Source organism: Lactuca virosa, chromosome 4, assembly GCF_052849685.1.
Source record: "Lactuca virosa cultivar CGN04683 chromosome 4, Lactuca_virosa_CGN04683_v6, whole genome shotgun sequence".
Classification (NCBI taxonomy): Eukaryota; Viridiplantae; Streptophyta; class Magnoliopsida; order Asterales; family Asteraceae; genus Lactuca; species Lactuca virosa.
In genome coordinates, this window is record NC_136429.1 from 505,218,746 (window position 1) to 505,290,834 (window position 72,089).

At 40.5% G+C, this 72,089-nt stretch overlaps 1 protein-coding gene across 1 annotated transcript; it reads right to left on the bottom strand.

Moving 5' to 3' along the window:
- Positions 1-18,199: 18,199 nt before the first annotated feature.
- Positions 18,200-18,970, bottom strand: LOC145107028 (secreted RxLR effector protein 161-like). Its single transcript, XM_079043914.1, has 2 exons — positions 18,626-18,970; positions 18,200-18,436 (listed from the first exon to the last, which is right to left on the bottom strand). The coding sequence occupies exons 1-2, from the start codon at positions 18,968-18,970 to the stop codon at positions 18,200-18,202; spliced, it is 582 nt and encodes a 193-aa protein (XP_078900040.1).
- Between the last annotated feature and the right edge of the window lie 53,119 nt (positions 18,971-72,089).

Consider the following 72,089-nt stretch of genomic DNA (forward strand, 5'->3'; position numbering starts at 1 on the left):
ACGTTCTTCAGGCGTTGCAGTGTTATGACGTTTGTCAACCCACACCGGCCGGTCTAACTGTAGCTAACAGTTCAGGTGCGGGATTGTCAATCCCGTATAGATCTATACACAAGTATCATGCTCTCCTTACAAGAGATTATGGTTTATAATACAGGACTTGAAATGCGTAGTTGAGAGTACGGTGAAGCCGGATGTCTCACAAAACTTAGTATCAATAGATTTACGGAATGAAAAGTCCACATTACTTGTAAATAAAAGTATTCCCTTTTTATCGTGTTTATGTAAAGTTGTCATGAATATTTCGTAAACTATACCTATTATAGTTTTTAAAAAGTGTGTTCCATTTAGTGATAAAAACTTGACCTAATACCAACTTTGCATGTAAAGTGTAACGTTTGTATTAATGTTGTTTAACATTTATAAACATTATGTAAGTAAAATATTCGAAACCATATATAACGGTGCGTATTTGAACATAAGTTTTTCTCGTGTTTCACTTGTATTCCCCCCCCCCTAAAACATCAAAAAGACGTGAAAATGTAGGGGTATGAACTCACTTGGTTGAAGTGGTGGCTTGAAGAAGTTGAGACTAAAAATCGAGAATAACTTCGACTAGAAAAGCTGATCTGTCACACCCCAAAACCGGAACGGCGGAATCGTTCGGGGGTGGAGGACATCATGTTTAGTATCACGAGATATGTATATGGTAACAAAGTAAAGAACAACCATTTCATTTCGAAAGAAAGTGTTTACAATGTGTGTGTTCACAAAACATAGAATTCATAAAAAAATAACAAAACAAGACTTGAAGCAATAATGCTCCATCTTCTAAATTCCCAGCACGAGCACCTGTCTAATAGTCTCCTGAGAATACAAGTTATTTGAAAGAGTTGATCAACAATTAAGCTGGTGAGTTCATAAGATTTTAGTGATGTGAGTAAGTTGTAAAGTGTTGTTGAAAATGTATATGTAAAAATGGTGTAAGTTGTAAGTTCTGTTTCGAAACGTTCGCCTGTTCCTCTAGAAAATCATATATTTCCTACTTTGATGGAAGTTTAAGTAAAATGACACTACAACCCATTCTATGGGTACTGAGTGGGTACAAGTTATATAAGACTGAGAGTAAACAAACAATCGATTGTGCGCATCTGCCTCAAGCTCACAACCAAACGAGGAACATAAATTAAGGCGGATAGCACACATCCCATTGTTTGTAAGGCCGTCGTGATATATAACCCTGGTGTATTCACTTGTTACTCATGCAGTTACTTGTGATGGTTCCTTTGTATCTAATCAAAAGTTCTTTAACAAAAGCCTTATTTCTTATAATAAAATGGCGACCACAATGACTACTTTTATAATAGGTTAGTTTATACTGATATACATAATCTAATATCAGATAGAAAGTTAATTACGTGAATCTGCCCAAAGCCCACAACCAAACAAGGAACATGAAGTAAGGCGAAAAGCAAACATCCAACTACCTACTGGGTATTAGTTTTATATATAAACATGGTGTATAAACTAAGGTATTATAGAGTTACTCACCTAAGGTCCTTTAAATTGTACTGGTTTAATAAAATGGATTAAACCCTTTACTGGGAAATTTCTAGTTTTGAATACCAAAAGTACTGATTTTGGAAAGTATGTTTTGTACTAGAAAAAATGTGCTTTGACTCTGTGTCCTAACCTGACCCATACCTGGTACCCTTATGATGACTTAATGTATACTAAGCATACATATATATAGAATCGGGTAGAAAATAGATTGGGTGAATTCGTTCCAAGCCCACAACCAAACAAGGAACAGGAAATGAAGCGGAGAGCACACATCCTATTACCTGTCGGAACCTATTGGTATATATATATATCCTGTGATGTATACATTATGGAATCATAAGACTAGCATTATGGTCCTTTCTTTTAAGCGTAGCCTTCTACCAAGGCATCTTCTGTTACGTGCTAGACTCGACTGTTCCGTTTGTCGATTGTAAAAATGTATATTTTCCCTAGTTTATAACTAGGTTGACTCGAAAATAGTTTGAGTTTGACTTTCAAGTGGTACTGTCACTTTATGAAAGTAATGGGAAATGTAAGTACACAGTTGTCGTTTATAATGCCATGTGGATGTACTAATAACCTAAAAACATATTTGTTTTATTACGGTTATAAGGTGAAGGCTAGAACCCCTTCTAAACGCTCTCCCTGTCAAGAGATTAAGGGAACCAAACGCGACCTCTGCAAATTCTTGCAAGCCGTGTAATTCACATTAAAGTATATGATCATGTATACCCAATATAACTATCACCTTTTGTTTAAAACAATGAGTTAGTGATTCATTGGTATAATTAGATCTTGTATGTGTTCTCATGCTATAGCAACCTAACTTGTTTGTTTTGTACTGTATATTGTACGTTCTCTCTATATGGTATTGTTTGATTCTCTTCACTATATGTTCTGTATGGTATTGTTTGATTCTCTTCGCTATATGTTCTGTATGGTATTGTTTGATTCATGTAAGAACTGACTCTTTATATTCTTCATTGTACTAGAAGTAATGAAATAGCATTCTCCTAAACTATACCTATTATAGCTTACTAATGTTCTACTTGGACTGTTACTGGAAAGACCCGTTTATCTACTAAGTTATGTTTGTACTTTAAAAACAAAGTTTTGTATAACTAGAAAGTAACATAACTTTAAAAGAGTTTTGAAATGTTTTGACGACTTATAAATGACATAAGTAACATTTTGAAAGATGTTTAAAATAAACATTTACACAATTATTATTGTGTTCAACTTGTATCCCCTCCCCCCTTAAAACAGTAAAAACAGTTAAAAGATTCATTACGGGGTATGAACTCACCTGATGCGAGTGATTCAAACGGGTATGCGCGTACGGATGAGAAGTTCCATGAATGAAGTCCCAAGACTTAACGAGTCCGAAACGACATATAATGACATATATTGACATAAACATAGTGCTTGGAAGCAACCAATTGCAAGGAAACACCTTACGTGGCTAGGAAACACTTTGTCCAAGTGTTGGAATCACATGTGATTCAAAATAAGGGAGTGTGCGGCCACTTAAGGGAGTGTGCGGCCATGGGTGTGCGGCCAGGGGAGTGTGCGGCCGCACACTCATGGTAAAGAGTGCACAAAACGTTTTCCAAATGGTGGGGATGCTTGTAGGGCTGATGCTCATCAACTGTTGAAGCTAGAAAGGAACTTTGGAAGCCTTAAAGCACCAAACAAAGGGGTGTGCGGCCACATGGAGTGTGTGCGGCCGCACACTCCTTGATGAACATGTTTTGTACGTTTTCTAAAGCTCATATCTAGTAGTAACAAGCTTTGGCAATGGTCCTTACAATATGGAAGCCTTTAGGTGTGTTTAAAGGGTGATTTGAGGGGTTTTTGAGGAGTGTATGACCCCCATTGTGTCTGCGGCCGCACACACCACATGCTCTTGAGTTCTGGGCAGTTTCAAGGCTTTAAAAAAGTGTTCTCATCAAGTTCTAAGCTTAACGAAAGAGTACTTACGATCCGAAAGCTCGAGAAGGTCCAAAATCGCCAAGAACAAGTGTGTGTTCTTGGTGTTCTTGGTGTAATGGATGAAGATTTGAAGATCTAGCCAATTCACGATTTCAAATGGATGAAATCAAAGAGTGTTACTAGTTTGGAAGGATTAACAACAATTTAAGTGAAGAACACTTACATTCTTGAAGATCTAGGCTGAAAATCGGATGATAGTTGAGAGCAAAATCGAGTTATAAGCTTGGGAAGGTGAAAAGTGATGAAAGGAGGCTGAGTCTACCCTTTGTACTCGTGAGTGTGCTGCCAGGAGAGGGGTGTGCGGCCGTACACTCCTTGTGTTGGAGTGTAAGGGCCGGTTTTGATGCTAGAAGTGTACGCGATCCATTCCTATGTTCAATGCTTGAATGTACTAACCCTTGGACCTTTAAATGGACTCTAAACAAGGCTAAATGATAGCAGAAATGAGTTTGACACTCAGTCGAGTTGGCTGGCGGAGCTTTATCAGGCAAAAATTTAAAATTTTTCAGGTTGTCACATGATCTCTCGGGATTCACGGAAATTCTCGAGACTCTCGGGAGCGTAGAACTTCCTTCAGGGCTTGGATATGAAACCGGAATGTCGGGATAGCCTCGAGAGGTTAGAAGTGCGAAATGTGGGAGAGAATGTAGTAAACTTGCCACCAATATCCGTAACCCTCGCACCCTTTATATAGGGTCTGGATATGGTGCAAACGCGGGGCGTTCCTGCTGGGTACGCAGGGCGTTCCCCTACGCAGGGCGTTCCCTTGAACGCAGCGTCCTCCGAACCTGAAATACGTCATCGCTTACGAACCTCGGATGGGATGGCGAAGAGACAGGTCTGCGAGTACGAACGTGGGGCGTTCCCTACGGACCAGCCTCGGAAGTTGCGCCCCGAACTTCTAAAATCCGTAACTTTCGCATACGAGCTCCATTTTTGACGTTATTTATATCCACACGAAGATGAGATTATACTCTACAACTCTCGTTTAGACTTCATCGGCTAATTTTGAATTTATTTTTAATAATATATTTTTAACAGTCCTGGACTGGAAAAGTCTGTTAAAAATCCATAACTTCTTCATCCGATGTCTGTTTTCGTCTGTCTTTTTACCGTTGTATTACCATTGACGAGATCTTCGATTCTCGTTTAGGTCGTTTTGGCTAAAAGTCACTCGATCTCTATTTCAAGTTTTTAGTTGTTTACTGCTACTCCGAAACTTAGAAAAATCATAACTTCTTCATACGAAGTCAGATTTGGACGTTCTTTTTATGTACGTTCACGGTTTAATGATATCTACAACATTCGTTTAGATACCTAAGGCTAAAAAGTATTATATTAAGATTTCACTTTTTACGCTTAACGGTGTTTTACCGGTTGTGTCGCGGATAATCGATTGGTTATAACATCTTCGTTATAACTCGGATTTGTGTGTTCTTTATATTTCTGAAAACCTTGACGCGATATCTAACACTTTCTGTATCCCAATTGAGACTTTAGAACACTTCATTTTTGACGCTATTTCTATTGATTCAAAATAGTTTATAATATTTTACTTTTTGAACATTACATTGACTCGAAATATTGGGTTGTCACATCATCCCCCCGTTAGAGGGAATTTCGTCCCGAAATTTAATCTAAGACAGAGTTTACGGACTAGGAAAAAGATGTGGGTACTTTTGTTTCATCTGATCCTCGCGTTCCCAGGTGTATTCAGGTCCTCGTTTGGCATTCCAACAGACCTTCACTATGGGTATTCGAATTTGTTTTGTTCTCTTAATTTCCCGATCCATGATCTCTACAGGCTCTTCCACGAAGTGGAGACTCTTGTCGATTTCAATTTCGTCCAGAGGGATGACGAGAGTCTCATCGGATAGACATTTCTTTAGGTTCGACACGTGAAAGGTCAGGTGTACGTTATTGAGTTCTTGCGGTAATCGTAGTTTGTATGCCACCGGGCCGATCCTGGCAAGGATCTCGAATGGTCCGATATACCTTGGGTTTAGTTTCCCACACTTTCCGAAACGTATTAAACCCTTCCAGGGTGAGACTTTCAATAGTACCCGGTCCCCAACCTGGAATTCCAAGGGTTTCTGTCTTTTATCCGCATAACTCTTTTGTCTGTCTCTTGAAGCCTTCAGTCGTTCTCGGATTTGGACAATCTTCTCGGTAGTTTCCGTTATGATTTTCAGGACAGTGAGAGTGATCTCGGGTGCTTGACCTCTAGCTAGTTGCGTGTCACCCACTTCAGCCCAACACAGAGGTGATCTGCACTTACGGATGTAGAGGGCTTCAAATAGAGAAACCTTGATGCTAGTGTGATAGCTATTGTTGTACGAGAACTCAACCAATGGTAAATGGGTATCCCAAGCTTTACCAAAATCGATCACACAAGCTCTTAGCATATCTTCCAAGGTTTGAATGGTTCTCTCACTCTGACCGTCGGTCTGTGGGTGGTAGGCGGTACTCATGTCTAGCCTCGTTCCAAGAGATTTTTGTAGTGACTGCCAGAACCTCGAGGTGAATCTACTATCTCAGTCCGAGATAATGGATATTGGTACACCATGTAGTCGTACAATCTCCCTGATGTATGTTCTATTTAGTTTCTCCAGCTTATCTGTTTCCTTTATTGGTAGGAAGTGCGCGTATTTGGTTAACCTGTCGACGATCACCCAGATGGTGTCAAGTCCACCTGCTGTCTTGGGTAACATGGTTATAAAATCCATGGTTATCCGCTCCCACTTCCACTCGGGTATTTCCGGTTGTTGCAACAATCCCGAGGGCTTATAGTACTCTACCTTGACTTTGACGCAAGTTAGACATTTGCCTACATAGGTAGCGATTTCGGCTTTCATGTTTGGCCACCAATACAGGTTCTTGAGATCCAGATATATCCTATCCGATCCAGGATGTATGGAGTATCGAGTCTTATGGGCTTCATTCATGACAACATCTCTGAATCCGCCAAACTTCGGTGTCCAGATCTGATTCATGAAGTAACGAACTCCGTCATCCTTAACTTCAAGATTATTATCCATTCCTCTTAAGGCTTCATCCACCACATTTTCGGATTTCAAGACTTCTATTTGAGCTTCCTTGATTTGTGTGGACAGGTGTGAATGGATCGTCATAGTTAAAGATTTCACTCGACGGCCCGAGTATTCCTTTCGGCTGAGGGCATCAGCTACTACGTTAGCTTTCCCGGGATGATAACAAATTTCGCATTCGTAATCGTTTAGTAGTTCTACCCACTGCCTTTGTCTCATGTTGAGTTCCTTTTGATTGAGGATGTGTTGAAGGCTTTTATGATCGGTGAAGATTGTACATTTCGTGCCATAGAGATGGTACCTCCAGATCTTTAGAATGAAAACGACTATTCCTAGTTCGAGATCGTGCGTGGTATAGTTGACCTTGTGCGTCTTGAGTTGTCTCGAGGCGTATGCGATGACCTTCCCTCGTTGCATTAGGACACATCCAAGTCCCTGGTTTGACGCATCACAGTAGACCACAAAGTCTTCTGTTCCTTCTGGCAAAGATAATATAGCTGCGATGCATAGGGTTCGCTTTAGTGTTTGGAATGCAACGTCTTGTTTTTCTCCCCAGCTGAAGGTTACACCCTTCTGAGTCAGGGCGGTAAGTGGCTTAGCAATCTTCGAGAAGTTTTGTATGAACCTCCGGTAATACCCAGCAAGGCCCAAGAATTGTCGGATTTCTGTGGGAGTCCTTGGAGTTGTCCAGTTCTCGATTGCCTTGATTTTGGAAGGGTCCACGTGCATCCCCTCCATGCTGACCACTTGGCCTAGGAAATCTACTTTCCGAATCCAAAATTCACACTTTGAGAATTTTGCGTATAGCTTCTCTGTCCTTAATGTTTCCAAGACCTGTCGGAGGTGTTGGCTATGTTCCTCATTGCTCCTTGATTATATGAGTATATCATCTATGAACACGATCACAAAATTGTCCAGGAAAGGACGACATACTTGGTTCATCAAGTCCATGAACACCGCCGGTGCATTTGTCAATCCAAAGGTCATCACTACAAACTCGTAGTGACCATAGCGAGTTCGGAATTCCGTTTTAGGAATGTCTCCTTCCAGGACTCGCAGCTGGTGATACCCAGATCTTAAATCGATCTTTGAGAAGAAGCTCGCTCCTTGTAGTTGGTCGAACAGATCGTCTATGCGCGGTAAGGGGTGTCGGTTCTTGATCGTGAGTTTGTTCAGTTCCCGGTAATCGATGCACATGCGAAAAGATCTGTCCTTCTTCTTTACGAACATAACCGGTGCTCCCCAAGGTGAGAAGCTCGGTCGGATGAATCCTTTGCTTAGAAGCTCGTTCGGCTGGCTGGATAATTCCTGCATTTCTGCCGGTGCTAGACGGTACGGCGATTTTGCCACTGGGGTAGCTCCGGGAATCAAGTCGATCCTGAACTCGACCTGACGTTCTGGTGGGACTCCTGGAAGATCTTCACGGAAAATGGCATGGAAATTGCGATTTTGCCACTGGTGCTGACCACGTGGGCTAGGAAGGCATGATATTCTTTACGGAGGTATTTTCGGGCTTTGACGCAAGAGATGATTTTTAAATTGGTATCGGATTTGTCACCATAAATGACAAGAGTTTCGCCACTTGGCAGATTTAGGCGAACAGCCCTTTCGTGACACAGAATATCGGCATGGTCAAGGCTTAACCAGTCCATACCGATGATGACATCAAAGCTTCTTATGGTGATCGGCATTAGATCGATTTGGAAAAAGTGTTCATTTAGAGCTAGTGTGCAGCCTACATACAAATCTTTTGTGCTTTTTGTGTTACCATTTGCCATTTCTACTGTAAATATCTTATTGAGTGCTTGGGGTTTTTGATTAAGTAAGTGTTTGAATTTATGACTCACGAAACTTCTCTCCACACCACAGTCAAAGAGTATGCATGCATAAATGTTGTTGAGGAGAAACGTACCTGTAACCACTGTGGGATCGGCTATTGCCTCGTTCTTCCCTATTGCCAGCACTCTTCCTACACCGCCAGCATTCTTTGCCTTAGGACAATCGCTCTTGTAGTGCCCAGTTTCCCCACACCCATAACATGCCTGGCACACTCCAGCACCAGGAACTTGGGTGATTGGTCGCACCGTCGCCTTTCAGAAACGGGCAGTGTGCCCTTTCCTATCGCAGTTTTTACAGTGCATCTCCCGACAATTCCTGTTGTGATGGTAATTGCATTTGTTGCACTTTGATAGGTTCCCAGCATATTGTTTTACCGGCGTAGGGGTAACAGGGACAACAGTGGGGGCAGTAGCGGCATGGACCGCCACTATTTGTTTCTTTGAAGGTTCTTGCGAAGTTTGACCTTTCCTCTTGTTCCAAAACTTCTTATTGTTGTTGTTGTTGTTGTTGTTGACATTGATGTTATTGTTGTTGCTTCCTTTGGTTGGTTCTAGGACGACGGTCGTGACATCTTGGCAGACCCCATGATCGACGAGGGACTGTGCCAGTTGTTTGGCACTGTCGAACGCCGTGGGTTTGGAAGCTAGCACACTTCCTCAAAATTGGGGAGACAGCCCCCATATATACCTTTCCACCTTCTTGCTTTCTAGGGCCATCATCCCTGGGAAAAGTATTGTCAAATCACTGAACCTATTCATATAGGTTGTGATGTCCGAGCCTACCATAGTCAATCCCCAAAGCTCCTATTCAAGTTTCTGGATCTTGCCCCTTGGGCAGTACTCTCACAGTAGCATTTGCTTCAGGTTCTCCCAACCCATGGAGTTTGCCACCACCAAAGTTAGTGACTTGACGTGGCCATTCCACCACGTTAGGGCTCGTTCGGAGATAGTACAGGCGGAAAATTTTACTTTGCTCTCTTCGGGGCATGAGCATATCTCGAATACGGCTTCCGTTTTCTCTATCCATTGGGATAGAGCCATTACTCCCCCAGTTCCATTAAAGGGGATGGGTTTGCTGTTGGAGAAGTCCTTATAAGTACATCCCCGGAACGACCCTGGTTTTGGCCATTAGTTGAGCTATTTATTCCTCCTCCTGATCCGTTGTTACTCATTTGTGCCATTGCTGCAGTTACGGCAACTGTTACAGCAGCCTGAAAGGTAGTAGCATCCATCGACGGAGGTGGTGGTGGAGGTGGTGTTGGTGCTCCTGTAGTATTGAAGCGTCAGTGATTCCTTCTTGGCGGCATGATTCTTCCATAAGTTAAGAGACGAATTTTTGATAAGTCTTCAGAAATGATTATGGAAAGTCTTAGTATTATATGTTTTGTGTTCTGAAGATTACTGAAATTTGTAAGTTAATGGAAACTCACAATAATAAGTGTATGATTTCCTTAGCATTTTTAAGAACTTAATGGAATACTCAAAGAAATAATAAATGCGTGTCAATCTCATTGATATTAATAATTGATACAACGATCAGGAAAATTTAACCTTACATGGGTCTAGGGTACATCAATGATAAAGGGAAAATTTGACAGCATTCGGGCCCCCGAATTCTGCACTCACAATCCGTCGGGTTTACATTTAAAAAGAAAGAGTAACACCAACATTTAGTCGATAAGTATATATACATAGCACCAGAAGTACGCGCTCTACTCCGAGCAGGTGGCACGTTGCGGACCATGGTATGTGGTTGTGGAAGTCTGAGCTCGGGCTACTTGACGTTCAACCTCGATGATGTGCCTCTCCGTTGCGGCTTGCTTCTTACGGAATTCCCTTACTTCGGCTCTAGCAGCAGTAATGTCCTTCTGAAGGGAAAAGGTGTGCTCTATTGTCCGCTCATGTTCTTCGTCCAGACGACGAAGACGTACCGCAATGACAGCAGCGGTGGCCCCAATGACCAAGAGTTGGCTGGCATTCACTCTTGCTTGCTCGCCTTGGTTGGCAATGCGACGAACCATGACAGGGAGTGCCCTGTCAGCTGAACCCCCGTTGCTGAGGTTATAAAAGCCTCGTGCCGTGCCGTAGGGTGGGCTTTGCCCTTGTTCCCTACTCCATCGCTTCAGATCCACAGCCCAGCGGGGCGCCGGGCCCTGAAAGTTCGTTTGGGGGTTTGCTGCTCCTCGGGGAGGATTGTAGATCTCGGGTTCTGAGTCAGTGCTCCCACCATCTCCTTCCTCTTCTAACTCTTCATCTGGGTCGTCCTCGGGATCCTCTTCGGAATCCTCTTCTGGCTCTTCCTCGGGAATCTCTTCGGGATCTTCCTCTGGGTCCTCCTCAATCCAGCCTCCATTACCCTGGTTAGGGTAGTAGGGATCCCCAGATATGTGAAATCCTGCCATTTGGTCTAGTCAAGAAATAGAGGCAAGAGAATTATATAAAAACCTGGGAGTAAAAAGGAAATTTTTGATAAATAATTTTTTTTTTATTTGACGATTCCTAATTTTTAACTAAATATCGAGGTTAGCACGATTATTATAGTTCTTATGGTTTTATAAAATACTCCTATAGTATTTCAAATTTGTAAGTTTGATTCTAGTATTTTCTTTGGTAAGTTTTCGACTTGTTGCTTACTACGACCATTCCTCGACATACGTTGGTCACATCTAGGATAAATATAGTTGATCAGGCTATATTTATTCTCGATTTGAGTACATACCCCGAGGCCTAATCGTAGTGTCGCAACTTGCCTTAATACTTTTGTAAAATTTTAGCTATGATACGAGACCGATGCATGCGTGTACTTATACTTTTATAAAAAAAATAAATATATATATATATATATATATATATATATATATGTATATATATATATATATATATGTATATATATATATATATATATATATATATATATATATATATATATATATATATATATCATTTTAATTTATTAAAATTATAGTTTGTGAAAACGTTTTCTCAGAGGCTTTTAGTCTCTGATACCAATCTGTCACACCCCCAAACCAGAATGGCGGAAACATTCGGGGGTGGATGACTTCACGTAGTATCATAACAATTGAATATTTGTAAAGAAAGTAACCCAACCATCATAAATATAACAAAAGTTACATCGTTGCATGTAATACATGTTTCAAAAGAATATTACAAATATAATGATTTAAAATGTTTTGATAACAGACGCCTTAGCGTTCATTCTCCAAAAGCTGATGGTTACCTGTATTATTGATTCCCTGAGAAATACAAGTAGTTTTGAAAAAGTGTCAACAATTAAGTTGGTGAGTTCATAAGCGTTTTTGTACTAAAATTTGTATGTCTTTCGGTAAAAATAACTGAACGTGTTTTCCAGAAAATCCAATATTTTCTATGTATGTGTGATTGTTTGAAAAGGTTCCAAAGGCTGGAATGCAATAGTATCTTTCATGCTAAAATGGTGAAAGTGGATTTATACATATGTAATGTAACACTAAATGAATTTAAGAGTCTCGTAAATCAAAATATTTCGATATCCCATGTGAGGTTTATAACCATGCTATTGACCCACACTGCCTGTAACAACGTTCTTCAGGCGTTGCAGTGTTATGACATTTGTCACCCCAGACCTGCCGGTATAACTGTAGCTAACAGTTTAGGTGCGGGATTGTCAATCCTGTGTAGATCTATACACAAGTATCACGCTCTCCCTACAAGAGATTATGGTTTATAATACAGGACTTGAAATGCGTACTTGAGTGTACGGTGAAGCCGGATGTCTCACAAAACTTAGTATCAACAGATTTACGGAATGAAAATTCCACATCACTTGTAAATAAAAGTATTTCCTTTTTATCGTGTTTATGTAAAGTTGTCATGAATATTTCGTAAGCTATACCTATTATAGTTTTTCAAAAGTGTGTTCCATTTGGTGATAAAAACTTGATGTAATACCAACTTTGCATGTAAAGTGTAACGTTGGTATTAATGTTTAACATTTATAAACAGGATGTAAGTAAAATATTCGAAACCATATATAACGGTGCGTATTTGAACATAAGTTTTTCTCGTGTTTCACTCGTATTCCCCCCCCCCCTAAAACATGAAAAAGACGTGAAAATGTAGGGGTATGAACTAACTTGGTTGAAGTGGTGGCTTGAAGAAGTTGAGACTAAAAATCGAGCATAACTTCGACTAGAAAAGATGATCTCTCGGGATTCTCGGGAATTCTCGAGACTCTTGGGAGCGTAGAACTTCCTTCAGGGCTTGGATATGAAACCGGAATGTCGGGATAGCCTCGAGAGGTTAGAAGTGTGAAATGTGGGAGAGAATGTAGTAAACTTGCCACCAAGATCCGTAACCCTCGCACCCTTTATATAGGGGCTGGACATGGTGCGAACGCGAGGCGTTCCTGCTGGGTACGCAGGGCGTTCCCCTGAACGCAGCATGCTCCGAAGCTGAAATATGTCATCGCTTACGAACCTCGGATGCGATGGCGAAGAGACAGTTCTGCGAGTACGAACGCTGGGCGTTCCCTTCGGACCAGCCTCAGAAGTTGTGCCTCGAACTTGTAAAATCCATAACTTTGGCATACGAGCTCCGTTTTCGACGTTCATTATATGCACGCGAAGGTGAGAATATACTCTACAACTCCCGTTTAGACTTCATCGGCTAATTTTTAATTTATTTTTAATAATATATTTTTAACAGGCCGGGACTGGAAAAGTCTGTTAAAAATCCATAACTTCTTCATCCGACGTCCGTTTTCGTCTGTCTTTTTACCTTTGTATTACCATTGACGGGATCTTCGATTATCGTTTAGGTCGTGTTGGCTAAAAGTTGTTCGATCTCTATTTCGAGTTTTTAGCTGTCTACTACTACTCTGAAACTTAGAAAAATCATAACTTTTTCATACGAAGTCAGATTTGGACGTTCTTTTTATGTACGTTCACGGTTGAATGATATCTACAACATTTGTTTAGATACCTAAGGCTAAAAAGTATTTTATTGAGATTTCACTTTTTACGCTTAACGGTGTTTTAACGGTTGTGTCGCGGATTTTCGATTGGTCATAACTTCTTCGTTATAACTCGGATTTGAGTGTTCTTTATATTTCTGAAAACCTTGACGCAATATCTAACACTTTCTGTATCCCAATTGATACTTTAGAACACTTCATTTTTGACGCTATTTCTATTGATTCAAAATAGTTTATAATATCTGACTTTTTGAACATTACATAGACTCGAAATATCGGGTTGTCACACGGACGGTGGTTGCGTCCGCCACCTAGAACAACAATAACATTTACGAGATTCCAGCTTAAACCCAACCCTTCTATCAATGATCTTGACGTGTACGCTTCTCGTCGGTCCTCGATTTCGCCAGAAGCATAGGTCCATTGGTGGTTTTGGCTAATCAAAATAGTAAGAAAAGAAGGGAGGTGGTGGCTAGAGAATAAGATGTGGTGGCTGGCATTTTAAAAAAACAGGGTTAGGGTTTGCATGCTTCTTTTAAGAGAGAAAGGAAAGGACGAGGTTTTAGTTTAGTGTCTAATTCAAACTTTCAATTCATTTTTACAAGATTGGCCCCTGTCTCCATAATTTAATTCAGATAAGGTCCAACATTTACACGACATCCCCCTTGCTTTCACAATTCTTTTCAGCTTAGGTCCAATTGTTAGCATAAAGCCCCTGCCTCCGGAAATCTATTCATTACAAGTCCATATGTTACAATTTAACCCTCAATATCCATAAAATATAACTTTTAACACTCTAAGGTGAACACCATGCTAAATTAACATGACTTTAGAGCTAAATTGAATATATATAAAAATACATCTCATGGTTTAGGATTTGTACAGAGAAAGGATGTTACATACACTTATTGTAGCGGAGTGGATAGATGTTGTTCGGACGAGTGATTCGGCGTAGAATCGAAGAACTACTAGACACTTTTCAGAGTCTCTGGTATTTGATATGGGTCGCTTTTGTTTTAGAAGGGTAGGGAGTTTCAACTTCTTCTTTCTAAAGAAATCCTCATACATATTTTTTGCTTCAAATTCTTCCTCATTTACATTCATTGGCTCTTCGGTTTTGATGGGGTCTTCAATCACCATAGGGTCCTCGGTGACAGTCTTCCTTTTTCTTAGAGACTCCGACACCTTTGGTTACAGTCTTTATTGGAGTCTTTTTTTAGAAACCAACTTGAATCTCTTTGATTTGGGCTTAGGGAATGGACTTGTGGTTTGCGGTATGGGTCTAGGCATGGTAGAGCGATATAGTGGTGTATCACTCGTAGCCTCAATGTGATCAGTGACTGCTGAGTCAAATAGTCCAATGGAAGTCAAGATGTGCATCGATAATTGTCTAATGGGACCAAAGTTAGATTCACCTTGAGGGAGAGAGTACCTTTTGAGATCTCGGCATGATAAGCAATTGATTTCATCTCTAAGACTGATTCTAGCATCTTTGTCAAGGTCCACCAACATAGCGACCAAAATCTTGCGGATGTGAGATCGGTGAGTCCTTCTTTGGGTGATCCTTTTCCAATATACTGACGGAAATTATGGTTCCATAATCAACTGCTTTTCCAGTGAATATACTCCAAACAATTTCTAGCAACTATATTCCCATGTTGTCCGTTCCTCTAGTTCTTCCAGATAAGCACCTAATGACATAGTAACAAACATATTGCCATACAGCTAGAAGCATTCCTTTTTTGAATTCTACAATTCCCTTAAGTTTGGCTTGATAACCCATCGTGCAGAGAGCTGTGAAGATGTCAGAATTGTTATGGGTCTTGAAGGTGGTTGAAGGAAGAATTCTGAGGTTGATGGCTTCGATAAATTTGGGTCTGGTAAGGATTGCCATTGATTCGTCAGAGAGCCTTAGATGAACTTGATCGAGTTTGTCTAATGGTCAGAATGAATAGAAGGGACAGTTGAAGAGCAATGATTGGGGAACAACTTTAGTTAAAGCATCAAAGGTTCCAAAAAATGGGTGTTTAGGCAAGTAACGAATCATCAACTTGATTGCAGCGTCATAAAGTTCATGATCATTAAATATTGCTCGATAGTTGCTTGCTGCAATTGTGGAGCTTGTGTTCTTGGCAGTTGAGGTTGAACGAGTTGGACTTGTTTGCTTCTTAGAGACTCCAAATTTCACAATGTTTTCTTCATAAGAAATTGTGTACCTTTTGTTCTAATAAGGGCATAAAATTAATTAAAATATAAACATATAATGTCAAATTATATGTATGAAAATGAACATATCAGTGGTGGCAACGATGAACTAGCTAGATGTTACGGGACAGAACGAAAGCGGAAGGAAAAAAGGAGCGGTTGCGGCAGAAAAATGGTGGTTGCGTCCCCCACCTAGAACAACAACAACAACTACGAGATTCCAACTTAAACCCAACCCTTCGCTCAATGATCTCGACGTGTACGGTTCTCGTCGTTCCACGATTTCGCCAGAAGAATAGGTCCACCGGTGGTCTTGGCTGATCGGAATAGTAAGAAAAGATGGGAGGTGGCGGCTGGAGAACAAGATGTGGCGGCTGGCATTTAAAAAAAATAGCGTTAGGGTTTGCGTGCTTTTTTTAAAAGAGAAGGGAAAGGACCACGTTTAAGTCCCGTGTCTAATTTAAACTTTGAATTCAGATTTACTAGATTGGCCCCTGTCTTCACAATTTAATTCAGATAAGGTCCAACATTTACACTACAACCCCCTTGATTTCACAATTCTTTTCAGCTTAGGTCCATATGTTACAATTTAACCCTCAATGTCCAGAAAATATAACTTTTAACACTCCAAGGTTAACACTCCAAGGTGAACACATTTTTTGCTTCAACTTCTTCCTCATTCGCATTCACCTACTCTTCGGTTTGGATTGGGTCTTCAATCACCATAGGGTCTTCGGTGACAGTCTTCCTTTTTCTTAGAGGCTCTGGAACCTTTGGTTGCAGTTTTTGTTGGAGTCTTTTTATTAGAAAACCAACTTGAATCTCTTTGATTCCGGCTTAGAGAATGGTAGAGTGATACAGTTGTGTATCACTCATAGCCTCAACGTGATCAGTGACCGCAGAGTCAAATAGTCCAATGAACGTCAAGATGTGCATCGGTAACTGTCTAATGGGACCAAAATTATATTGGTCTTTAGGGAGAGAGTACCTTTTGAGATCTCGACATGATAACCAATTGTTTTTCTCTCAATGACTGATTCTAGCTTCTTTGTTACGGTCCACCAAGCAGAGCGATCAGAATCTTACGGATGTGAGATCGGTAACTCCTTCTTTGGGTGATTCTTTTCCAATATACTGAAGGAAATTATCCTAAAGGATGGTTCCATAATCAACTGCTTCTCCAGTGAAGATACTCCAAAAAATGTCTAGCAACTATATCCCCATGTTGTCCGTTCCTCTAGTTCTTCTAGATAAGCACCTAATGATATAGTGACCAACATATTGCCATATAGCTGGAAGGTTTCCTTTTTTTAATTCTGCCATTCCCTTAAGTTTTGCTTGATAACCCATCTTGTAGATATCTGTGAAGATGTAAAAATTGTTATGGTTCTTGAAGGTGGTTGAAGGAAGAATTCTGAGGTTGATGGCTTCGAGAAATTTGGGTTTGGTGAGGACTGCCATTGATTCGTCAGAGAGCATGAGATGAACTTCATCGACTTTGTCTAATGGTCGGAATGCAGGGAAGGAACAGTTGAATAGAAATGATTGGGGAACAACTTTAGTGAAAACATCAAAGGGTCCAAATAATGGGTGTTGAGGAAAGTAACGAATCATCAACTTGATTGCATCGTCATAAAGTTCACGATCATTGAATAATGCTTGATAGTTGCTTGCTGCAGTTGTGGAGCTTGTGTTCTTGGCAGCTGAGGTTGAACGATTTGGTTTTGTTTGCTTCTTAGAGACTCCAAATTTCACCATGATTGATTTAAAAAATGTTTTTGTAGAACTTGCAGAAAATATTTTTAGCAAGATGAGGAAGAAGATGATCGTCGATTAGGGTTCAGAAGGCGTAAAGCTATCTTGGGAGGAATTGGGGGTTTTTATACCTCCATATTTGAAAAATGAAAGTATTTATCTGGAAATGACCAAAATTTAATGCAGTTAAGCGACACACTAAGTGAATGCTATGATGAAATGGGTAAACATTGGGTGATGGTTGAATTACCTATCATAAATCATGGGTTAGAGAGATTACTTTTCGTCTGACGGTTGACTTTGGACCGGCCACCTCACAAATTTTTTGGTAAAGTACTTTTATTGAAAAGACAAATCTTTATTTTATTTTAAAAGGAAGTAAGTTATGGTTTTTGAAAAGATACTATTTAAGGTGTAAACAAATTTAAAAAAAAGGATTAAAACATTCAAAAAATTTATTTGATCCATTAAATAGCACACCTTTGAAAAACATTATTTATTGGCAAACAGAAAAACAAGACTTCAGGTTCTTGAAGGAAGAATTGTGGTATGTCAGATGATAGAGATTGTGGAATCATGAGAATTGCAGAGCAACTTGATCACAAGGTTAGACGTAAAAACAATAAATTAACCCGGAGAGTACATAGATCATAAATAGTCTTCAGTTCCCAAAGGGTATCGAGGAGGAATTTATGAAATCTATGCTCAATAGCTAAAATTAAAAGAAATAAATTTTACACCATAGACAAATATATGTCCTTTAAAGATCAATGACAAAATGATTGAAGCATATCTATTTGTTAGATGCGAAGATTTGAGGTCTTCACAATTTATCCTTCCAAGAAAAGTTGAGGATCAAGGTTCATCAGTCCTAGCATTTCTAAAAATCTATTAAGTTTGGCGGAGTCAAGTGCTTTTGTGAAAACATCTGATATTTCTTCCTGAGATGGAAGAAAGATGAGTTCAATGTTACCTTTCAAGATATGATCCTTTAGAAAGTGACACCGTAGTTCAATTTGCTTCTTCTTTGAGATATGAATTGGATTATGAGAAATATCAATTTCACTCTATGAGTTGCAATAAATCGGTATTCATAACATTCTATATCCATAATCCATGAGTTGAGTTTTCATCCAGAGGACATAAGAGCAGCAGCTGGCTGCGACAATATATTCGGCGTCTTTGGTGGAGAGTGAGACACAATTTTGTTTTCTTGAAGACTAACTCACTAGTCTCCCACCGAGGAATTCACATACTCCGAAAGTGATCTTGTAGTCTAATCGACATCCCGCATGGTATGAGTCTGTAAAGTCCTGCAAACTGAAGTCGTTTGCTGCTGGGTACCAAAGACCTAAAGCTTTACTCCCTTTGAGGTATTTAACAATCTGTTTGATTGCATTCATATGAGAAACCTTGGGATCATCTTGATATCTGACACAAAAACCCGTTGCGAAGACGATATCTGGCGTACTTGCAGTCATGTACAGCAGAGAACCAATCATTCCTTGGTATACCTTTTGATCAACTCTATCTTTGGTGGGATCTACGGAGATCTTGTATCCAAAGGCCATAGGATCATTTTCCGAAGAGCAGTTATCCATATAATATTTCTTTAATAGTTTTGCGTTATACTTTTCTTGATGAAAGTGACTACACACTCACCTGATTTAATGAAAATTGGGCAGCAATTTGTTTCCTAAAATGATCGTTTCTAATAAAACCGAGAGTTTTATTGAGAAACCGGGCTCTGCGAAAGGTCAGGCTTCAAAACCGAAAAGATAAATTTTGCAGGTCTTCGGGAACTTCGGAACGTATTTCGGGCTTTAGAAATGATACCGGGGCTTCGAGGGAAGTCAAAATGACAAAAAGGATGAAAAATCGGTGAAAAGTGGCAAATTTCGGATTCTACCCGGGAAGTCTCGCATGGCTGCTACTTATAGGGGAGGAGGACCGAAGGCTCGGATCCGAACCGAGGAGGGGATGGCACGCGTCTGCGAGGCTCGGACCAGGTGGCTGCTTCGGCGAGGTTCGGACTGGTCAGCTGCGAGCTTCGGATTGGTCAGCAGCCTCTGTCCAATGAGAAGAGTCCACGTATGCGAAGGGGTGTCCGAGGAGTCTCCGCGGGGTGTCTCTTGCGAGGCTGTCCGAATGTTAGTGGACCGCGGACTTGGTCCAATCAGAAGACGACACGCGAAGCTTTGTCCTATCAGTAGGTGCCACGTGGAGGCCTCGCATGCGAGGGATGACGTGTCCGAGGTGACTCAGCGAAATTTCCCGGTTTTCTACATTTTCTTGATTTTTGTGCCAAAAACTTGCGAAAATCATAACTTTCGTATACGAGCTCTGTTTTTGACGTTCTTTATATGCACACGTAGCTAAAATTACCCTCTACAACTTTCGTTTAGACTTCGTCGGGTAATTTTGAATTTAATTTTTATATTATTATTTTTAACAAACCGGGACAGGAAATCCGTTAAAAATTCATAACTTCTTCATCCGACGTCCGTTTTCATCAGACTTTTTACCGTTGTGCTACTATTTACGAGACCTTCGATTCTCGTTTAGGTTGTGTCGGCTAAAAATCACTCGATCTAAAATTCGAGTTTTTAGCTGTCTACTGCTAAGCTGAAACTTCGAAAAATCATAACTTCCTCATACGAAGTCAGATTTGGGCGTTCTTTTTATCGAACTTCTCGGTTTAACGAATACTACGAGTTTAGTTTAGATCACTAAGGCCAAAAAGTAGTTTATCAAAAACTCACTTTTTACGACATTCGGCACCGTGCCGGTTTGTCGCGAAACTCCGACACGTCATAACTTCTTCGTTATAACTCGGATTTCGGCATTCTTTATATATCCGTAATCCTTGTCACGACCACTGCAACTTTCTTAATAAATATCGGCTTTATCTAATATTTATTTTTGACGCTCATTTTTAATCTTAATTAATTAAATTCTAATAATTAAGCATAAAACACATAAAACACATAATTTTTCACATAATTCCTTTTTATTTTTCCAAAATGAGTCACAAAGGTTACCTAGACTATCATGTCAATATTAATGCGTAGCCTAGAAACACGGGCATTACATTGACTGCTACGGTGTAACGCCCGCAGATTCAGGCTAATCAATTTAGAGACAATGATCATTAAAAATGACTTTTTGATAGAAGATTATTTAGCATAAATAACATTAACCGAAGTTATAGTATACGTCACAAGGATTCCGTACATAAAAAGAACACCGAAATCTCACTTCGTTTGAGGAGGTTATCATTTTTCTAAGATTTTTTCATAGCATTATACAGCCCGGAAATCGAATTTTAGATCGGTAAAATTTTAGCCAAAATTATCTAAATGAGAATTAAAGGTCCCATTAATAGGAGTTCAACGATACAAAGAAAGTCGAAAACGGTGTCCGTATGTAGAAGTTACGAATTTTGCACGGTCGTTAACAGTCTAATCTTCTCAGACTGGTAAATTTAAAATTGATCAAGAATTAGCCAAAGGAGTCTAAACAAAAGTTGTAGATCTTGTCAATACCTACGTGTGGATATAAAGAACGTCAAAAACGGAGTTTGTATGAGAAAGTTATGAAATTTTTAAAATTGGTTGTTTCACCTACGTCCTGCTACGTGTCAGCACCAGGCGAAGCCTTGGTGCCTACGCAAGGTCACGACGTGAATTTTAAGTTCACGACGTGAATCACCCTCATACAGCATATAAATAGAGACATAAATCATCCATTTTCTTCATTCCTTAACCCTTCTTTCTCTCTCAATACTCCAAACCTATCCATCCCTTTCGCTAGAACTTCCTAAGGGTTTGAGGGAGTCCCGGAGTTCCAAAAGGCTCTGAGAAGAAGAGATTTCGACTCAAAAGTTATGCCCTTGCAGAGCCCGCTTCCTAGCTAAACCCCCTTCTAAGTGACTGATGCTTACCCTACTATAATTATAGCTTATGTTTAAGTTCATTATCGTTATTATGAACCTATAAGCAATATATGTAAGTATAATAAAATATACAAAGTGTTATTATAATACCTTTTAACTGCTCGCGGTACGGGGAATCTATTTTGAAGGGCCGCATAGGGTTGTTGGATTTCAGAACAGCTTAAATGCCAAAATGGTCCTACCCTCCGGTGTTTCATGTTTGGCCCCTGTATGTACATAGTAGTTGAAAAGAATTATTTAACACTTATAAAACAATATTGCTCATAAGTTTAGACTAATAATTATTTGCAATAAGTATTAGACTAAAATCTAGTGGTAATAATACTAGGTTTCACCGAAGGAAAAGACGATTGTTAGAAGCGAAGCGTTGTCCGAATTTCGAGTCATCACTTTAACAAGTGAGTGTATAGTTACTTTCATCTTACACATATATATGAAGTACTTAATATAAATTATATGCTATGTGTGCATATTATCTGTGTTCTGGATATCTATGTTGGATGAACGATTTATACATGTTTTACTTGATTTAAACTATATATGTATTTTTATACCTATAAGTATATTGTGTAAAGATGGGTAGATTAAAGATGAGAGGAATGATGAGAGATGAAAGACGATATAGATGATGAGAGGTGAAAGATGAAAAGAATCGATGACCCAAGTGATGGCCTAGTCATCTAGCAAAGAATAAATAATAACCACAAACTATTCTCGATAGTCCAGTGGAACACTAGCAGGCTCGCAACCTGTAGGTGTTGTGAATGATGGGTTCACCATATGTACTTTAAAAACCCTGAAAACTATGACTTAGTCCTTATGGATGAACATTGGAAGCTATAGACTTAGTGCCTTACAAATGAACATCAGCAGCTATGGACTCAGTGTCTGTTATATGAACCCTGACACCAATGAACTTCGTGCCTATTCCTTAGGACAATCCTTAGGAATAAATATTGAGGAATAGATGGTTCTTAGGAAGGATACTTAACAATAAAGAAGATAATGGGGATGGGTAATTAGGTTACTTGTTTGATGATGAAACATAATAACTATATTATTGTAGGTTGAAAACCCCATGTAATCATCAGGTTTCCCAACCTGACCCACTCAGTTTATTTGTATCATAGGTAATAGTATGATTACACATTAGACTGAGAGATTAAAGGAGATGTAGATCATTAGTTTAAATGAATGTAAGGTCTATTTATGCTTAAGTTTCTGTATTGACAATGACATCCCAAAGTTTTAATATAAATAAAATACATTTCTTCGTAAATTCTTTGATAATATCTTTATCATGTTTTCTGGGAACAAACGCAATAACATTCTTTAAAATTGATACTCTGATTTTTAAATAAACATAAAGAAAATTTTTAAAATGACCGTGAATTTGGGGATGTCACATACGGTGCCATCAATTTTGACTGACTTGATTTTTTGGTCAGGCCTTTTATTCAGAGGAACAACAACTGTAGTTTTCTTATTCTTGACGGGTTGGGGTTCACAGGTTTAAGATCTTTTGGGACTTGGCGACCTGTTTGGACTTTTGGTTTTTTGTTCCTGGTTTTAGCTTCTGCGAAGAGTTAGATTTGTCAAAATGATTTTGCATAGAGTTATTTTGTCACATCCTGAATCTAGAAGCTCAATCTTGGAAATATATTCCTTTTTAGGGGCCAACTCGTCGAGTTTGTGGAATAAACTCGACGTGTTGGAAGCTTTTGGGGCGTGTATTTTTAAGGACCAAGTCGTCGAGTTGGTGAAGGGAACTTGACGAGTTGGACGCTATTTGAGAAACCCTAATTTTTGGGTTTTGCACCATATTTAAACACTTTAAGTTCCTGGTGGTGGCCTGATTCCCAGCCTCCATATACCCTAACCCGAATCTTGAAACCCTAGAGCCTCCTTGAGTATTGTGAGCTCATTGTGGGTGTGTTTTGGTGTGTTGGAAGCTCTTTGAAGGAATAGAAGCTTGGTGCAAGGTGGTGTTTCAAGTAGGAGCTTTCAGATTTTGGTTCTCTGCTCCATTTTCAGCACATTTCAGATATAAAGCTCTAACCTTGCTTAGTATTGGCTAAGATCTATTCTTACGTTATTTGTATGCTTTTTGCCTTGGATGGGTGGTTGTTCGGGATGTTGAAGTCCCAAGTGTTTACTCTTTCAGATCTATGATCTTCATGAGTTCTTTTGGCATAAAGGTGCCAACTTTATGTTCTTAAGGGCTTCATGCATCTATTAAGTTCTTCTTTTAGTCTCTTATGACCTTTTGAGCCTCCCCTAGCCATACATGAGTGAAAAGTTGGAACCTTTGTGTGACCATGCAGTCTTAAAGGGCCATATCTGTATTTTGGGGATTTTTCATGGTGATTAAGTGATTATAGATTAAGCCCTTAACCTTTTAAGCCTAGGATTTGGGTTTTGAGCCCATTTGGTTGGTCCCTAGGGTTAAAGTTGGAAACTTTACCCTTCTAGACGCTATTTCAGTTAACATCTGAGTGGGGAAGCTGTTAGTTTTGATTATGTCGGCTTAATGGGTTAAGATGTTTGATTCCTGATGAACTCAGTGAGTTTTTGGGTGAACTCGGCGAGTTAGATCGGTTCTTCTCGATTTTTTGCAGTTTGATGAAGGAAACTCGACGAGTTGAAGGGCAACTCAGCGAGTTGAGTCAACGTGGACCGTTGACTTTTACTTTTGACTTATGACTTTGAACAAGTTTGTCCTAAGGGGTAATTGAGGTAACCTGAAATTGTAATTAAGGGAATTATGGGCTTAAGATAAGGCCGATATGGCGTTTGGCCCAATTTGGAAAATTGGGCCACTAGTGGGCTTTTATGGATCTAGTAGTTTATGGTATTTTGGGCTTGAGTTATTAATTGGCCATCGGGATATGAAGTGTTTGGATTAGAAAGAATGGTTGGGCCTTGAGGGTAGGCCATGTATGGGGTTTGGGCCCAATTTGGAAAATTGGGCCATTTGTTGATTAATGGGCCTTTGGATCTTTCAGATTGTAGTTTAGGTTATAATTTTGGATAAGGCTAGGTTAGGGGTAAAATGGTCTTTATACCCCAAGTATGAAGTTGTGGTTATGGATTGTAACCCAATTGTTAATTCGGTGTTGTTTTGATCTGATAGTTCGGAGGTGTCGTCAGGGCAGCAGCTAGGGATTTATTTATGTGTGCTTCTGCATTCGAGGTGAGTTTCCTTACCAGGTTTAGCGGTTCGCAGGCATCAAGACCGACCCATGTTTATATTATGTTTTTAGTATGCTAGTTGTCTTTGTGACTCTTGAATGTGCTTATGTTTATAAAACTTTTGGGCTAAGGCCCGATGCCTGGCGGGGCCTGATGGATATTTGTATTGTAATGTCCCAAAAATACAGTCCAAAAATTTCGTTTTAAAACTTATAATAAAACCATGAATCATCCATCATCATAAAGAAAGTCAAGAATCATGTATCTCAAAACATCATGTCAAATACTATGTCAAAATCATATGAGAAAAATATCAGAGTTTAAACATCCCAAGCTATAACTATGGTGTGTGCCATTCGATCATCCCGAGCCCTTTCCCATGCTAGTGGAAGTACCTGAAACCAAAACTGAAAAGTGTAAGCACAAAGATTAGTGAGTCTCCCCAAACTATCACATACCAAAAAATATAACATGCAACTAAGAGATACGGGCCTCGCCTAATCTCATGGAGATTCAGGCCTCGCACATACTCCGATGTCTAGGAGATTCGGGCCCTGCCCACACTCTGATGTCCAGGAGATTCGGGCCTCGCCCACACTCCGATGTCCAGGAGATTCGGGCCCTACCCACACTCCACTGTCCAAGAGATTCGGGCCCCACCCACACTCCGTTGTGTAGGAGATTCGGGCCCCGCCCACACTCCGCTTTCTAACATGCATACAAGTATCACACAGACAACAAATATATCTACTCCTATCAAGCAATCACATAGCTATACTCAAATAATACCACGAGTTTCGGGCCTCGCCCACACTCGACTACTATGAGATTCAGGCCCCGCCCACACTCAACTACTATCATGTCGCATATACAGGCCGACCTTGGTGTCGTAGACCCGTTCCAAATGAACAAAACTCACCTTGCAAGACTGACTGCATAAAACTTGAGTGAGGAATCTCTGACGGCCGCTCCGGCGACTCCCCGACTATCAATTTCATAATAACACTTAATCAAAATCTGATAATCCTTTCTAGGGTAAAATGACCATTTTACCCCTGGTCAAAGTCAACGCTTGGGTCAAAGTCAACAATCTGATTGACCCAACTCGTCGAGTTACTCCATTAACTCGTCGAGTTCTAAATCCTAAAATCGCGATCTAACTCGTCGAGTTTCCATGCTACTCACAGTCGCGATTTACCGCTTTGACTCGCCGAGTCCCTTCACCGACTTGTCGAGTTCTTCCTGAGGCTAAAACGTGACAACCCACATCAACTCGTCGAGTCCCTCTAAGGAATCGTCGAGTTCCTTTGTCTGATTGAGCCATCATAACAGAATAATCCCTTGTTCTCTAGATCTACAGCCCCTACTTCGCTTGTTCACTGGAAATGACCTTTCTAAGGGTAAAGTTTCCATATTTACCCGTTGATAGCCCTTCTTGAAGTGTTTAGCTATAACCCTAATTCCTTTAGGACATAGATCTTGTCCAAATAGCCTTAGTATTCCAAACCAAAGCATGAAAACCTAGATCTCGAGCTTGCTTCCATGCACGGCCCCTTTGGGGCTTAAAAGGCCATAACAACATCCTTAGGGTTTGCATGAGACTCAAATGGCATAAAGTTTATACCTTTATGTCTTTACAACCCCTAATGACTCCAGATCTGAAAGTATAATCAACTTGGGACATCCATGACTCATAAATCATTCTACTTGGACAAAAACCCCATAAAAGTAACCACAAAGAGATCTAAGGAACTATAAGGCAAGTTAAGAGCTTGATTACCAGAAAGTGATCAGAATGGAACGAAATCCCTGGATCTATAACCTTCTCCTTGAACCTTCAAGCTCCTTCTTCTTCTTCTAGGCATCAAGAACACACAAAACAGTGAAAGATGGCTCACACACTCCCAAAATGCTCTAGGGTTTCGTGGATTAGGGTTTACGACAAGGAGGATTTAAATGAGGCCAAGGGGTGGGGGTTAGGATGCTTAAATAGGGTGCAAAACCCTGAAATTAGGGTTTCACCCTGGCCGAGCTACTCGCCGAGTTAGGGACCTCGACTCGCCGAGTAGATAACTCAAACCCCACGCATACTCTGCCCTCTACTCGACGAGTTAGGTCCACCAACTCGTTGAGTCCTTTTTTTAAAATAAGTTGATAATTAAATTAAGTGCGTACCAGGGAACCAGGCGTTACATGTATGCTATATATCTCTGTGATTATTGCATTTGTATGTGTTTATTTGATATATTTTATCGGACGTTAGGCGGGGCCCATTTTACCGAGCTTAGCTCGATGTCGGGCGGGGTCCGAAGATATGCGGGGCCCTCTATTTGTTTATTGTATGTTTCTTGTACGGTATGTGGTATTTGGGGAACTCAGTAAGCTTTGTGCTTATGGTTTTCAGTTTATGTTTCAGGTACTCCAGTTTTCAAATAAAATAGCTCGGGTCGATCGCAGCGCATACACCCGTGTTTTCCGCAATATGTGATCTTTGGGAGTGAACTCTTATAATTGTTTTATTTGAAATGATTTTCAATGTTTAGACAAAAGTTTACAATAGTGTTTTGACTATAATAAAAATGAAATTTTTTTCCTTGATTTTTGGGATGTTTCAATTTGGTATCAGAGCCTTGGTTTGAGGGATTCATGCATACTCTCGGGTGTGCCTGAACTTAAATTGCGGAATTGGTGAAATTTTTTATAAAATAAACATTTAATTAAAAAGTAATTTCTAATCAAGGAAAAGGGTGTGATGCGTGCAATCGGCCGAGCTCAAGTAAGCGGTTCCTAGAATACCGATACATGTTTATTATGATATATGATATGATTATGAGAACTACATGCTAGATTAGGGCTAAGGATCTGCTCAGTATTATATGATATGAGAGATGCATTTATATGCCTGATTGTATGAGCTTTTAGATTAGCATGTTAGTATGGTGTTCCAATCAGTGGATAGAATGGCTTGATTTGTGTATGCTGGTTCGATTTTCCGTTGCCTAAATGTTGCTTGCTTTGTGCTTTGTGAGATTCTTAGTGATATGGAATAACTACTAAGGGAATATGTTAATTCATATGTGGTACAGGTTAAATAATCAAAGAGTGATGGATTTGACCCTATTGCACAACTCTCGTTTGAGTCCAACTGTTCTAGGGTTGAGTCTTTTACTCAAAGGATTATCTGATCTCCATTACATGTGACTATATTTATGGGGTAGTTGGTTAACATTGGTAAGAGTCTTTCAGCAGATGAGGGTAGAGTGAGGTCGGGAACCTAGGAGAGTCTAGGATATGCTTCAGTGGGTTTGGTTATGCGGTCTAGTGAGTTTTTGGTGCATTGGTTGAGGAAGTGACATAGACAATTCGGGAGGATTACTGAGGAAAGTATGGATAGGTGTGGAAGGTACTACTGAAAGCACAGGATCCATACTCAAATCAACGAGAGCCTTGGAGAATCTAAGGAGCATGTAGGAAGGGATTTTCGAGCATGATCTGATCATTGGTTTGTGGTATTTCAATTGGGAGATGAGCTGTCAGGGAGGTGGTTCAGGTTTTGGTTCGGGCTCTGGCTCAGGTGCTGGTATTGAGCCGATTAGCGAGCAGATATAGGAGTTCATCTCATCGGAGATTATCCGTGGTATTTTGGAACAGACTCATGTAATTTTTGGTTCGGTCAAGGATGGAATTTTTGATCTATTGGATGGTCGTCTCAGGGCCTTTTGGGCCGAGGTCGTATCGTGAAAATTGGGGACTCATTTCGAGCCCAAAACTTATGGAATCCCAAGATCCTTCAGGAAGGAGAATCCTGTTGATATCTTTTGTCATTTGGGATCGGAGGTGAGTTGTTCACCATATTTTCTGGAGAGTCAACCACATGATTGGATTGTCGCAGAGGTTTCGCGAGCCCTACACGAGGAGTTACCCGACATCATTGGGCGTGTCAGTAATAGAGTGGTTGCCAGGTTCGAGGGGCGGGCCTCAGTTATTCAGGCGGTTGATGGAGTGGTCGGGGTAACCCGGGAGAAGGAGATCGGTTTAAATAAGCAGCTGGGAAAGAGGAAGCAGACTTCTAGGCAAGCTCGACGATCTAAGCAGTTGGACGTTGCCACAGCTGGTGCTAGAGACCCGAGGGGTCGTGATGATTACACGGAGGATGAAGGGGCGCATAAGGATGTGCGCAGCAGATCTAAGTGCAGCAGGTGCAGATGGAAGGGTCACAACTGCCAAGAATGCACATTGGAAGTAGAGTTATGTCATCGTTGTCATCAGCCTGTTCATATGAGGCAGAATTGCCCCCGCTTAGTGGTTAGGGTAGCTCAGGTTTCATTGCATGTACCTCGGTAGGAAGAGTGATTCGGGGTTTCTTTAGACGACATTGCGGGTATGTTATGTTTTGCTATCTCTGACATCTCCTAATTTCTCGGCCAGAAAAGACCGATTTAATTTATGCTTTTTTTAAAATAAAGTCAGAGAAATCCTTTTAAAAGATGTTGCGGAATTGGTCCCCAAAACAAAACATGATAAAAGTTTAACAAAACCTTTCTTTAAGAAATATATATTTTCCTTTTATATCAAAACCTCGAGATGTCATGTTCCGATACAGATTAAAAGCATAAACAAGACATTATAATCCTTACAACAGTTATTTACAACTACTGGCCTATAATCCAAAAATATCTCATCATCATCCGACTATGCTCGAGGTCCACTACCTGTAATAATAAAAAGCTGAGTGGGTCAGGCTTGGGAGCCTGGTGAGCATATAGGGTTTTCAACCCACAATAATAATAAACTTATTAAGTTCATCAATCAATAATAACCCTGATTACACATTCCCGTTATCCTCACTTTACGTCCCTAAACACCTATCACAAGGGACCTAGCCTAAGGAATATCATCGGGATGGACACTACTGCTAAGGGGACTCCTCAGCCATAAATGTCCTAAAGGCAACCATGAGGGGGATGGAGTACGCCAATGAACATATAGTTCACCAACACCTACAAGTTGCGAACCTGCTAGTGTTCCACTGGACTCTCTAGAAAAGTCTGCGGTCGTCATCTATACTCCGCTAAACGACTAGAAAAACAACAACAACAACAACAACAACATCGAGGCCTCTCACCTTTTTAACACACATCGACTATTTCGTCTACCCATGTTTTACCCAACATATTTGTAGATAAAATACATATACAGTTTAAAACTTGTATAAAACATCTATTCAACAGTCACCTCATTAAAAAATTAATATAATTACACATAGCACGTATTTTAAGGAAAATACTTCATATCTATGTGTAAAGTGAAAGTGACTACACACTCACTTGATTTAATGATAATCGGGCTGCACTTCGTTTTCTAAAATGATCGTTTCTAATAAAACCGGGAGTTTTCTTGAGAAACCGGGCTCTGCGAGGGTCGGGCTTCAAAACCGAAAAGATAAATTTCTCGGGCTCTTCGGGACGTGTTTCGGGTGTTTGGTATAATACCGGGGCTTTGGGGGAAGTTGGAATGGAAAAAATATGGGTTTAGGGGTGTAAAATGACAAATTTCTAAATTATCCCCGGGAGGTCTCGCACCCCTTTATTTATAGGGGAGGCTTCGGACCGAGGTGGCAGATAAGGGAACACGCGGCTCGCATGCGAGGCTCCATGTGTCTGCTTCTGATTGGACCGAGGTCTAGGGTCCGAGGGGTGGGAGGTGGTGCCTGTGAAGCTCGGACAGCTGGTGCCACACGCGTCGGTGCGAAGTGAGGCGGCTTCGGATGCGAGGAGTCACCTGGGCACGCGTCGGACTCTCGGCTGCACAGCGCATCGGTGACTAAGCTCCTTCGGACACGAGGCGACACGCGGCCTGCTTCGGTTGGGCCTCCCTTCGGTCGAATCAGAAACGAGCATGTGGCATGCATGCGAGATTTCGGGTGACGTGGCCGAAGTCTGTCCATGCGAAATTCCTCGGATTTCGTGTTTTTTCTTGATTTTTATGCCAAAACTTCTAAAATCCATAACTTTCGCATACGGGCTCCGTTTTTGACGTTCTTTATTTGCACGCGTAGGTAAAATTACGCTCTACAACTTTCGTTTAGACTTCGTCGAATAATTTCGAATTTAATTTTAATATTATTATTTTTAACACACCGGGACAGGAAATCCGTTAAAAATTCATAACTTCTTCATCCGACGTCTGTTTTCGTCTGTCTTTTTACCGTTATACTACTATTGATGAGACCTTCGATTCTCGTTTAAGTTGTGTCGGCTAAAAATCACTCGATCTAAAATTCGAGTTTTTAGGTGTCTACTGCTAAGCTGAAACATAGAAAAATCATAACTTTGTCATATGAAGTCAGATTTGGACGTTCTTTTTATACATACTCTCAGTTTAACGAACACCACGACTTTTGTTTAGATCACTAAGGCTAAAAAGTAGTTTATCTGAAACTTACTTTTTACGTCATTCGGCACCGTGCCGGTTTTGTCGCGAAACTTCGACAGGTCATAACTTCTTCGTTATAACTCGGATTTCAGTAATCTTTATATATCCGTAATCCTTGTCACGCCCACTACAACTTTTTTAATAGATATCGGCTTTATCTAATATTTATTTTCGACACTCATTTTTATTCTTAATTAATTAAATCTTAATAATTAAGCATAAAACACATAATTCACATAATATTCACATAATTCCTTTTCATTTCTTCAAAATTAGTTACAAAGATTAACCTAGACTATCACGTTCAATATTAATGCCTAGCCTAGAAACACGGGCGTTACACTATCTTCATGGTTTTTCTTAGTATTTATGATGTTTTGGAATCTTGCATCTGTGTGTGTAAGCATATCTCTGCTTCATTTCTCTGCTTATGTTTGGGTTATATCATCAAGAAATGTTATATGCCAATTTTATACCATGAATTGTTAGTGGTTTAGTAAAGGGTTGTTTCTCTTATAGCGGGTTTGGAGTGTTCTGTGTTATCTTGGTGGTGGTCAGAATCGGTTCAGCAGCATTGTGTGGAAGGTTTATGGTTAGGATTCAGGGGGTTTGTTGTCCATTATCTCCAGGATTGTGTGCTTTTAGCAATGGTGCTTGGATTGGCTTTTGGAGGTATTGAGGGAAGTAGTTTGTTGCTGAGGTTCTGGTTGGAGCATCCGTCCTTTGGACTTTAAGATTTGACTGAGATATCAGGTTAAGCATATGGGATCATCAGCATTGTAGGGATTCGGCAAGTGTTTATTTGGTCTTCAGGGGTTGTGCGATCTTTTTGATGGGTTTTATACTAACAATCCTATGTGTGTATGCAACCCTAGATACGGATCTATGTTTTCACTATTAGTTATACAAAATTTTGAACGCATAAGGAAACCTAGCATGCTCCTAGTAATTTCAAAATTCATAAAGAAGAATGAAACACATAACTCTTGTTGTTATGTTGTAATAACAACTTGTTTCTTGAATCTCATTGTCTTTGAAAGCAAGTACTACAAGTGTAGTACCTCTAATGGCTCACAAACATCAAGAGCAAATGAAGAAGGAAGAGAGAGAGAGGGGAGAGGAGAAATTTGGCTCTAGGAACTCTAGGGATCAAGTGTCCGAATTTCCTATGCCAAGGGTCCTTTATATAGGTGTAGTAATTAGGGTTTCAGTCCTTATCCTTATCTGGTTACTTGCCCAGCAAGCAACCCAAAGGATAACCCTAGAAACCTTATCATGGACGAATTCTAAGGCCTTATCCCCTTGAATTTGTCCACCCTTTAATATAGGGCATCCTTTGCCGTACTTTGCAACTATCACATAATTACAGTTCAGTCCCCCTAGTTCAGTTAACTTCTTTTGATCACAAAATTAATTCTTAATTAATTCTTGACCAATGTTAACTAAATAAATATGATTTCTCTTTTAATATATTATTGTTATAATATATTAATAAACCATAATAACCTCTTTCTCTATTATTTCTCCAGTCAAGTTTCTTTGGTGAAGGCAACCCAAAAGGACCATGCACAACCGGGTCAAGTACTTATCAAATATGGTTACGAGCTTAGACATTAATCCAACACTTTAGAGTTGGCTAGTAAGGGATCATGCCCATAATCGACGCGTCACAATACAGCATGAAGTCATCTACTCCCTCGGGCAGAGTCAAAATCGGTGAATCATACAATCGTTGTCTTAGAGTCTCGAAGGCCGCCTGCTGCTCAGGCCCCCAGTGGAATGTCACTGACTTCTTGGTCAATCGGGTCAAAGGAACAACAATATTGGAGAAATCCTGGATGAATATCCTGTAATAACCCGCTAGACCAAGAAAACTCTGAATCTCAGTTAGAGACCTCGGAACCTCCCACTGCATCACGGCCTCTATCTTGGCCGGATCGACCAGAATACCCTTCTGGTTGACGAGATGCCCTAGAAACTGCACCTTGCGCAACAAGAACTCACACTTAGAGAATTTTGCGAAAAGTCTCTCCCTTTTCAGTGTCTCCAGCACTTCCCTCAGGTGCTCCTCATGCTCCTCTTGAGTCTTGGAATAGACCAAGATATCATCGATGAAGACTATCAAAGACCGATCCAACATCGGTCTGCATACGCAGTTCATGAGGTCCATGAACGTGGCTGGAGCATTGGTGAGCCCGAACGAGATCACCACTAATGAGTTGAAAAACTCTTAGATCGATTAGATCTTCAACAGGTTAAACAATAAAAGCAAACAAACATAATCAACACGATACAAAATCAAGTAATGCTTAATGATTCGAATGTAGTCACGCCTCAGCAGAGCTCGATTAAGAACTTCCACTATAGAGGCGAGCTAGGGTTTTCAGTTCTATATCCAGAATAATAATTAAAGCGCCAACTAGAAAGGATGCATGCATGCAGCTTAAGTACTAAACCCTAATAAAACAAACACGGTTGGACAGGCCCAAACCGGATAACAAAACTGGGCTAAAGATCGAGCCCAAAGACGCAACACTATTATACCCAACAATCTCCCCCTTTGCGTCAACAGAGGTGAGAGACTGCTTCGGTTGAGTAACCTTGAACTGCTTCACAACCTTGAACAGCAGAGGGATGATCGCAAGAAGTGTCTGCCGAAACTGAATGTACCAACGAAGCATATCGACACGATATAGAATCAAGTAAACAAACATAATCAACACGATATAGAATCAAATAATGCTTAATGATTCAAATGTAGTCACGCCTCAGTAGAGCTTGATTAAGAACTTCCATTGTAGAGGCGAGCTAGGGTTTTTAGTTCTATATCCAGAATAATAATTAAAGCGCTAACTAGAGAGGATGCATGCATGCACCTTAAATACTAAACCCTAATAAAACAAACATGGTTGGACATGCCCAAACCGGATAACAAAACTGGGCTAAGGACCGAGCCCAAAGACGAAACACTATTATACCCAACAATCTCCCCATTTGCATCAAAAGAGGCGAGAGACTACTTCGGTTGACTAACCTTGACCTACTTCACAACCTTGAACGGCCGAGGGATGATCGCAAGAAGTGTCTGCCGAAACTGAATGTACCAACGAAGCATATCGGTGAACAACTTCTTGTCAGCTTCACTGTTCTGATTACATCTGTGTATGATCTCCAAAATGTGCTCCAAGCAAGCAGTAGATAACAGGTGTTTGTCAATAAGAGCGAACAGTTACTTTTGACCTTCGCCCCTAATGAACATCACTGTATGAAACTTAGGATCGATTTTGCCCTTGATCATCGCATTCACATTGTAAGTTCTTCCAATCGGTTTTATCGTAGTTTGCTTGTGAATGGCAGATGCGATTTCTTGATCCATCTTTGCTACTTCGTGAATGTAACAAACAAGCATTCGCTTCACTTGATCAATGATCGGCTGATACTCCTGAGGATTGGACTATAAAATATTGTTGAGGAGTATCCAGTCGTGCGGGTTCAAGTTCGGTAGATCAGCCAGGGAAATAGTATGGACCGAGCTATCCCAGCCTCGGGTCACTTTGAATTTGACATTAATGAATTTCCCTGCCGAAGAGGGCTTCAATACCTTGACCGTTGTAATCTTCTTTGTGCTCCATGTCAAGTATTGTGGCTGAGCGAATTCCAGATAAAACTCCAATTAATCCCGATCTACCTTCGGGTCTGGAGAGGGAACCACATCCGTTGAGTCCAGCAATGGAAGATAAATGCCTTTCGGGTGATTGGCATTTTGAAATGAGCATCCTTCGAGTTCTCAAGACCGAACGAGATAACAGGTTCAAGCCAGTGAGTACTCGGTTCATCAATGACTTCCCTCCGGAGCGATTCAATGGTCCATTTTGGAAACATGGACTTCTTTTTCTCTAAGAGTTCCTTTTCTTTCAACTCTTTCTCCAGAAGATTCATCTTCTCCCGAATCTCTTGCTCAGAAGGCTTGACTTTCGGATGAGCTTTGGAAGGATTCCCTTTCATGATGTCTTCAATATCATCATCTTCATCTTCATCGTCTTCACTAATATTCTTCTTTTTCTTTTCCCTCTTCCTGGCCGAAGCTACATTATCCTTCGGTCCAGCAGTAGCTTTCGGTTCTGGAGGGGGTTGAGGATGAGCCTTGCCAGCCTTGCCTTGTGGAACCTTTTCTCCCCCTTGTTTCGGAAGAACAGTGGTCTCAGGAACACCTTCAATTCGACTTAAGATATCCAAAGCATGTCGTAGCTTTTCAGCTAAGTGGCGTCGAATGGAGATAGTCAAAATTAAGTCATGGGCGTCCAGTAGATGCAACAACATTGAATGTACATCGCCCACTGAGCTGCGAATCACCTCTCATTTAGACTTTAAATCGTCAAGCTCTTTTGTTGCTGTTCGGAGCTTTAAGTTCTGAATTTTGAGCTGGGAAGTTCGCTTGTCCAGCTCATCCATTATTTTGTTTTCGACTGCAAGCTCGGCCTCAAGCTGAGTTAAGCGATCATCAACTTTTGTATGAAGCTCTTCATTACCAGCTTCGATTGCTTTTCGAGCCACTTCAAGTTGTGTCTTCTCTGCCTCCAGTGAACGTGTGAGATTGTCAACAGATGCGTTCACTGTTTGTGCGTTTTTCTGAGCAGCTACTTGCAAAGAATCCAAAAAGAGTTGAGCCTCTGATATTAGTTTTTTTATTTTTGCGGTCGCATTCTTGTAGTCTTTGGTTGAGGCTTTAATAGCAAGCGAAGCCTTCTGATATTGGGAGGTAGAAGCGTCAATAGCCTTTGCAGCATCGGAGATAGAGGTAGCATGTTCTTTGACTACAGAAGAGAACAAAGCTTTGAGGGTAGCTTCTGAATAAGCACCAACAGAGGATGAAGAAAGTAACTGATCAATCTTATCAGTAACAACCTTGAGATGTCGCTTGATGAGAGGAGCGTCTTCATCATCATCGCTTTGAACACGATAAGGACCGAAGTAAGTAGAATCAAACTCCAAGTCCTCACCTCCATGAACGGTATTGGTTTCTATGGATTGGGTAGGTGATAGAGGTTTGGTGGTAACAGGGGTTTCGGGTGCTGAAGAACGAGCCCCCGTATCAGATACGTTGGTCCGAACTCCAGTAGTGGTGGTAGTTGCAGCGTCAGTGAAAATAGGTGTATATATTGGAATGGTAGAGGATGGTTGTGATGTGATGATAGGGAAAGTGGGAGGTAAGGAAATAGGAATGGAAAAAGGTGGAGGAGAAGGTGCTTTGGAGCGAACATGTACCTCTGGTGTAGGCGAACGAGGTGGAGTATCTCCACGAGCCGAACCTTCATCATCCGAGCTTTCACTCTCAGATTCGCTGGGAATAGAGTGTTTATGACCAATACTACGTACTCGGAGTCTGAGTCGCTTGATGATTGAAGAATAAGCTTCCTAGCAGGTTTCTTGGTCTTCTTCTGCTTGGGCTGGGAAGGTGCTGCCTTCTCAGATTTTCCCTTCCTTGGAGTCTGAACCTTTGAGACTTTACCTCCTTTATCCCCCTTTTTTGCGTCTTGCTTCTTGCCCCGTTTAGCAGGTTTGTCTGCTTCCTCAATAGATTTCACCATTTCAGGAGTTAGTTCCCTTGGACCAGAAGATGGAAGCTTCTTGTACTCCTGAATAAGCTTGCTCGAAGGAGACACACAAGCATACATTTTCTCTGGAATGGATCCAACGAAGAGAAACTTTGACGTATGAGTGAAAATGATGTTGGTGGTATGAAATATAGCAATAGAGGAAAGCAGTGAGTCCGCCATGATAGGAACATGATAACGCTCCATAACCCATTGAGTTATAATCGTCCAGAACCGGGCACATGAAATCTCTGTGTGGCGAGAAGAAGATGACAAACTCTGGACAAGTTGAATCCACAAGACTAGTCCATAATCAAGATTGAGACCATGGTACAACCCATAAAGCAGAGTCATGAAAGATTTGCTAGCACCATCAGATCCTGCACTTTGTTCAGAAAGCCCTTTGAAGAGAAGAGTGAAGAGGCCATTCCATTGAGGAGGAAGGCATGACTTTTTGAACTTGGTCACAGTAGTTAGGGTTTCAGTGTACCCCATGTTGTAGAACATTGAGTAAAGCTGACCTGTTGAGATGGAATCAGGATTCACCATGGATTCTTCAAAAGAGAGCCGTAGCAACGAGCAAAAACGATTCTTTGAGATTGAAGCTTTCTGGTTGAGAATGTCGAAGTAAATATTGTCTGCGCCTTTGTCGTATGTGGCAGTAGAATAGATTTGAGAGAGACAGGCCATTGGAACGACTTCCACCGTCGATAGAGCTTTGACGAGTGGGGAATATTTCAGGCATTCCACCACTTGATACATGTAAGTATCGTAGAGAAATGGTGTAAGATCGATCAACAAGTTCTGATTAGGCTTGATTGCAAGAAGAGTGGAGCGTGCAGTGGTTTCTTGAACAGAGGAAGATTCTACCATTGTTGAAGCTTGTCGAAGAAGAAGATGAACAATGAAAATTAGATCGCTTTCTTTTGCTTGAGAGAGTTGAAGTGTGGTAAAGAAGAATCCCACATAAAACAAACCCTTATATACAATTTTGTAGAGAGAGAAAAATCGTAGGCAATGATTCCTTGAATTTGGGAAACGACGCATAAAAAGGCGTGATTTGACAACAAGCAACCCCGATAAAGTAGTGATGATGCATGATAAGGTAACGGTTCAAATTCTCGCGCCATCCAAACTTATCCACAATTCAAATTCCCAAGGGATTAAACTTCCCGCTGAGTCTCCGCTTGAATCTTCAATCAAATCTTTATTACCGTAATAACCAAGGACGTTACACTACCACATCTCTTTGTTTTAAAACAACTGCATTGCAGCGTGAAGAATCGAAGCTATATATTGAGGAATAGCTTATTAATAATCAAACAAGACTCTTGGAAAATGCAAGATTTTCGTGCAAGATAGTGTTAAAGATAAAGAAATAAATCTAGAACATTTAATTGTTCACCGTCAATGCGTTAAAGGGTTTGAATGTTGGGTTTCACTTGGCACGTAGTGGCAGGAAACCAAGATCATCAACACAGAAGTTGTGTAACCGTAAACCCCAGTGGTAAAGCTGAGAGTCTCAAGGGTTACATGTATGAGATGAAGTATGATGGAGAATAGAAAAGAGGTGGTAAAGGAGCCGAATGTACCTCTGCTACAAAAGATGGACTAAGTAGAAAAACTCTTAACTTCATTTAAGAAGAGTAAGGTAGGTCATGATTAGAGTGAACTAGACAGCCTGATTGGGAATATATGATTGGTATATATCAAGTCATTAAGGCTTCTCTCAAAATCTCTTGAGGCTTGGGTCAACATGCAGTAGCATGCTTCTAGGGATACTTAGCTAGTACAAAGATAAATAATTATACCTGCCCCAACTCCATTATAGAGAATGGTCCTTATACATAATTATATTAAGAGAGAAGTACATTGCAATAGAACGAAAGAAAATATTTTTGAGTTGTGAAGTTTCTGAAAAGAAATAAAACAGAAAAGAAAAATATTTTTGGATTTTATAAGATTTTCGGAAAAAGAATTAAAACAGAAAAAAAATATTTTTGAATTTTATGAAAATAAAAGGAAAAACATAAAATAAATTGCGAGAAAAGAGTATACAAACTGTACAACCGAAACCATCTTTTGGAAATGAGTAGCGAACCGAGCCCGGTGAGACCGAACCCGAAATAGGTCGAGCGTTCGGTTCATTTCGGTTCCCGGAAGAACCGAACCCGAAATGGACCGAGCGTTCGCTCTATTTTGCTTCCAACTTTTATAGAGACAAAAGAGATTTCGGTACAGATTCAGCTTCCATCATTCCTAAGCCTTGCAGGATTTTATTAAAACTTGCTTCAGGCAAGGCCTTAGTAAAGATGTCAGCCAATTGATCAGTGGTTCTAATGAAATGAATTTCAACGTTACCATCTTCCACACGATCTTTGATAAAGTGATACCTCAGTGCTATGTGTTTCGTATTTGAGTGTTGCACTGGGTTATGACAAATCCTAATTGCACTTTCTGAGTCACAATATAGTGGGATTTTCATCATGTTCAGGCCGTAGTCTCGAAGTTGACTTTGTATCCAAATGACCTGAGATGTGCATGATGCAGCGGCTATATATTCTGCTTCGGCAGTGGAGAGAGATACACAAGTTTGTTTCTTGGATTGCTAGCTAACAAGTTTTCCGTCCAGAAATTGGCATCCTCTAGTAGTACTCTTACAGTCCAGTCCACATCCCCCAAGATCAGCATCTGAGAATGCTTGGACAAAGAACCCTGATTTGGCAGGATACCATAAACCAAGAGAAGAGGTTCGCTTCAGGTATCGAAAGATGTTCTTCACAGCTAGTAGGTGAGGTTCACGTGGATTTGCTTGAAACCTGGCACAATAACAAACAGAGAACATTATGTTTGGTTGAGTTGCTGTTAGATACATTAGAGACCCTATCATCTGACGATAAAGAGTCATGTCAGGAGCCGGTTTTTCCAGAGAAGGTGTTAGCTTTGTGCCAAACGCCATGGGAACCTTTACTTTCGAATCTCCCATCATTCCAAACTTGGCGAGAAAGGTCTTCGTGTAAGCCTCTTGATTAATGAAAATTCCTTCGGGTCCCTGTCTTATATTCAAGCCAAGGAAAAAGTTAATAGGACCCATTGAGCTCATTTCAAATTTAGTCTCCATCAACTTCCTAAATTCAGCTGTTAAGCTAGGATTTGTGGAACCGAAGATGATATCATCAACATAAATTTGAATGATCATAAGATGGTCACCCTGTTTCTTGCGAAAGAAGGTTGGGTCAACCGAACCTTGTTTAAACTTAGACATTTTGATAAATCTAGTTAGAGTTTCATACCATGCCCTTGGTGCTTGCTTGAGACCGTAGACTGCCTTGTCCAGAATGTAACAGTGATCTGGATACTTCTCGTTCACGAAACCTGGTGGTTGCTCCACGTACATCATCTCTTCCAGTTCGCCATTTAGAAAGGCACACTTCACGTCCATTTGGAATACTTCAAAGTTCTTGTGTGCAGCATAGGCGAGAAAGATGCAAACTGTTTCTAGCCATGCTACTAGAGCGAAGGTGTCTTCGTAATCTATGCCTTCTTCTTGACAGTAACCTTTCACAACCAATCTTGCCTTGTTGCGAATTACATTTCCTTCCTTATCCATCTTGTTCCTGAAAACCCACTCTAATCCAACCACAGAAGCATCCTTTGGTGTTGGAATCAGTCTCCACACTTTATTTCGCTCGAACTCATTGAGTTCGTCTTGCATCGTCTGTACCCAATCAGATTGATCGAGTGTAGTCTTGATCGCCTTTGGTTCGACTTTGGAGACGAACGAATTAAACATGCAGAATTCTACTTTAGAGAAAAGTGCAGTTTGTTTCGCCTTCAACTGTGATCGTGTGAGAACCTTTTCTGTCGAATCACAAATAATTTGTTTTTGTGGATGATCTTTGGTCCATTTGGTGAGAGGAGGGTAACTAGGATCTTATGAGGGATCCAGTTTAGCATTCACTACTTCTTCAAATTCTGACTGAGTATCGTCATCGTTTGTATTCGCATTCTCCCCCTCGAACGAAGATACTTCCTCAGTTTCAGGCTCAGAATTCTCCCCCTGGACCCGATTTTCGGTTGGAATGAATGATGATGAGCTCTCCCCCTGGAATGGTGAATTTTGATTATGTTGAAAGGACGAACTCTCCCCCTGAATATGAGAACTATCTGTTGGAGGATCGCTTGTGACTGGCTTTTCGGTTGTTACTGGTTCTTCTTCTGCCATTTTCTTCACAACATCATCGATTATCTTCTTCAAGTTATCTACCATGTTGTCTGCAGCTTGAGATTCAGAGAGAATAGCCTTTTCTGGTTCATCAAATAGCAGCATGTATTGCTCAAAGAGGTTTGAAATTGGTACCGTAACTTGACCAGATTTTGGAAATATTTCCTCCACAGAGCCTTCGGTTGTCTTCAGTTTCTTGACGTAGTTATCATCGATGGTAACATAATAGGTCTCCTCTATTTTCTTTTAACACTTGTTAAGAACCCGATATGCTTTGGAGGTTAAGGAATAACCCAGAAAGATTCCTTCGTCTGCTTTGACATCAAACTTGTTTCGGTGCTCCTCTGAATTGAAGATGAAGCATCTCAAACCAAACACGTGAAAAAACTTTATGTTAGGCTTTCGGTTGTTCAATATCTCATAAGGAGTGATGGAGAAACGTTTGAGATAAGATCTGTTCTGTGTAAAGCATACAACAACAATGGCGTCAGCCTAGAAATATAGAGGTAGTGAAACGAAGCTCAGCATGGTTCGGGCTGCTTCACACAAAGATCGGTTTCTCCTTTCGACAATTCCATTCTGTTGTGGAGTATATAGAGCTGAGAAGTTGTGAGTTGTTCCCTTGTCTGCAAGAAAATCTTCAAAGTCTTTGTTCTTGAACTCCAACCCGTTGTCGCTCCTTATATTTCAAACTATCTTCCGTAGTTGAACTTCTATCTGCTTGTTAAAGAGTTTAAGCTTGGGAGTGGCTTCTGATTTCTGCTTCAAAAAGAACACCCAAGTAAACCGAGAGAAGTCATCCACTATGACAAGTATATAGTTGTTACCGCCAATACTTTCGATTGAAGATGGACCACATAAATCAATGTGAAGTAATTCAAGTGGTTCAATAATTTTCGTATTGACTCGAGAAGGATGACTCTGTCGACTTTGCTTTCCCATTTCACATGCAACACACATGTGTTCTTTATCGAACTTTAGAACAGGAAGACCTCGAACATGATCTCCAAGCACTAGTTTGTTTATGTCTTTAAAATTGAGATGGGAGAGTCTTCGGTGCCAAAGCTAGCTTTCGCTTGACTGAGCCTTCGTTAGTAAGCAAATTGCTGGTTTCCCTCGTATGGGATTGAGATTAAGAGGGTACATCTCTCCTTTTCGCTTTGATTTCAGCAGAATATTATTCGTCTTCTTTTCAACAATCTCTGAGCCATCTTCATCGAACGGAACTTTTAACCCGGTACCAATTACCACTTGAGAAACACTGATGAGATTGTGTAGTAAGCCTTCAACGTACACCACTTTTCTTATCGAGAACTCGCCATTGGTTATCATACCATAACCTTTAATTGTGCCAAAAGAATTATTACCATACTTGACACTTCCACCATTTGTTAAGGACCGAAACTCCCTCAGCTCTTCCCTTCTTCCTATCATGTGACGCGAGCAACCACTGTCTATGTACCAATCATCGTCAAACTGCTCGTCAGAAATTACCTGCACAAATTAAGCAGATTTAGGAACCCAAATTTTCTTGGGTCCTTGTGAGCCTTTACAGAACAGGTAATTGTAAGAGAAACATCGACCAAAAAGGTCCTTTTTATTAAGGTTGTTTCGTCTTTTCTTTTGAGTGCTTTAGGTTCAGTTTTAGAATTTGAGAATTTGACGTTGGCAGACTTTCGGTTCTCGAAATTAGGTTTAAACGACGTCTTCTTTTCGTCTTCCGGAAAGAGCTTTCCTTTTCCCTTACGATCATTTTGTGAGTGAGAGCGAGAATGAGAAAGATGAGACTTGGGAGCAGAGTTAAGCTTTCGGTCATTGCACTTACTTGGTTGAGAACCGAAACTACTTTCCCTTCGGTTCCTCTCCTTGGTTGGTCTAGGACCGAAACCACCCTTTTGGTTTTTCTCATGTTGATGACCGAAGCTTCCTTTTCAGTTGTCATCCGTCTGTGGACTGAAACTCTTATTTTGATTGTTGTACCTTTGTGGACCGAAACTCTGTTTTCGGTTGTTTTGATTCTGAGGACCGCAACTCTTCTTTTGGTTGTTTTCATTATGTTGAGCGCAAGAAGCTGAGTTTGCTTTTGCTTCTTCCTTTGGCTTGGAGGATTTTTCATAGCGAACGTAATTAGGCTTTTGAGATCGCCAGAACTGTTTCCTTTCAGTGAGATTCTTCTTGTACCTCAAATTTCGTTGATGTTTTCGGTCTAACACCTGTTTTGGAGTTTTGTGGATGTTGACCTTTTTCATCGGTCTTTGAGCATGAGTTTCGCTCTTTAGCGAAGATGTTTAGCTTGACACCATGACCGGTTCACCTGAAGAGATTTTGGTACCACTTGTACTGTGCACATCAAAATGTGTTGGATCATTGAGCGGTTCTGGCACATATCTTCTTTTTAATCTCCATGATGTTTTCTGAGACAGACCTTTCGTTTCATCGGCGTTATCAATAGGTGCTGACCAGAAAAACTCATCACAGCCATCAGCATTATCTTCTGCTACTAATGCTGTCAGTTCGGCTGTCTGTTGCTGAGTAACTCCATGAACTGCATAAACTTGATTTGGAGTCGTTTGGACTTTTTGATATACAACAGCCTTTTCCTTAAGGACTTTGGTTTTGTCTTTGGATAAACGAGCAAAATCAACAGAATTTTCATAAATAAGATTTTTATTGGTTTCAGGTTCGCTTTTGACAAACTCATAACAGTCCACCTTATCTTCTACAGATATTACACTCATATCATCATCCTCATTCAATTCAAAAGTGTTTTCAAAATCAGTTTTATTTTCTGAACTCAAATTGGCATTGAAGGAGTCAAATTTCTATACAGTTTCGGTTTTGATTTTTAATTTGTCATTTTCATCCAACAAATTTTTGAGCATGTCCTTATGGTCTTTTGACTCAATGAAGGACTCTATTTTGTCAAGACCAATTTTGTAAGCAGGAGAAATATCATTAGAAGAAATAAAGTTTTCACAGTTATATGCATCGGCATCGATTTCGTCCTCCTTTAACTCAATTAAGGGTAAAATCATACGATGTATCTTCTTCCCTATTTCACAATCAAGAGGCAATTGAGTAATGTTGGTATATAACCGTTTAGCAATTAAACAAAAAACATTTCGTTGTTTCAAAAGCTTCAAATTATCTCTTTGCAAATAAATTGTTTCATCCCTAGACCTAATCAACTCCTTCTCCTTCCGCTCAATCCACATACGCCTCTCCTCACTCTTTGATGATACCCTGCTGATTTGATCAGTTAGGTTAGAGTTTGTGACGCGAGTTTGAGTTAAACTGCCACTTAAACTAGAAAATTTAGAGTTTAATCCATTTAGTTCTTTTTCATAGTTTGAGATGGGAATTTGTAAGGAAACAATAATAGATTGTACTTTCTTAATCAACTCATCGCATTCGTTGATCTGCTCACTGACAGGTTTCGCTGCAAAACACCTGTCTTCACGCTCCTTCGCTTCATCCAGTTCTCCATCAGTGGCATAGCCTCGCTTTTGTGACACCCAGAAGTCACCATTAAACACTTTCCTGCCACATCCTCTTCTTTTACCAACAAAGCCCTTCCATGAGTAGGCTTCCTCACTTCTTCATCTTCTGAATCAATAGACCAAACTTCAACACCTCCGAGCTCATCGTCAACAATATTTCCATGCACAATACGTGACATCCCCATTTTCACGGCCAGAAAAGACCGATTTTGTTTTGCTTTATAAAAATCAGAGTACCTCTTTTAATAAAAATGTTGCGGAATTTGTTCCCAGAAAAACATGATAAATACATTATCAAAGCATTTCCGAAGAAATGTATTTTTATTCATTTTCAAAACCTTGGGATGTCATCGTCAATACAGAAACATAAGCATAAACAGAACTTACATTCATTTACACTAGTGATCTACATCTCTTTTAAATCTCTCAGTGTAAAGTACCATCATATTGACACCTGTGATACAAATAAGCTTGAGTGGGTCAGGTTGGGAAACCTGGTGAGTACATAGGGTTTTCAACCCACAATAGTATAATTATTATGTTTAAACATCAAACAATCTACCGAATTACCCATCCCCATTATCTTCTTTACTCTTAACGATATAGCCTAAGAATCAACTATTCCTCGTTCATTCATTCCTAAGGATCATCCTAAGGAATCGGCACGAAGTCCATCGTCACCGGGGTTTAGGCACTAAGTCTGCATAGTCGCCAGGATTTATACAATAGGCACTAAGTCCGCATAGTCACCAGGGTTTAGGCACTAAGTCTGCATAGTCGCCATGGTTTATACAACAGGCACTAAGTCTACATAGTCGCCAGGGTTTTGGCACCAAGTCTGCATGATCGCCAAGGTTTAGGCACCAAGTCTGCATGATCGCCAGGGTTTAGAGTACACCGGGTGAACACATCGTTCACAACACCTACAGGTTGCGAGCCTGCTAGCGTTCCACTGCACTGTCTAGAATAGTCCGTGGTTGTCATCCATACTCTGCTAGATGACGGGGACATCATTTGGGAAAAAGGCTTCTCACATCGTCCACCTCTCACCCTTACCTCATGGTCTAACTCATCATCCAACTCATATGTCATCTACCCGTGTTTTACCCAACATATTATGTAGATATAAATACATATACAGTTTAAATCATATAAAACTTGTATAAAATCTTTCCTCCAGCATAGATAGCAAGTATACAGATAATATGCACACATAGCACGTAATTTATATAAAATACTTCATATCTATGTGTAAGATGAAAGTAATTATGCACTCACAACACGTAATTTATATGAAATACTTCATATCTATGTGTAAGATGAAAGTAACTATGCACTCTCTTGAAAAGGTGGTGATTCCGAACTCAGATAGCGCTTCGCTTCTTAAAAAAATAATTTCCTTCGACGAAACCTACTATTATTACCACTAGAGTTTAGTCTATTATTCGCCGAGATTAATTAATAGTCTAGCTATTATTACTATTATATAAGCGTTAAACAATACTTATATAACCCATAATAATAGCCCAAGTACTTATTATAAGTTCCCAATAACGTTACTATAATTAAATAAAAGCTATATTAAAAATAGCGTAGGCGTAGCTCACTTACAGTGGGTTTTATAGAAAACCGGGCTTTTCTTGGAGCAGCGTTCCCGAGCCACAAAGCTCTTCTTCTCGGATCCGTCGAGCACTCCGGGGCTTCCGCCACGTGCTAGAGAGGTTCCCTACGCTTTTCGGGGGTGGGGGGGGGGGGGTTCGGGGCTAGAGAGAGGTTCTAAAGAGAGAGTAAAGAGAAGAAAGAACGGGAAAGGTGTGAAGAAAATGAGGGTGGGAGAGGTTCTATTTATAGGGTGAAAATGGCTGAACTTGGTGCCACATGTCACCATCTACTGGCAAGACTTGGGGAGAAAGCAATGGCCAAGATTGTGCCACATCACCCTTTTTCGTACATCACACTTCCGACTTCTAAAATCCGTAACTTTCACATACGACATCCGTTTTTCACGTTCTTTATATCCACGCGTAGGTAAAAATAAGATCTACAACTTTCATTTTGACTCTGTTGGCTAGTTCTCGACCGGTCTTAAATTTAACAGTACGAGGAGATTATACTGTTAAATGTCCGCGTAAAATTCATAACTTCTACATACGGACTCTGTTTTCGTCTGTCTTTTTACCATTGAGTTCCTATTAATGAGATCTTCAATTATCATTGAGGTCGCGCAGGCCAAAAACCACTCGATCTAAAATTCGAGTTTCGGGCTGTGCACTGCTAAGCCAAATCTTAGAAAATTCATAACTTCCTCATACGAAGTCAGATTTGGGCGTTCTTTTTGTTGTATGTTCTCGGTTTAACGTATACTACAACTTTTGTTTAGATTTCTAAGGCTAAAAAGTCCTCCATCGTAAATTCAGTATTTACGTCTCCCGGTGTCGTGCCGGTTTTGCCATAAAACTTCGACGTACCATAACTTCTTCGTTATAACTCGGATTTCAACGTTCTTTATATGTACGGAACCCTTGAGACGTATTCTACAACTTGGTTAAGATTATTTATTCTAAATAATCTTTTGTCAAAAAGTCATTTTCGACCCCTATTATTTCTAAATTGACTAGCCCGGATCTACGGGCGTACACAATAAGAGCATTCATAGTGTTATTAGATCCAACTTTCTTCTTCTTGATTTCTTCCGATCGTCGTGTGAGGTTCGCTTCCTCGTCCTCATCTTCATTCTTTTCTGACCTCTTTCTCAGCATACAATCTCTGGCGAAGTGATTTTTGCCTCCACAGTAGTGACAATTAATCCCTGAGTCACCTCCAAGTTTTACTTCCTTCTTTGGTTCTTCAGTTTGTGAAACATTCTTCGGTTCCTCCTTTACTTTCTCGGCACTGTAGCTACCTTGCCAGTTTCGATTCTTATTTGTTGGGAACCTTCTTTTTATGAACTTCTTGGGATTTGACACCATCAGAGCATACTCTTCATTTGTTAGATCATATTCAGAGAGATTCAAATCTTCTTCTTCTTCAGAAGCACTCTTTCCTTTGGAGATTAGGGCCAAGGAACCCATGCTAGGAACCACATTCGTTTCTTTAGTCAAGGCACTCTCATGTGACTTTAATATTCCCACCAGTTTCGCTAGAGAATAATTCTTGAATTGTTCATGAGCGTTCACAGTAGACTCCACAACCATCCATTCGGGTCTAAGGCCATTCATGAATGTCACCTTCTGTTCAATGACTTTCCATTCAATCCCATGCTTTATCATTCTACTAATGAGATGATTGAAGCGATCGAAGGTTTGAATAAGCTTCTCTTTTGGCTTCTGCTTGAAGTCACCAAATTCTGAGAGCAACAATGTTTGGATTGAATGCTCAAGATCTTCATCCGTAGAATACAATTCCTTCAATATGTTCCATATTTCTTTTGTCGTTGTACATGAGCTTACTAACCGAAACGTGTCCGATTGCAAAGCAAACCTGATCATTCTCAAAGCTTTGATGTTGCACTGAAACTTTTCTATCACAACCAGGAATTCTGATACCTTGTAAAACCCTTAACAAAGATAACATTGTAGTTAAAACTTGGAAAACATCTATGATGCTTGTTCAATGATCACAAAATTCCATCAAATACTCTACACAAACATTCAAGTAGTCAACAAAGGTTGGAAATCTTAAAAATTCCGGTTTAAGTCCATTTTGGACAAGGATTTTCTTATTATGCCTAATGGACCAATAAGCTTCCAATTTGACTATTTTGGGCTTAGAACTCTTATATGGGCTCTATTTGGACCCACTTTCTTTTATTTTAACATTTTGGGCCATAATGGGCCTAGAATGAAATAAAATACTCTTATTGGGCCATAACAAATTTAATTAGCCCTTTTGGGCCATAAAACTCATACTTTGATTGTTTTGGGCCGTGAACCATCTCCAAAGACCTATTGGGCCGAAAAATCATCAAAATGGGCCATAATATGGATTTAAGCACAAAAAGGCCCCAAATTCTTTCTTTCTTCTTCCTCTCTCGGCCCAACTACAAAAATGGGGGGGAAAGAGTTGACTTTTATATGCCACCTCATATTTGTCCATTGGAAACCTATGCACAAATCCCATAATTCCATGCATGTCAACTCAATTTACACTCTCTTCTCTCCCCTCCTCTTAATTCGGCCGAAACACACACACACCCCATCACCACTTCAAAGTTTCTTCAAAACTCACTCTAGAACTCCTTCACTTTTCCTCCAAAGTTTTTAGATTCACAAGGGGCTACAAGAAGATATTTTCCTAATATCACTAATGCTTGGTAAGTTGTTGTTTGATCCATACTTTAACTTCTTGATTACCTCAAAAATCTCCCTTAACTCATACAAAATTCGTGATCTTGCTTCTTAGAACACATCTATGCCAAAGATCTTCCAAGAAGCTTACTAGGCCGAAAAATCTCACCAATTTCTTTCATTTCTTCTTCAAAACCGAGATCCACAAGAAAAAGGTGAGTTCATACCCCTCTCTTTTCGGTTTTCATAAGTTTTATGGGGGAGAATACAAGTAAAATGTGTAGATCTATGTGTATGTGTATGTTATGTATGATTTCATGTATGTATGTGTGATTTTATGTGTTTATGTGGTAAATATGTAACAAAAAGGGAAGAAATCTCGAGATCTATGGCACAAAAGAGGAAATAAACATGATCTAATATACTTTTTATAGAACAAGTCAAGAAAAGCTTCTAGCTTAAGTCATAATAAACAAAATGTAACATAAAACTCATTTTTGGGCTAAATTTGTCAAACAATTAAAAGTTGAGTTGAAAGTTGTCATTCATGGTTTTCTTAAGGACTAAAAGAGTCAAAACAGTAAAAATAAATGTTTTTTATGAATATCATACTCTTTAAAGGGCTAGAAATGAAAATTGTAGCTTAATGGGCCAATTTTTGGGCTTTTCGGCCCATTAAGCCCAAAATTGCGAAAAATATAATTTCAAAGGGATTGAAATGGTAAACTTCTCAAGACATGGGGGAAAAGGGGTAACTAAAACAAATTCAGGGATTAAAATGATTTTTTTTCCAAACAAGGATAAAAAATGTAAAGTTTTTGGATTTTGGGCCAAAATTGTAAAAGTTGCGAAAAGTGTGGACTTTAACAGGAAAACTCTTTGCTGGAGGGGCTGAAACTGCCAAAGAGTAAAATTTTGAACTAAAAACATCCTTTAAACAAGTCTATGGGTCAAAAATGTCAAGAAAATGGTTTAAGGGCCTAAAATGTCTTTTTTTAAAAAATAAGGGACTAAAATTGTCGTTTTTATTAAAGAAGGGCTGAATGGGTCAAACCAATATTTTGAGTCAATTATTTTGGTTTTAAGATATTTGAGTCAAAAGAATACCAAATTACAACTTATGAATATAGAATGAAGAATATACATATATTTTCAAATAACGTTATAAACAACCGACCGGCCTCGTGCCGATACGAAATTAACAACCGTTCAATCAAACTTTCCAACAATTATACAATACCTAAAACAAGTAAGTATTCAAATCTTTGGGCTTGAAAGTCTCAAATCATGCTTATTGGGCCTACGTGACCCATTAACATAACTTTTGAGCCCAACGATAAAAATAAATGTTTATTGGGCCTCCGGTGACCCAATTATAAGCTTAAGGGACCCTCAATGGCTTTCAAGTGCTATTGGGCCTCAGTGGCCCATTAGCATTGCTAGTAAGGTCCAGATAAATCAAATGCGAAATGGGCGAACGTGTCCTTCGTATACCCCAACAGCCTTAAACAATACACGTAAGTAGCAGGACTTTGTAATCCTCTTCTCCTCGTTTGTTAGGCTTACCTTCAATTCAAGTAAACAAATACAGGTCGTTAATCAAAGTAAACAACTCCATTTGGATTAAGTGAGTAATAATGGGCGACACCTCTAAGGGTCGTTCGTAGTCTGTAGTTATAATCAAAGTCTCCTGGAGGGAGAGCGAGAGTTTGTGTATAGATCTATACGGGGGTGACTCCCCCACACCTCAGCTGTTCGCTACACTTAGACTCGGCCAGTCTAGGGTGACAAAATCTTAAGATCAATTCCGGCGTTCATTAGGATGCCAAGACAAACGAACTAGTCATTATTATGCATGGTTATAACGACTCACGAAATTAAATAAATCCAATACTATCCGAGTAATCAAGGAAAAGTAATCAAAATCACTTGTGTGGCGGTATAGCAATTTGAAAGAATTATATTATGTTATCGGAAAACATCGGGTTTTTCGAGGAAATCAACACCACTCGCTTGTATTTTTCAAAAACTATATTGCAAAACTTCCCAATTTTACACGTTTTGAAATCAATCATGCACCAACTTATGGATCTTCACGTTCTGGTATAAACAATTGTCTTTTCAGAAAATATCGGATTTTCTGGGTTTTATAAACTACACAAATCATTTTTATCACAACACTGCTTATGAACTCACCAACATTCTATATGTTGACGATTTCAAAATAACTTGTATTCTCAAGTAACAAGTAAGCTGAAGAGTATAGCAAGTATGTTATGATGTTATGTTTTGGAAACTCTCAAACAATTTATGTTATAGATGTGTAATATTTAAACAATGTACTGGATGTGAACAATGTCAGTTGTAATGTATTGATGCATGGTGATGTTTATGTTATGATTCATGTATATTCATTGTGATGATATTCAATTTAAGTCACGCGAGCCCTCGGACGTTTCTGCCGTCTGGTTCGGGGGTGTGACATTTTCCTTCTCATCTTGGGGAATATCTTTCACATCAATGATGAGTTGATTGTACTCTTTTTGAGTTTTAACAACTCTTGAAGATTTTGAGTGAGCGAATGGACCTACAGTAATCGCCTCCTAGATCAAGTATCCATTGTCTTCTGAGCCAATTACGTAATCTTCAAAGTGATGAGTCCAGACCTCATAATCCTGAGAGTACAATATAGGAATCCTTGTCGTCGATCCTATGCTGTTGGAGATATTGATTGGGTTAGACTGAGAATCATCCATAGACATGACGATGTTTGTTCAAAAACTTGCTTAAGATCAGACTTGTAAATAACGTTAGGGTAAGATCGAATATTTAAAGAACTACGTCAATAGTAAATGACGGCTCTAACAATATCAATCAAAGCGGAAAACCCTAAGATCTTCTTCAACAGAAGAGATGTGTATGAATTACACAGTCTCCTGCTCTGATACCAATTGATGAGTTGAAAAAATCTTAGATCGATTAGATCTACAACATGTTAAGCAATAAAAGCAAACGAACATAATCAGCAGGTCCTGCAGCTGCGTAGACAACTCGTGTATCTAGGGAGGAGCCAACCAATATGGTGCCTTGGCTATCGGAGCCGCACCATGGACTAGGTCAATCCTGAACTCGACCTGTCTCTCCGGTGGTACCCCAGGAAAATCCTCTGGGAACACATCTGGGTACTATCATACAAACAGTACGTCATGCACTGTCGTCTTAACCTTATCTAGGGTATCCATAAAATAGGTGATATAACATGTGCACCCTTGCTGAAGCTAGCGCCTAGCTCTCGCTGCTGAACAAAGAGTCAACCCACGCTGCGGCCTCTCGCCCTGAATCACTAACCCTCCCCCACTAGGAGTCCGAACCCTCACTAGATGCTGCTCGCAATCGATCACTGACCCATTGGGGCTCAACCAATCCATACCTACTATAACCTTATTCCCTCGTAGGGGAATAGTAACCAGATCCACTGAAAACTGCTCATCGAATAACTGAAGCGTACATCCTCTGTGAACCCTCGTGACCTTAACGGTCCTGTCATCTACTATATCTACATCAAGTGGGCACTCTAGCTCCCTCCGAACTCTACTAAATTGCATGCTAAGCGCGAGCGACACAAAAGATCGTATGGCACCCGAATCAAACAGTACCAAAGCTGATATACCGTTCACTAAGAACGATCCTATAACAAAACATATAAACATAAGTAACAAACAATATCAATAAAGAGATAAGAGAAATGTACATACCCATCACTACGTCAGAAGCTGCCCGTGTCTCCTCTGCTATCAACTGGAAGGCTCTGCTCTTCGCCACTGGCGTCTCTGTTAGGACCTGACGGCCATCTGTAATCTTCAATGTAGCAGGGGCAGGTGCCACCACCTTCCCTGCTGCTGCCATACTCGGACACTCGGACCTCTTGTGGCCCCTCTGATTGCACTAAAAGCAAATCGGATCAGATGATGTGATGGTCGTTGTAGCAGTACAATCCTTGTTGACATGCCCAGTTCGGGCACACTTGAAGCAGCCCGAACTACCCGCCCTGCACGGCCTATCATACCCCCTGCCACACTTTCCGCGGTGTTGGCTCTTCCCTCGGGAATCTAACTTGGGCTTTTTGCCCGAACCCTCCACGGCACTCACAGACTCTAGCTTCCTCTTCCTTTTTATCTCCAAATCAATCTCTCTCACGAGCCCTAGCAATCATATCTTCCAGCGTCTTGCAGCTGGAACAGCTCACAAACTGTCGTATATCGTTCCTCAGCATCTGATGGTATCGGGCCATTTTCATCTCCTCGTCCGCCACATACTGCGGAACGAGAAGGGCCCTCTCCCTAAATTTGGTGGTGATCTCCGCCACTATCTCTGTAGTCTGTTGGAGGTCCTGAAACTCCCGTGGTAACTACTGCACCTCAATAACTTGTGCAAAATCGGCCTTGAACCTGGCCGAGAAGTCACCTCATGTCATCGCGTCCAATGCGACATCATCCCCAATAGTATGTCCGATCTCCTCCCACCAGTCGCGTGCCCTATCCTTCAGAAGACAAGACGCAAGTCTAACCTTGTCCCCCTCGGGATATCTGCTGGTGCAGAACGCGTTGGCGACATCCGCCAACCATCTAGTGCTAGCAATGGGGTCCCGAGCCCCATGGTAATCGGGAGCTCCACAAGCCCTGAACTCCCTGAAAGTTAGTGTGCGCGAACCCATCATGGCTACCACCTCCGTACGGAAATAGCTAAGTTTCTCATCCATAAGCTCCAAAATACCCACCTTGACCGAACCGAAGATCACATGAGTCTGCTCTAAAATGCTGCGTGTTATCTCAGACGAAATAAACTCCCTCGTCTGCTCATCCATTGCATGGTTCCAGAACCCGAGCCTGATCCCTCAATTGTGCTTGAATTCCCAATCGGCCTAATGCATAGCGTCACCATACTGAAAATACACCATAAAAAACATCAGTATACTCATCATATCTCGAGGGATCTAACACATTACAAGTTTTCGGGATTCATCTCAGCCTTCCTTGATTTCAGTACGGATCCTCTGCTTTCAGTAGTACGGGCCCATACTACCTTCCACATCTATCCGTACTTTCCTCAAGAACTGTCTCGACTCCACCAAGTCCCTTCTACCACTACTACTGATCTCATGCTAAACTCATCCTAAGCTTGCCCTAGGGTAATCACCAACCCACGCTCTGCTATTAGCTGCATAAGAAGTCCCTGCTATCTCCCCTAACTAGCTCGCAAATACCATTACATATCACCAAGACTAGATAATTCTTCGAATGAGAGGTTCTACCCAACAACGGTTAGAATCAAACGAGAGCTGTGAAATAAGGCTAAACCTACCCCTTTGAAATTATTTAGTCCTCGCGATATGTAACTTAACATATTTGTTTACTAGTTAGTAAAAGATAACTAGAACTCCTAAAAGCACAAAGCAAGTAGCATTTGAGCATTGAGTAAACACAATCAAACTTATCACATTCAGGCCATCAGTGACTATTTTGTACTAGCATGCGGTTCATAAGGCTGAGATACATATAACTGGTACATAAGGAATCCTTCCTAGATCCTTAGTCCTAAACTAGCATGCAATTCTCATAAAGCTGATACACATATAATAGTCACATAAGGCATCCTTCCTAGATCCTTAGCCCTAAACTAACATGCAGTTCTCATAAACATATCATAACATAAACTTGTATGGGTAATTTTGGAGTACTTACTTGAGCTCGGCTGATTGCATGCACCACACCCTTTTTCTCTTTTCAAAGCTCTTTTCTCTTTTAAAAATTCTTTTGTAAAAATGATTTTCTTTTGAAAATTTCCATACCATGTCCTTAGTTTGAATTCAAACACGCTCGAGAGTGCGCCCAAATCCTTCAAACCAAGGCTATAATACCAACTTGTAACTTCCCAAAAATAAAGTCCAAAAATTTCGTTTTAAAACTTATAATAAAACCATAAATCATCCATCATCATAAAGAAAATCAAGAATCATGTATCTCAAAACATCATGTCAAAACCTGTATCAAATTCATATGAGAAAAATATCAAAGTCTAAACATCCCAGGCTATAACTGTGGTGTGTTCCATGCGATCATCACGAGCCCTTCCCCTTGCTAGTGGAAGTACCTGAAACTAAAACTAAAAACTGTAAGCACGAAGCTTAGTGAGTCTCCCCAAATTATCACATACCAAACATATAACATGCAACTAAGAGATACAGGCCCCGCCCACTCTCATGGAGATTCGGGCCTCGCCCATACTCCGTTGTCTAGGAGATTCAGGCCCCGGCCACACTCTGCTGTCTAGGAGATTCGTGTTGGATTAGTGTCTAAGTCCATAACTATATTTGGTATGTACTTGACCCGGTTGTAGCATGGTCCTTTTGGGTTGCCTTCACCGGAGCAACTTGACTGGATGATTAGTGGAGAAAGAGGATATTATGGTTTATTAATATATTATATGAATAATATATTAAAAGAGAAATCATATTGATTAATTAATTTGGTCAAGAATTAATTAAGAAATTAATTTTTGTGATCAAAAGATATTAATTAAACTTAGGGGACTAGAACTGCAATTATAAGAAAGATGGATTTTGGGTTGTGGATCATATGGATAAAGGGGTGGACGAAATTAGGGTGGAAGCCCACCTTGAAATCTTCCAAGGCCTTATTCCAAAAGGTTCCATTGGACTGCTTAAGTCGAAACTATCCAATTAGGGTTTTGACTGAAACCCTAGCAGCTCCACTATATATGGACCCCTAGGGCTTCAGAAATCGGACCCAAATACCCTAAGAAGTCTTAGAGCCAATTTTGAGCCTCTCATCCCCTCTCTCCAAGATCATCCAACTTTCTTTTGTGTTTTTGATCGATCAGAGGCATCACCTTTGAGGTGCTAGGTTCTCAAAATTTAAGGATCTTCAAGCAACAATCAAGGTAATCATCTAAACTTGTTTTATTTGTTATTTTCGGATTTTGTATGTTAGATCTAGGGTTTGTATGCTTTGGATAATTTGCATGTACAATAGAGAAACCTAGATCCAAAGCTTTAGGGTTTGCATGTGCACCATAGGATTGATGTATTGCTCAAAACCCATCAGTGGTATCAGAGCTTTGATTGGTTTCTATTGTATTTGATGGTTTGTATAATTATTCATTGCTTAAAATCGAAATTTCTTCTTTCTTCCTGACAAACTCGTCGAGTCACCTAATGAACTCGATGAGTCAGATGAACTCGACGAGTCCAGATGGTGACTCGGCGAGTCGGAGAGTCAGACAGAGGGAATTTCGGGATTTTGGCCTATTTTGACTTGGGATAATTACCAAAAACGTTTTTGATTGATAAAATCCGAATTTTATTAATATGATGTGATCATCCTTATCAAAATAGAAGATAATTGTCAATTATTAGATAATTATTGCCTTATATGATAAACTTTAATTATTTGAATTATTTGAAAGAATTATCTTGCCATGGAATTGGATTATGTCAAAATTAGATAATCACCAATTAATTGTTTAATTAAATTATTTGAATTTTGATCTAGAAAGTTTTGAAAAGTTTCAAAACTTGCCCTCAAGTTTTGGAATTTAAATTTTGATTAAAAAGTTTAATTTTGAAATATTTAAAGTCTCAACCCTAGAATTTTACAAGTTTAAAATTCAACCCTTATACTATTATAATATTATAAGAATAATCATTATATATATATATATATATATATATATATATATATATATATATATATATATATATGTATAAGATTAATGCTAGTCTTACCGTTAGTAGGCCTCATTCATGAAGCCGATCTATAAGGGGGTATTAGGTTGTTGCCTATAAAATGGCAGTGTAATGGGTGTCCACTCTCACTCACCGCTTCCTTGATTGGTGGAGGGTCGTTCTCTGAACGGGTAGGATAGGGCAACTAATTCCTCATTAAAAGTATAATGGTTATTAAAGTAACTAAATTTTTTTTATAAATTCTCAATCTTAGTTACTTTAGGAAAAATGTGAAAATGATGCTATTCCATGAAATTACACTTTGTACCCTTGCCAAGACGTTAGTGGAGCGTGTGTGGTTAAGCGGCACACTAATTTGGGTCTAGAAAAGGTGGAAAAGGGTGACTCGATGTTTATCATAGATCAATGGAGCATGTGTGGTTAACTGCCACATTGATTAGGTGACTGTAACATTGAGGGCACCAAGTACATTTACATTGTTATTCACACCTTGTTTGTGATCCTCGGTATCCCAGTCACAAACTTGAAGGGCATATCGAGATTTAAACATGCCATTGAAAAGTTCAATGAATCTCAAAAGATCTAGGAGCTTCAATACATTTAAAACTTAATTTTTGTTTTGTTTACATAGTGGAAATTAGTGAATCATCATTCACTTACCTTCAAATTATTTCCGATTTAGATTACGGCATCCCTCTTCTAAATTGTGAATAATGTTGTTGGATCCTAGCCCTAATTTCTCATTTGGGTGTTTAATTGGGGATTCTGATCTAATCAAACCTTGTCTCTCTTCTTTTTCATATGTCTACCTCAAACAACAACAACGCTTCTGGCTCGAACTCTTCCGGCTCATTCTTACTCATGAATTTTAATGATTGGATCTGCAACATTCGAATGGTTACCCGCTACGAGGACAATGACTATGTCCTCGACAAGGAGCTGAAAGAAGTAAATGTCAACACTGCTACTCCCGAGGAGATCACTTCCCTTGAGGATCATGAGCGCGATGCTACGAAAGTCCATTGCATCATTGTCACGACTATGACTGCCGAACTCCAAAAGTCCTACGAGGACTTCTACCCCTATGAGATGCATCGGAATTACTGGACAGGTACCACCAAAGTGCCAGGAAGGAGAGGTATGAGATCATCACTTTGATGATCACTACCAAAATGAGGGACGGAGAGTCCGTCACGGCCCACCTGCAGAAAATGCAGACATATGTCGACCGCCTGCTGAAGTTAAATGTTAACTTTGATGAGGAGTTGGCGATTGATATCATTCTTCACTCCTTACCTCCTTGTTACAAACAGTTCATCATGACCTACCACATGAACAAGGAGGAGGTAACTTTGAGCAAGCTTCAAGGCCTACTGAGGACTGTTGAGAGCAACCTGAAGGACAAATCTGTTGCATCAACTCCTACTGTTGCTGCCCCCATCTTGGCTATTGGGCAGGGGAAGGGCAAGAAGAGGAAGGCTCCTTCCAAGAGCCACCATAAGGGAAAGTCCGAAGATGTCACCTCTTCTAGTGGAACCAAGGTTGGTCCCACTGCGCCCTCCTCCAACCCGAAGTATGCTGAGTGCAATTACTACCATGAGAAAGGGCATTGGAAACGAAGCTGCCCGAAGTATCTGTAGGACATCAAGGATGGAAAGATAAAACCATCCTACGCGGGTACTTATACTATTCAATCTAATAAGTCATCACATGCTATTTCTTGGGTTCTCGATACAGGATGTGGTTTTCACATTTGTTCTGATTTGAAGGGCCAAAGAAGAAGTAGGGATGTGGAGCATGGGAAGATAAACTTGATCATGGGGAACAAAAGAGCGCCTCCTGTCACCAAGATTGGAGTTTACTCTTTAGTGCTTAGTAGTGGGTTAGGACTAGATTTGAATAATTGTTGTTATTCGCCAGAAATGGCAAGAAACACCATTTCTTTTCATGGTTTATATAAAGAAGGTTTTAGATTTTCGGTTGATAAGGAAAAGGGGTCTATTAATGCTTTCTTTAATGGTGTTTTCTATTTTGAAGCATTGCCTTGTAATGGAATATATGAAACAGTGATGGTTATAGACAACTTAGGAAATGATGTGTTGTATATCGATTCTTACAATGATTTGGATAAGGAATGCTTGTGGCACTGTCGTCTTGGACATGTCAACAAGAAACGCATAGCCCAACTCCAAAAGGATGGAGTGTTGGAGTCATTCGACCTTAGGGACGATGACGTGTGTGAGTCTTGTTTACTTGGAAAGATGACCAAGTCACCCTTCACTGGTACTTGTGAAAGGGGTGAGGGTTTATGGGATCTCATACACACCGATGTGTGTGGGTCCTTTAGATCCACCACAAGGGATGCAATCCCCTTCTATGTGACTTTCACCGATGATTATAGCAGATATGGTTATCTCTACTTCATCAGGCACACGTCAGAAACTTTTGAAAAGTTCAAAGAGTTTAAGCAGGAAGTGGATAATCAGCTCGGCACGAAAAATAAGATGCTCAGATCCGATCGAGGTGGTGAGTACCTTAGTCTTGAATTCCACGACTACCGCAAGGAATGCAGAATCGTTTCGCAATTGACGCCGCCTAGGACACCACAGTTGAATGGTGTGGGTGAGAGGCATAATCGAACCTTGTTGGACATGGTTCCTTCCATGATGAGTCGTGCTTCGTTACCTATTTCATTCTGGGGGTATGCCTTAGAGACTGCCACCCATATCCTTAACCTAGTCCCTACAAAGAAGTTTGCCAAAACACCTCACGAGATGTGGACAGGGAAAGCTCCCTCGTTGGCACATATCAAGGTTTGGGGTTGCGAGGCTTTCGTAAGACGAGAGACTCACGAATAGCTTGAACCTCGTAGTGAGCGCTGTATTTTCATCGGCTATCCACATAAGTCCTTTGGATATCTCTTTTATAGACCAAGTTACAATGTTGTCTTCGTTGCGAGGGGAAGGGTTTTCCGAGAGCGAGAACTCATAAGCCAAGGAGACAGTGGGAGGCAAATTGATCTTGAAGAGCTTCAAGAATCGAACGATGAAGGAACCTCTAACACTGGCGTTCAACCTGAGGAGGGAACTCCTATTGAACCTGTTGACGAGTCCCTACGTCTTACACATTCCAGTAGAGTTAGTGTTCCACCGGAGTTTTATGGTTTTCATATTACTACTGAAGGTGATACGTTTATTATTGATTGTACACTAGTAAATTTGGATGAACCTAACAGCTACAAGGAAGCCATGGCAGGCCCGGAGTCTACGAAATGGAAAGAGGCTATAGACAGTGAGATCAGTCCATGTATGACAACCAAGTTTGGAACTTGGTTAAAATGTGCCAGGTCGTAAGAAGGTCGGGTGCAAATGGATCTTCAAGAAGAAGACCGACATGGATGGGAAGGTACACACTTATAAGGCGCGATTGGTTGCGAAGGGCTTTACTCAAAATCCTGGAGTTGAATATGATGAGACCTTCTCACCAGTTGCGAAGATAAAATCTATTAGGGTGATGCTAGCCTTAGCTGCATTTCATGACTATGAAATATGGAAAATGGATGTCAAAACCGCTTTCCTTAGTAGGAAGTTCACTGAGGATGTTTACATGAATCAGATAGAGGGTTTTGTCGATGCAGATCATCCTAATAGAGTTTGTAAGATTGAGAAATCCATTTATGGATTGAAACAAGCATCTCACAGATGGAATCGTTGTTTCGATGAGAAAGTCAAAGAGTTTGGCTTCCTACAAAGCGAAGATGAGTCATGTGTATATGTCAAAGCCAGTGAGAGTATAGTTAGATTCCTCGTATTGTATGTCGATGACATACTGCTCATAGGAAACGATATCCCAACCCTGCAGGAGGTTAAGTCCTGGCTTGGGAAGTGCTTCGCTATGAAGGACCTCGGAGAGGATGTCTATATTCTGGGAATAAGGATAGTGAGAAACAGGAGTAAAAGGATAATAGGACTTAGTCAAAATACTTACTTGGATAAGGTGCTAAAACGTTTTTGTATGGAGAATTCCAAGAAGGGGGAGTTGCCGCTCCAAAGCAATACCAAGTTGAGTAAGACTCAAAGCCCAAGTACTAAATTCGAGATAGTATAGATGAGTCGAGTACCTTACGCTTCCGCAGTTAGCTCGATCATGTATGTTATGACTTGTACTCACCCTGATGTGGCCTTCTCGTTGAGCATGGTCAACAGATATCAAGGGAACCCTGGTAGAGCCCATTGGACCGCAGTCAAGAATATTCTTATGTACCTTCGGAGGAACAAGGAATGGTTTCTTATCCTCGGTGGGAGTGATGACTTAAGGGTACGAGGGTATAGTGACACCATTTTTCAGACAGACCGAGATAATTACCGATCTCAGTCAGGCTGGGTCTTTACTCTTAATGGAGGGGCATTGACTTGGAAAAGTTGCAAGCAAGAGATCGTGGCTGATTCAACGTGCGAATGAGAGTACATAGCAGCGAGCGAAGCGTGGAAGAAGGAAATATGGTTGAAGAACTTCATCGGAGACATTGGAGCTGTACCAGCCATAAAGGAGCCTATGGAAAATTTCTGTGATAACGAAGATGCGGTTGCCTTAACCAAGGAACCGAGGGATCATGGTAGATCCAGGCATATCGACAGGAAATATCACTTTATTAGACATCGGGTAGAAGAGGGACTCCTCATAGTAAAGAGGGTATCGTCAGAAGAGAACCCAACAGATCCCCTTACGAAGGGACTTAGTAGGGTTAAGCACTTGCAACACGCTAGGAGCATTGGGCTGAAGGACGATATAAGTTTTAGTGATTAGATAGTTTTGAAACGTGTAATAGATAAATTGTAATTAACATTTGATGATTAAATAAAGGAGTATTATTTATAAGTAAAGTTATTGTCTTGTGTTAATTATTTACCTATTGTTTCACTTTGCATGTTTTGACTTCCTGAATAATAAGATTATTAGAACAGTCCACAGTCGTTCATCTGCTGGAAGTAGATATGAAAGAAGACTGTTGTGAATTGGTTTGTAGAATGTCTAAAAGTGTATTAGACTTACCAAAAGTTTGCTGCAACGTTTATGGGTGTTTATGAAATAAGATTTGAGCATTGGATTAAACCCACGGTTACTTGTATCAGTTCATGGAATTTATCACGAGTGATCGTATGACGATAATATCATACATTCTTTAAACCTAGATATATGGTTTATTGTTTGCAAGTTGGTTGTGCATTGATAATGTGCAAACGCATCAGTAACTTGATGTTATAAAACGCATTGTTATGTATGATTTGATGAGTAAATATTAAATTCATATAAGTCGAAGTTTATCTGTTCCTTTTATCCTAAGAGAGTAAAAATGATATTTTGGCCCCTCGATGATTTGGTTTGACTTATGTGTCGGGCCCGGTCAGGACTGAGTTGATGTGTTCAATTAAGTTCTATATCAGAAAAATCAGAGATCGAGAAACAAACTTTTGGACAATAAGTATAACTATGTGCCATGTAATTGTCTGCATGATATCTTGAGAACGGAGGACTATACGATCCCTTATCTAAAGGATGAGCCAGAGTTCGACAACGGCTTTTGAGAGCTACGATTGCTAATCGGATTTTGAAGTTATACTTGCATCTACAGTTATTAGACTTATCCAAGTGGGAGACTGTTGGATTAGTGTCTAAGTCCATAACTATATTTCGTATGTACTTGACCCGGTTGTAGCAAGGTCCTTTTGGGTTGCCTTTACCGGAGCAACTTGACTGGATGATTGGTGGAGAAAGAGGATATTATGGTTTATTAATATATTATAAGAATAATATATTAAAAGAGAAATCATATTGATTAATTAATTTGGTCAAGAATTAATTAAGAAATTAATTTTGTGATTAAAAGATATTAATTAAACTTAGGGGACTGGAATTGCAATTATAAGATAGATGGATTTTGGGTTGTGGATGATATGGATAAAGGGGTGGACGAAATTAGGGTGGAAACCCACCTTGAAATCGTCCAAGGCCTTATTCCAAAAGGTTCCATTGGACTGCTTAAGCCTAAGCTATCCAATTAGGGTTTTGACTGAAACCCTAGCAGCTCCACTATATAAGGACCCCTAGGGCTTCAGAAATCGGACCTAGAAACCCTAAGAAGTCTTAGAGCCGATTTTGAGCCTCTCATCCCCTCACTCCAAGATCATCCAACTTGCTTTGGTGTTTGTGATCCATCAGAGGCATCACATTTGAGGTGCTAGGTTCTCATAAGCTAAAGATCTTAAAGCAACAATCAAGGCAATCATCTAAACTTGTTTTATTTGTTATTTTCGGATTTTGTATGCTAGATCTAGGGTTTTTAAGATTTGGCTAATTTGCATGTACAATAGAGAAACCTAGATCCAAAGCTTTAGCGTTTGTATGTTCACCATAGGATTGATGAATTGCTCAAAACCCATCAATTCGGGCCCGCCCACACTCCGCTGTCCAGGAGATTCGGGCCCGGCCCACACTCCTCTGTCTAGGAGATTTGGGCCCCGCCCACACTCTGTTGTCTAGGAGATTCGGTCCCCGCCCACACTCCGCTGTCTAGGAGATTCGGGCCCCGCCCACACTCTGTTGTCTAACATGCATACAAGTATCACATAGACAACAAGTATATCTACTCCTATCAAGCAATCACATAACTATACTCAAATAATACCACAAGTTTCGGGCCTCGCCCACACTCGGCTGCTATGAGATTCGGGCCCTTCCAACACTCAGCTACTATCATGTCACATATATGGGCCGACCTTGGTGTCGTAGACCCGTTCCTACTGAAGGAAACTCACCTCTCAAGACTGACTACTGAAAACTCGAGTGAGGAATCTATGACGGCTGCTCCGGCGACTCCCCAACTATCAATTTCATAATAAAACTTAATCAAAATCTGATAATCCTTCCTAGGGTAAAATGACCATTTTACTCCTAGTCAAAGTCAACGCTTGGGTCAAAGTCAATGCTCTGATTGACCCAACTCGTCGAGTTACTCCATCAACTCCTCGAGTTCTAAATCCTAAAATCGCGATGTAACTCGTCGAGTCTCCGCCTGACTCGTCGAGTTTCCATGCTACTCACAGTCGCGATTTACCGCTTTGACTCGCCGAGTCCCTTCAATGACTTATCGAGTTCTTCCTGAGGCTAAAATGGGACTACCCACATCAACTAGTCGAGTTTCTCTGTCTGATTGAGCCATCTTAACAGATAGCCCTTGTTCTCTAGATCTATAGCCCCTACTTCGCTTGTTCACTGAAAATGTCCTTTATAAGGGTAAAGTTTCCAAATTTACTCGTGGATAGCCCTTCTTGAAGGGTTTAGCTAAAACCCTAATTCCTTTAGGACATAGATCTTGTCCAAACTGCCTTAGTATTCCTAACCAAAGCATGAAAACCTAGATCTAGGGCCTAGATACCATTTAACCATATAAAGTCTCGATCTTGCTTCCATGCATGGCCCTTTTGGGGCTTAAAAGGCCATACAATATCCTTAGGGTTTGTATGAGACTCAAATGGTATAAAGTTTGCACCTTTATGCCTTCACAACCCTTGGGACATCCATGACTCTTAATACATGCTAATTGGACAAAAACCCAATAAAAGTGACCACAAAGAGATCTAAGGGACAATAAGGCAAGTTAAGAGCTTGATTACCATAAATTGATGAGAATGGAACGAAATCCCTAGATCTATAACCTTCTCATTGAACCTTCAAGCTCCTTCTTCTTCTTCAGGCTTCAAGAACACACAAAACACTCAAAGATGGCTCACACACTCCGAAAATGCTCTAGGGTTTTTTGGATTAGGGTTTAGGACAAGGAGGCTGTAAATGAGGCCAATGGGTGGGGGTTAGGATGCTTAAATAGGGTTCAAAAACCCGAAAGTAGGGCTTCACCCTGGCCGAGCTACTCGCCGAGTCAGGGACGTCGACTCGCCGAGTAGATAACTCAAACCCTGCGCATACTATGCCCTCTACTCGACGAGTTAGGGCCACCAACTCGTCGAGTCCTTCTTTTAAAATAAGTAGATAATTAAATTAAATGCGTACCAGGGAACCAGTCATTACATGTATGCCATATATCTCTGTGATTATTGCATGTGTATGTGTTTATTTGATATATTTTATCGTACGTTGGGCGGGGCCCGTTTTACCGAGCCTAGCTCGATGTCGGGTGGGGCCCGATGCCGGGCGAGGCCTGATGCCAGACAGGGTCCGAAGCCAGGCGGGGCCCTCTATTTGTTTATTGTATGTTTCTTGTATGGTATGTGGTATTTGCGGAACTCTCTAAGCTTTGTGCTTACGGTTTTCAGTTTATTTTTCATGTACTCCAGTTTTCAAATAAAAGAGCTCGGAACGATCGCAACACATACACCCGTGTTTTCCGCAATATGTGATCTTTGGGAGTGAACTCTTATAATTGTTTTATTTGAAATGATTTTCAATGTTTAGACAAAAGTTTACAATAGTGTTTTGACTATAATAAAAAATGAAATTTTTATCCTTGATTTTTGGGATGTTTCAAGTTTGTATCAGAGCCTTGGTTTGAGGGATTCGGGCATACTCTCGGGTGTGACTGAACTCAAACTAAGGAATTGGTGAAACATTTTTATAAAATAAACATTTAATTAAAAAGTACTTTCTAATCAAGGAAAAGGGTGTGATGCGTGCAATCGGTAGAGCTGAAGTAAGCGGTTCCCAGAATACGGATACATGTTTATTATGATATGTGATATGATTATGAGAATTGTATGCTAGATTAGGGCTATGGATCTGCTCAGTATTATATGATAGGAGAGATGCATTTTTATGTCTGATTGTATGAGCGTTTGATTAGCATGTTAGTATGGTGTTCTGATCAGTGGATAGAATGGCTTGATTAGTGTATGTTGGTTCGATTTTCCGTTGCCTAAATGTTGCTTGCTTTGTGCTTTGTGAGATTCTTAGTGATGTGGAATAACTACTAAGTGAATATGTTAATTCATATGTGGTACAGGTTAAATAATCAAAGAGTGATGGATTTGACCCTATTGCACAGCTCTCGTTTGAGTCCAACCGTTACAGGGTTGAGTCTTTTACTCGAAGGATTATTTGATCTCTGTTGCATGTAACTATATTCATGGGGTAGTTGGTCAACATTGGTAAGAGTCTTTCAGCAGCTGAGGGTAGAGTGAGGTCGGGAACCTTGGAGAGTCTAGGATATGTTTCAATGGGTTTGGTGATGCGGTCTAGTGAGTTTTTGGTGCATTGGTTCAGGAAGTGACATAGACGATTTGGGAGGATTGTTGAGGAAAGTATGGATAGGTGTGGAAGGTACTACTGAAAGCACAGGATCCATACTCAAATCAGCGAGAACCTTGGAGAATCTAAGGAGCTTGTAGGAAGGGATTTTCGAGCATGTTCTGATCATTGGTTTGTGGTATTTCAATTGGGAGATGAGCTATCAGGGAGGTGGTTCATGTTTTGGTTCTGGCTCTGGCTTAGGTGCTGGTACTAAGACGATTAGCGAGCAGATACAGGAGCTCATCTCATCGGAGATTATCCGTGGTATTTTGGAGCAGACTCATGTAATCTTTGGTTCGGTCAAGGATGGAATTTTTGATCTATTGGATGGACGTCTCAGGGCCTTTCGGGCCGTGGTCGTATCGTGAAAATTGGGGACTCATTTCGAGCCCAGAACTTGTGGATTCCCAAGATCCTTCAGGAAGGAGAATCTTATTGATAACTTTTGTCATTTGGGATTGGAGGTGAGTTGTTCACCATATTTTCAGGAGAGTCAACCACATGATTGGATTGTCGTAGAGGTTTCACGAGCCCTACACGAGGAGTTACCCGACATCATTGGGCGTGTCATAGATAGAGTGGTTGCCAGGTTCGAGGGGCGGGCCTCAGTTATTTAGGCGGTTGATGGGGTGGTCGGGGTAACTCGGGAGCAGGAGGTTGGTTTAGATAAGCAGCTGGGAAAGAGGAAGCGGACTTCTGGGCAGGCTCGACGATCTGAGTAGTTGGACGTTCCCACAACTGGTGCCAGAGACCTGAGGGGTCGTGGTGATTACACGAAGGATGAAGGGGCGCATAAGGATGAAGGGGTGATTACACGAAGGATGAAGGGGCGCATAAGGATCTAAGTGCAGCAGGTGCATATGGAAGGGTCACAACCGCCAATAATGCACATTGGAAGTAGAGTTATGTCATTGTTGTGATCAGCCTGGTCATATGAGGGCGAATTGCCCCCACTTAGTGGTTGGGGCAGCTCAGGTTTCATCACATGTACATCGCCAGGAAGAGTGATTCGGGGTTTCTTTAGACGACATTGTGGGTATGTTAGCATTTGCTATCTTCATGGTTTTTCTCAGTATTTATGATGTTTTGGTATCTTGCATCCGTGTGTGTAAGTGTATCTCTGGTTCATTTCTATGCTTATATTTGGGTTATATCTTCAATAAATGTTATATGTCAATTGTATACCATGAATCGTTAGTGGTTTAGTAGAGGGTTGTTTCTCTTATAGCGGGTTTGGAGTGTTCTGTGTTATCTTGGTGGTGGTCAGAATCGGTTCAGCAGCATTGTGTGGAAGGTTTATGGTTAGGATTCAGGGGTTTAGTTGTCCATTATCTCCGGGATTGTGTGGTTTCAGCAATGGTGCTTGGATTGGCTTTTGGAGGTATTGAGGGAAGTGGTTTGTTGCTGAGGTTCTGGTTGGAGAATCCGTCCTTTGGACTTCAAGATTTGAGTGAGATATCAGGTTAAGAATATGGGATCATCATCATTGTAGAGATTCGGCAAGTATTTATTTGGTCTTCAGGGGCTGTGCGATCTTTTGAGTTGGCTAGTAAGGGATCATTAGCAAGGATAAGCGTTGGTTGTCAGCGGATCGATCGTTGGAAAGTAACAAGGATTGGAAATTCTTCAATTCTCGTGTGCTATGAGAATTTAGTCGAATCAAAGTGGGGGAGAATCATTCAGGGATTCAGGAGCAGAAGCGGTTTTGAAAATAGGATGAGTTTCACATCCTCGTCGGGGAGGAAGGCTTCCCAAGTATCTGTTAGGATTGAGGATTGTGTGAGTTGGAAGTTTGGGAAACTTCCCGACATTGAGATTGTGTTCTCTTGGTGCTTGATAGATGGCTTTGGGGAACCAGGTTGAGGTTCCAGGCATGGCTCGATTTCAGCTTGTGCGTTCGGTCGAGTGTGTGCTCGACTCTGGGTGTGTTCGATTTGATAGATTAGGGGTAAGGCATTGGTTGCGATTATGGTAAGTGGAAGTGTTGTAAGACTGTGGGGTGGCCCATAGCATTCACTAGTTAGCAGTTAGTGTAGAAGTGTTGTAAGACTATGGGGTGGTCGTATCATTCAACGGTTCTTGTTCAGTGGTGAGACTGTGGAAAACCTGTGTTTTGCTCGAGGTTTTCTTCTGATGGTTTAGGCTAGTGTGGGTCAGTTCACATGGATGTAGGATGGCCACAATATGTTGGGAATCATGATATGGTAGGTCGTGGGAGACCAGGTATGAGGAAGGACTACAATTGGTCCTGTAGCGTTTAGTTTAGCATAGGTTACTGTCGATATGGTTTGGGTAGGTATTACATGTGAGGTTTTCTGTCGGAAGTCGCGAGGGGCGACTGTGTGGGAGTCTTTTGGCTCAGCAACCGGGTTGGAACCCGGCATTTCAGATCACTGGCAGACGATTTGGGACCAGGGAGGTCTCAGTTGATTTTGGAAAGCATTCATTAGGCAGCATGTTGTTTCGGGCGGTATCAGTGCTTCAGGTTGTTTCAGTGTTTCAGGAAGTACCAGTGTTTAAGACAGTTTCAATGTTTCGGGCAGTATCAGTGTTTTGGGCAGTTTCAGTGTTTCGGGCAGTGTCACTATTTCAGGCAGTATTAGTGTTTCGGGCAGTTTCATTGTTTCGAGCAGTATTAGTGATTTGGGTCTCGTGTGTTTGTGGAGTAACTGATTTATTGAGAAATGCTAAGTCACTTGCAGTGGGAATAAATAATCTCAGAGTAATTGATTTGACCCAGTTGTGCAGCTCTCGTCTGAGTCTAACCGTTGCAGGGATGAATCTTCTACTCGAAGGATTATCTGAGCCTTCCGTCGAGTATAAGTGTTTTGTAGTTATTTTTGGCAAGTGACTTTGTTTCCCTTTGAAGCAACAATGTGATCGGGGTTTGGAATCATTTTGTTGGAATGAAACTCTTTGAGGTTGGCATGGTAACGGTTCAGTGTGAGAGGTCTGACAGGGATTCAGACCATTGAGAATTTAGGTTTCGGAATTCAGGCGAGGTAGGATTGGTTTTATTCAAGAGATTGAGGATTCGTTCTTAATAGGGCTAGAAGAACTATTTTAAAGATGGTTTCAGTAGATTTTAATAGGCCATTGTATGATCAAAGTTGGAAGTGTTATGTTTGGTCGGTTATTCATTGAGAGCATGGTATAGAGTTATCTCCGCGTGGACAGTCTTTCAGGGAGTCAGACCATCATTGATTTCAAGTCTCAAAAAGGTAGAAGTGAGATGCAGGGGCTGAAGGATTACATGGTATCTTCAGGATAGAAGTTTCGATTTGGGTTTCGGTTGTGTTAGGAAGATTATTTTATGAGCATAACTTTCGATTATGATCATCAGGTTGGTTGTTTTTATATGAGTGTTAATAAGGAGCAATTTCGAGGACGAAATCTAATTTAAGTGGGGGAGAGTTGTAACATCTGGAATCTAGAAGGTCAATCTTGGAAACAAATTCCTTTTTAGGGGCCAACTCATCGAGTTTGTGGAATAAACTCGACGTGTTGGAAGCTTTTGGGGCGAGTTCTTTTAAGGACCAACTCGTCGAGTTGGTGAAGGGAACTCAACGAGTTGGACGCTGTTTGAGAAACCCTAATTTTTGGGTTTTGCACCCTATTTAAACACTTTATGTTCCAGGTGTTGGTCTCATTCCCAGCCTCCATAGCCCCAAACCCTAATCTCAAAACCCTAGACCCTCCTTGATTGTTGTGAGGTCATTGTGGGTGTATTTTGGTGTGTTGGAAGCTCTTTGAAGGAAGAGAAGCTTGGTGTAAGGTGGTGTTTGAAGTAGGAGCTTTCAGATGTTGGTTCTCTGCACCATTTTCATATATTTCGGGTATAAATCTCTAACCTTGCTTAGTGTTGGCTTAGATCTCTTCTTGGGTTACTTGTACTCTTTTTGCCTTGGATGGGTGGTTCTTGGGGATGTTGAAGTCCTTAGTGTTTACTCTTTCAGATCTATGATCTTCATGAGTTCTTTTTGCATAAAGGTGCCAAATTTATGGTGTTAAGGGCTTCATGCATATATTAAGCTCTTCTTTTAGTCTCTTATGAGCTTTTGAGCCTCTCCTAGCCATGCATGAGTGTAAAGTTGGAAGCTTTGTGTGACCATGCAGTCTTAAAGGGCCAGATCTGTATTTTGGGGATTTTCCTTGGTGAATAAGTGATTATTGATTAAGCCCTTAACCTTTTAAGTCTAGGATTTGGGTTTTGAGCCCATTTGGTTGGTCCCTAGGGGTAAAGTTGGAAACTTTACCCTTCTAGACGCTATTTCAGTTATGATCTAAGTGGGGAAGCTGTTAGTTTCGATTATGTCGGCTTAATGGGTTAGGATGTTTGATTCCTGATGAACTCGGCGTGTTGGATCGGTTCTTCTCGATTTTTGCAGTCTAATGAAGGAAACTCGGCGAGTTAGGTCAACTTGGGCCGTTGACTTTTACTTTTGACTTATGTCTTTGAGCAAGTTTATCCCAATGGGTAATTGAGGTAACCTGAAATTGTAATTGAGCGAATTATGGGCTTAGGATAAGGCCCATATAGGGTTGGGCCCAATTTGGAAAAATGGGCCATTAGTGGGCTTTTATGGGTCTATTAGTTTCTAGTATTTTGGGCTTGAGTTATTAATGGTCCATCGGGATACAAAGTGTTTGGATTAGAAAGAATGGTTGGGCCTTGAGGGAAGGCCATGTATGGGGTTTGGGCCCAATTTGGAAAATTGGGTCATTGGTTCATTAGTGGGCCTTTGGATCTTTCATATTGTAGTTTAGGTCGTAATTTTGGATAAGGCTAGTTTAGGGGTAAAATGGTATTTTTACCCCAAGTATGAAGTTGTGGTTATCGATTGGAACCCAATTGTTAATTCGGTGTTGTTTTGATCTGACAGTTCGAAGGTGTCATTAGGGAAACAGCTAGGGATTTGTTTCAGTGTGCTTGTGCATTGGAGGTGAGTTTCCTTACCGGGTTTAACAGGTCGAAGGCACCAAGGCTGGCCCATGTTTATATTATGTTGTTAGTATGCTAGTTGTCTGTGTGACTCTTGCATGTCCTTATGTTTATAAGTCTTCTGGGCTAAGGCTCGATGTCGGGCGGGGCCTGATGGATATGTGTATGCTATGTATCTCTGTGATTATTGCATGTGTATGTGTTTATTTGATATATGTAATCGTACGTTGGGCGGGGCCCGTTTTATTGAGCTCAGCTCAATGTTGGGTGGGCCCCAATGTCGGACGGGGTCCGAAGCCGGGTGGGGCCCACTATATGTTTATTGTATGTTTCTTGTATGCTATGTGGTATTTGGGGAGCTCACTAATCTTTGTGATTACGGGTTTCAGTTTATGTTTCAGGTGGTCCAGTTTTCAAATGAAAGAGCTCAGGATGATCGCAGCGTATACATCCGTGTTTTCCGCAATATGTGATCTTTGGGAGTGAACTATGATAATTGTTTTATTTGAAATGATTTTGAATGTTTATACAAAAGTTTACAATATTGCTTTGACTGTAATAAAAATGAAAATTTTATCCTTGATTTTTGGGATGTTTCATATTTTGAAGTGATTTTCAAAATGTAGAATCTTTTGAAAGCACTTTCTTTGAAAATGGTGACCTTTTGTTTTCAGTAACCTTGAGATTCAACTCAACTTGCCATTTCGAAATACGAGATTTGATTCCAACTTTTAAGGCTTGCTTTGCTTCATCTTTTAGTAAAAAATATCAAGTCTATTCAGTTTAGGTCTTTTGCTTTTAAAACGTTTGGACTTCGGTATTGGTCTAGGAGAAGAGGCATCAGAACTGTAAATTTATTGACATTTAGAGTGTTGTCCTATCTCAAACGTGTCTGTTCTTACTCCTTGAGGAAGAGCTAGAATCTTATTGGTGGATTTAACAGAAGTCTACAGTGAGACTTTTGTTGAGTGCGATACTGCAGAGGGTGTAGTAGTCACTTTTTCCTGGAGATTTGATTTGGGAGTTAAGTCAGGTCTTTCAAAGATCTTGATTTGGGGGTTAAGTCAACATGGGACTTTAGGTATATATTTGGTCCTTCCAAAATGATTTATTCGTCCATGTGAGATCTTGATTGGTATGGAATGAAGATTATCAGAGAGCCCTGATGTTTATGGGATAATATCTTCGATGACGTAGTTGTTACTTAGCACACAAAGTTTTCCAAAATGATATTGTATGTATTCAAGATATGTCTTGTCATTGATTTGGAGGTGAAAGGTCCTGTGAAGTGGGACATAGGGATGTTCGACATCAAACCGAGGTGGAGATTTCTCTTGGTCTTTTATCCATTTGACCATCTAAAATTGTAGTTATTGTCTACAGACCCATTATTCACCAGATGTTCAATTGCTTAAGTTTCATTAAAGAGCCTTTCTATTAATTTGTTTAAGCATACCATTTCAGCTCGGGCTAAATCCCATTGATTGAAAGAAACATCCAACTGAGTTTCACTAAGCAACCTAGCA

Bases quoted from the DNA above. Each gene is read 5' to 3' on its own strand.
- LOC145107028 (XM_079043914.1), bottom strand. From the start codon at position 18,970: ATGGATAACTGCTCTTCGGAAAATGATCCTATGGCCTTTGGATACAAG. The intron at 18,437-18,625 runs GTATGTGAATTC...TGCAACTCATAG, and splicing joins ACTACAAGATCACTTTCGGA to AGTGAAATTGATATTTCTCA.